Source organism: Cryptomeria japonica, chromosome 10 (assembly GCF_030272615.1).
Source record: "Cryptomeria japonica chromosome 10, Sugi_1.0, whole genome shotgun sequence".
Taxonomy (NCBI): Eukaryota; Viridiplantae; Streptophyta; class Pinopsida; order Cupressales; family Cupressaceae; genus Cryptomeria; species Cryptomeria japonica.
In genome coordinates this window covers 773,707,615-773,779,703 of record NC_081414.1, presented here as the reverse complement: position 1 = coordinate 773,779,703, position 72,089 = coordinate 773,707,615, and the positions used below count along the sequence as shown (strand labels likewise).

At 36.7% G+C, this 72,089-nt stretch overlaps 1 protein-coding gene across 2 annotated transcripts; it reads left to right on the top strand.

Annotated features, from left to right (window-relative positions):
* The first annotated feature begins 16,027 nt into the window (after positions 1 to 16,027).
* Positions 16,028 to 61,056, top strand: LOC131026957 (photosynthetic NDH subunit of lumenal location 4, chloroplastic). Of its 2 annotated transcripts, XM_057956948.2 has the most exons (5): positions 16,029 to 16,559; positions 43,454 to 43,546; positions 44,446 to 44,506; positions 44,620 to 44,688; positions 60,567 to 61,056. In XM_057956948.2, exons 1-5 carry the CDS (start codon positions 16,179 to 16,181, stop codon positions 60,632 to 60,634), a joined length of 672 nt encoding a protein of 223 aa, XP_057812931.1. In that variant the 5' UTR covers positions 16,029 to 16,178; the 3' UTR covers positions 60,635 to 61,056. The 2 variants fall into 2 exon arrangements, with proteins under 2 accessions (XP_057812932.1, XP_057812931.1); XM_057956949.2 differs by lacking the exons at positions 44,446 to 44,506; positions 44,620 to 44,688 and having other exon boundaries at positions 16,028 to 16,559.
* The last annotated feature ends 11,033 nt before the right edge of the window (positions 61,057 to 72,089 follow it).

Here is a 72,089-nt window from a genome sequence, read left to right as displayed (position 1 = left end):
ACCTACCCCGATGGAACAACTAGAGAACATGATGTATCCTTCTTCATTGGGTTTCAGAGAAGCAATGTTCATGTAAAGCCGATGGGCTGAAGGAATATCCTTCTTGTTGATCGGCTATCGGGTGAGCTTGGTTAGCATTACACTGATGATCCGATGAAGTCACCTTCGGTGATCGGGATGTCATCGACTATCAGAGGAGTTTGTTGAATGCTATGTCGATTATCCGATGGAACCGATTTGGTTGATTTCCTTGTTAGCGGGGATCGAGGTAGCCAGTTTGGGTGTGTTTTCAATGACCCGATGAAAATGACTAAGTGTTATCGGTAATCGGGATGACATGGTTGGTTGCTATGCCGATACTTGATGATTCTGCCTTCATTGGTATCGGGGATCAGGGTAGCCAGTTTGGTTGTCTTGCTGATGACCCGATGGAGTCGCCTTTGACGATCGAGTATCATCAAAGATCGGGAGAACCTATTAGGTGCTACGCCGATGGACCTATCTTCTTGGTCATCAGAGATCGGGGTAACTTGGAAGAGGTCTCATCGATGATCTGATGCTATGTTGATGAGTTGGGTGGGCCATGGGCTCAAACCGGTTAGAGGTAAAAGAGTAACCGTGTGGACACTTGAAGATTGTGCACTCATGTATGTCAAGGCCAATTGATTTCTATGCCAAATGAATGTGGGAAAATGGATGAGTCGTGAATACAGGATGGTCGACGGTTAGACTTCCTAGCAATTGGAGCGACTAACTGTTGTGTGAACTGCATTCGACAAATATAATTAGAGTAGCAGAGGAAACCGAAACGCAATGTTGGTTAGGTGGATGGATGTTACTGAATGACAAACTGTTGGACTCCATAATGGTTATTCTTAATCAATGCGTTGTAATCAATGGCTGATATATATGTTGCCAGAGATGTAACGAATAGTGCAAGAGAGGTTATTCTGTGACGTATGGTGTGGAGTCATGTATGTTGGAAACTTGAGTGTTCTACATAGGTGATGACTGTGATTTGAACATAGATTCTGAGAGAAAATGTCTGTGAAGAGAATTTGTAACCTTATTGTAACCTTTTGTTAACTGTGAATAAAGTGATCTCTCTTTGGTGGTGGGTTTTTTATCTATAAGGATTTTCTCACATAAATATGGTGTTAACTCTCTATTGTGTTTTCAGTGTGATTAGTTAATCATTAGTCTGTGTATATCTTAATGTTCTGCAAAAGAATTCAAAGACATACTTGCTTGATTCCCCTTAGAATTGGTGTTAGGAGAGTGTTTTCCACACTGTGCTTTCCTTACAAGTGGTATCAAAGCTTGGCCTTTTGTGTTATCCTTGTTGGGTAGGGTTGGTTCTTTGTGTCAATTTTGGTTTCAGTGGGAGTATAGCAGAGTGTTTATTTGTCTTGTTTGCAGTTTAAAATGGCGAACACCTCTGGACGAATGGACATTGAGAAGTTCAATGGCTCCAACTTTGAGTTGTGGAAACTTAAAGTTGAAGATTTGCTAGTTGATAGAGATCTCTAGATTGCAGTGGTTGGAGCTAAACCTTCAGGCATGAAACAAGAGGATTGGGATCTTGTAGATAGAAAAGCCAAAGGGTTGTTGATCAGACTCTATTTGACAGACTCTATTCTGTTAAATGTTCATGAGGAGAAGACTGCTAATCTTTTGTGGAAGAAACTTGGTGATATTTATCAGGGAAAGTATCTGGTAAATAAGTTTTTCTTGAGGAAGAAGTTGTATTCCTTGAGGATGGATGAGGGTAAATCTTTAGCAGATCATCTGAATGTTTTCAACATGATTGTTGCACAATTAACCTCCGTAGGAGTCAAGATTGATGATGAGGATTGATGTATGCTTCCGTTATGTTCTTTTCCTGACACATGAGATCATTTGGTAATGGCCATTGGGAGTACAACAACCACACTCATAATGGAAGGTGTGGTTGCTTCGTTATTATCGAAAGAAACACAAAGAAAATCTTTTGAGATGGTCAAGGAGGCTCTCGCTGTTAGAGGAAAGCAAGAGGACAAGAAGTCTAAATCCAATTCAGAGGAAAGTCTCTTGGAAAGAAGTCCAAAGCAAAGTGTTGGAATTGTGGGCGGACTGGTCATATCCAAAAGGATTGCAGAGAGAAGAAGAAAAATAAGAGTTCTTCAGATTTTGGGTCCTCTTAGAATGATGATGGAGATGCCTTCTGAGCTGCTTTGGCAAGTCAGACATCTATTGATGTCTAGTTCAATCTTCATGAAGAAGATGTTTATCACGATTCCATGTAAGACTTGGTACCATGTTTGGCAGTGATGTATATTCATCACTTGATGGTGGATGATCTTCATGTGAATGAAGATGTTGACATCTTAAGGATTCATAAGTCCTTGGTAGAGATGTTGTTTAAACATGTTATTCCTGTTAGGTTGTTTTTATTGTGTCGTGGTACACTCTTGAGATGCATTTAGAGTTATGGCATGATATGGAGGTGCTCATATGGAGCATGTTATCTCTTTGGATGAGATGTTTTAGATCATGGTTGTCATGTTTAAGTTCCTAATTTTGTAGTTGGAATTTTGACATTGATCTTGGTTATTTTTGTGTTTTGAGTACACTGATCATTTGCCTGATACTTCATGATATTGTGGTTTTTTTATTTGCATTTTTGGCATGGGTTGATCAGTTAAAGGTACTCATGAATACATGGAAATACAATATACCTTAGAGGTATGTATAGTTGGATGTGCTAACACTTGTTGTAGGTGTGTTTCCAACAATGTTTGTGACAAATGTTGGTACATTTAGTTAGCCTTTTTGGATCAAGAGTTTTGAATTCTTGGGAGACAGAGTTATGGTTTTCTGTGAGACAGATTATATGGTTTTCTCAGTGGATAGCTTCTATGTGTGTCCAGTGGCAGTGGCATGGTAGAAGGTATGTATGTCCATGAATGAGATGTGACTACTCTACAAGTATCTCAATGATGCACATGGTAAATTCTATTTCTCGATGATTTATGATCGAGTGGTAAATCAACATTGATGGGCTTTAGAATCCATGTTTCTCAGTTATGTCTGTAAGTGTTTGGCAGTCCAATGAATTCCTTCTCAAGTGGGAGATTGTTGGAAATGTACCTCGAATTAACTTGATTTGTGTTCAGGCTAATCAGAATAACCTATCCCGATGGAACAGCTGGAGAACATGATGTATCCTTCTTTGTCGGGTTTTAGAGAAGCAATGTTCATGTTAAGCTGATGGGCCGAAGGAACCTCCTTCTTGTTGATTGGCTATCGGGTGAGCTTGGTTAGCATTACACTGATGACTTGATGAAGTCACCTTCGGCTATTGGAGGAGTTTGTTGAATGTTATGCCGATTACCTGATGGATCTGCTTTGGTCAATTTTGGTGTTATTGGGGATCGGGGTAGCCAGTTCGGGTGTGTTTCCGATGACCCGATGAAAACGACTAAGTGATATTGGTGATCGGGATGACATGGTTGGTTGCTACACTGATACCCGATGATTCTGCCTTCATTGGTATCGGGGATTGGGGTAGCCAGTTTGCTCGTCTTGTCGATGACCCGATGGAGTTGCCTTCAGCCATCGAGTATCATCGAAGATAAGGAGAACCTGTTGGGTGCAACACCAATGGATCGATGGACCTGTCTTCTTGGTCATCAGAGATTGGGGTAACTTGGAAGTGGTCTCGTCGATGATCTGATGCTATGTCAATGAGTTGGGTGGGCCATGGGCTCAAATCTGTTAGAGGTAAAAGAGTAACCGTGTTGAGACTTGAAGGTTGTGCGCTCGTGTATTTGAAGGCCAATTGATTTCTATGCCAGACGAATGTGGGAAAATAGATGAGTCATGAATACAGGACGGTCGACGGTTAGACTTCATGGTGGTTGGAGCAACTAACTATTGTGTGAACTGTATTCGACAGATGTAATTAGAGTAGCCAGAGGAAACCAAAATGCACTGTTGGTTAGGTGGATGGATGTTACTGAATGACAGACAGTTGGACTCCATAATGGTTATTCTAAACTGATATGTTGTAATCGATGGCTGATATATATGTTGCTAGAGATGTAACAAATAGTGTAAGAGAGGTTACTGTGTGACGTATGGTGTCGAGTCCTATATGTTGGAAACTTGAGTGTTCTACATAGGTGATGATTGTGATCTGAACATAGATTTTGAGAGCAAATGCCTGTGAAGAAAATCTGTAAATTTATTGTAACCTCCTGTTAACTATGAATAAAGTGATCTCTCTTTGGTGGTGGGTTTTTTACCTGTAAGGGTTTTCCCATGTAAATCTGGTCTTAACTCTTTGTTGTGTTTTCTATGTGATTAGTTAATCATTAGTCTGTGTATATCTTAATGTTCTGCAAAAGAATTTAAAGACATACTTACTTGATTCCCCTTAGAATTGTTGTTAGGAGAGCGTTTTCCACACTGTTCTTCCACACTGTTCTTTCCTTACAAGGGGCATCCATCAGCTGGACCATCAAGGAGAGAAATTTTACCAAGGTTATTCGTCCTTCATTCACCCTCGATAGGCTTCATTAGCGAGATATTCCCAGACAATGTAGACTCAACCCCACAACAACTATTGGATAGTTCAACTGGTGGTCCCTAGAACAACCCTTGCCTGCACGGATGGGAGGGCCAGCATTACTTTCCCTCCAGCTTGAACCCAGTTGGATGGAGAATTCTATTTGGCTATCCGGAACTACAACTAGAGGTGCCACCTAAGGTGAGGGCAAGGAGAAGATATCTTTTTATTTTGTTAGAGGCAATTTGGAATTCCCCATCGAGGGTGAATGAAGGAGTTGCCCTCCTTATTCTAGTTGTTTCATTCGAGCCTATCCTTCTCGCCCTCCTTATTATCCATTGTTGAACTTTCTCTTCTGATAAAGTAGTTTTTTCAACTTCATTTAATCCTCCATCTTTAACTATGTCTTCAATAAGTATTCCTATTATCCCTCAACCAATCAATGTGACACAAGGGGGCAATTCATTCAACAATTTGTTCCTCCTTTAAGTGTTTCATTTCCTACACAATCACCACCTATGCCTAATAATCATAATGTCCCACTAACTTATTCTCAATCCATGACTTCCTTCAATACCATCACACCACCTTCTCATTCAACCATGTCTAACATCAATTATTCTATCAAAGCAACCATTAACAATCTTGCTCAAACCATGTCTTCCTTACAACAACAAATTACTTCCATGAGTCAATCCAAGTTTAGTGTTCCCACCTTTGATGTTGTGAGCCCACTTTCTCTTGATATTGTTAAATTTGTGCCACATAAGCATGTGGAGTTCCCTCAATTAGAACTGTATAATGGAAAAGGTGATCCTCTTACGCATGTTAAAACATTTCAAATCTTGTGTACTGATTTTGCTTATGATCAAAGATTGCTTGCAAAATTGTTTACAAGAACACTAAGAGATAAGACTTTACAATGGTATTGCTCTTTGCCTTCTTATTCTATCACTTCTTTTCAACAACTAGCAAATGCTTTCATCCAACAATTTCAAAATAACATTGGTTCTAAAATCACTTTGACCGATTTAATGCATTTGTAAACAAGGTGTTAAAGAAAAAGTGACTAATTTCATTGGTAGATATAAGCATTTGTGTGCTAAAGTTTCTTTTCATGTACCTGATAATGATATTCAAAGAATTTTCATTTCTAATTTGTAAAAAGATATCAGGGAAAAGCTTCTTTTGTCTGAGTTTACTTCCTTTCCGCAGTTGTACGCAACAATCCACAATTATCAACTCGCTGTGAGTCAAATGGAGCAATCCACTCCTATGGCTCTGGGTGATAAAGAGGAGAATGTTCAACAACTATTTGTGAAGTTCAAACCAACAAAAATCTTCATCAAGTTCAATGATACAATCAACAACAACAATGCGAATGCTACAACAGGTGTGCCTTCTATTTCTAAATATTTCAAAAGAGAAAGACAATTTACTCCTTTGAATGAATATTTACATAGTATTATGTCTTTGTTGTTGCAAAGAAATGTTATCAAACTTCTTCCTATAAAACAAGTTGATCCTTCTAAACTTGCAACCCCTTATTTTAATACCAATTCCTTTTGTCAATTTCATCGTCAACTTGGTCATGATACTGAGAAATGTTTCACATTGAAAAGTAAGATTCAAGATTTGATTGATAACAATACTATATCTGTGGTAGGTGTGAATGATAAGGGAAATAAATTAGTAGCTCCTCCTAATCAAAATCTTAAAATTTTTACTGATCCTTTGCCTTCTCATACCTCTAATGTGATAGAGACTGAGTATACTTCTTTCTCCTCTAAGGAATTCACTTCTATGGCTTCAAACTTGGTAAATATGGTAGAAAAATAAGATACACCTAAGAATTCTTGTATTACATTTGACCCTAGTGAGACCATTAGAGCACCCGATGGCCCTTTATACATAGTTGCGAAGGCTAAGGATATACCTTGTCGTGGTGCTCTTGTTGATCCTTCTTGTGTGGTTAACATCATCACTGAGGAGTACCTTTTCAATTTACGATTGCATAAACCAATATATGATGCCTCTAATGTAGTTGTGAAGTTATTTGATGGATTCTCTTGTCCTAGCCATTGGCTCTATCACCCTTCCTATTGAAGTTCATACTAAATCTATGGATGTTGAATTTATTATCATACCCTCTTCCGAGAAATTCCGTGTGAAGTTTGGCTATCCTTGGATATCTTCCATGAAGGCTATTGTTTCTCCAATTCATAAGTGTTTGAAATTTCCTCACAATGGCGAAATCATAGTTGTGAACCATAGCTTATTTAGACCATCTGAAAGAAGCCCCGACGTTCCTATTGATTTCTTTTGGCCTAACCAATTTTAATCTCTTCCATCAAGGAGCGATGCTCTTTTTCAATCTTATAAAAAATGGAAGAAAGATATGATCTTATCCTTAATTCAACCTAGATCCCCAACACTTGACATTCCTATCATACTTAAAGATGAAGTTCTTCCCCTCACGGATAGAACTAATCTCCCTCCCAAGGAAGATCTTCAATCTATTCCTATAGATGTAACTATGTCTTCTCCTAAGAAGAAAAACAATATTCCTCCTAAGGTTAGACCTATACCTCCTCCTCATGATGGACCTAGTCTTCTTCCTACACCTAACATTCCTCCTTTATATGGTGCAGTTCCACCTCCTCGCTCTTATAGAGAGAAGAGGCATGCTTCTCCTCTTGTCCAACCTAAAAAACCCCAACCTAAACCTTCAACTATCAAAGAGGAGACTATTCCTCCTTTTATAAATATTCCTCCTCCTTCTCAGTCTTTCGCTAAGACTCGACGAAATGGTTGTGCGAGAGACCATCGACGAAGGCATCGTGCTTGAGCTCATGAATTTGTTCCTCAAACTGTCCCATCTGCCAAGACTCCAATGATTGATATGATTCCCTTTTCTCCCAAGCAAGATGTTGAACCTACATATCCAAATCATAAGTTGCACAAAACATGTGATGGTTTTACTTCTATTTGTTTTTGTGCTCCTCTTTCTATAAATCTTGATGAAGAAATGAGTGAAGATGTTATTCATGATGACAATGCAACTCCTAATGCTTCTGATAGTGACTATGAATATGTTGATGTGGACAAACATTTATCAATTGAATTTTCATTAACCCTAATCCTAGCTCCTAGAATAAAAAAAAGTGACTTACCACATGAGCATAGTCCTTGTTTGGTTCTTGTGATAGCTCCATTTGTTGTGCTTGATATTTCTCCTTTGGCATGTTTCTCTCCTTCCCAAAATAGTGATCAGCAAGATCTGGAGGTGGATTTCATACTAGATTAGTAACATTAGCACCATAGATCTCTTCTCCCTCTTCTTTCTTTCTCTTTTGTGAAAATTCTTCTATGTGTATCCCTGTTTTTCTATTGTTCCCTTAATGTCTATTTGAGGATGATGCAAAGCATTGAGATCTTTTCTTGGTCTCTTTCATGTTGACTCAAAAGACTCTTGTCTTCCCTTTCTTCCAAGGAAGTTTCATTTCTTTGGGGAATGATGATTATTATATGCATATAAATATATGATATACATGAGTTATCATACATCATACTCACCTTGAGGAAAGAGAAATTGCCTCATGTTTTGTGTTCATTATCCTTGGATTTATTCATCACTTGGGGGCTAAGTCCTTGAGATAATGTGCTCTATCTCTTGGGTGTATCCTACCTTAAATAAATCACTCTTGATAAGGCGCACGTGATCACTGTAACATGGGGGCATACACTCCGCTCATATTTTCCTTCTTGATACTTAGAATTATTTAGTGAACTTGGCTTTGCTTCAGAATTTTGGTATATTTTTCGTGACTCATAGTTAGGGGAACCTTGCTACTTGTAGTCATGGTTTTCCCTTCTTGATCTTCCCTTTTACTTTGTCAATCGATGTCGTAAGATCCTTAGTCCACTGGGGGCTTGGTGCATCTTGCCTCCTTAACATGGTAGAAGCCTTTCAATCTTATTTCCTTGTACTTTGTTGCCAATATTGGCGTATGCTTATACTCCTACTAAAGTACAGGCTAAATGTGGCATCATAAAATCGTGACCCTCAAATTTTTCAACCACATTAGGGTCCGCATGCATGCAAATTGAATCCCTAAGCTTGATCGAAGACCAAAGACTTGCTCAACACCTGAAAACTGCATCTTTCTTGCCCTCTGCACTGCTCGAACTGCATCCCGTCCTGGAAAAAAAGGGCAGGATGGGTGTGGCGCCCCTCTCCTTGCCCCATTTTTGGGCGGGACCCTTCAAATTGTGCTTTGGTGGTTGTGCATTGAGTGGGAAAACTCCCCTAGTGTCGGCTTGTGATGAAAAATTAGTCAGTTAACCCTAATTGACAAGTATATAAGTCACATTTGCCCTCCTATTTTTGCATAAGTGCAATAAGCGATAAGGTGGGCATGAGATCAAGCATTCAAGAGAATTCAAGCATTCCTTTCCAGCATTGAGCATTCTCAAGTCTCCCTTTCAAGGCTAGGTGTTGCATTCAAGTCAAGGATTCAACCATTGAAGAGGAGATTCACTTCAACATTCAACTTCATACAAGCAATTCTATCAACATTTCTATCACAACCTCCCTTGAGGTGATTTACATTTAAGTCTTTCATTTACATTTACTTGCAAGTACATTCTTTCATCATTTGGTTAATTCCAAAATTGGGGTTTGACTTGAAGGCAAACCCCCAATAAGGCAAACCCCCAATCCCAACCCCTTTTCCTCTCTTTTCTATGTGTAGGTTGCAGGTGTGCAGCTGTACTTTCGGATTTGGACTCCATTTGTAGAGGCGAAAAAACCCTTTTCATTTCGTGGATTTTTCGGAGGGCCGTGTACACTTTCGCCACGATCTGGGCAACTTTTCCTCAAATTCACAGGGCGGCTTCGTCTTGACATATTATTGCTAGATCCAAGTGCACAACTTCATCCTATGCTTCTATCTCTAGTTATAATCAGATCTTTGTTGCTTTTCCACTTGGTCATAAGTACACAATTCAATCAATTCAAATGTCATTCCAGAAGAGGGGATTAACTTACCATTCTTATATCACTTAGAATTCAATCTCTTTCTCTGGAGGTTGAATCTAGTGTATTTCCCCCCCTCTTATAATGTATGCGGGAAGAGTGTTTGAAGGGAAACCCGAAGTGAAACTTTCATCTCTCTTTGGAGGGAAGAAAAGATTTCCTCTAGATCCATCATTCACTTTTTTTCCACATTACAATAATATGTAGACATTGTCCAATGAAGAAGTGGTTGTACTTAAGGATACACACCTCTTGCCTAAAAGAGAATCCTTGAGAAAACAATTAACTTCACATAAGGAATAACACTGTATCATAAAAAAATACCACTCATCCTAAGAAAAGTGGATCCTTAGAAAGGATAGGAGATAGAAGGTAGAATCAATGCCCCCCCAAGCAAGGAGACAAGGAAGAATAATGTTGTTGTCCAAGTATGATTGGAATTGAAGATGCATCACTATGAATGACAAAGAGCTCCCAATAAAGTTAAACTACTAATGCCATAGGGTAAGGAACAAAATATAAGGTGAATGGAGTCCTAAGGCACTACCTCTTCACTAAGAAAAAATGCAAGATTAGTTGTAAGAGCTATGTGAGCTTGATCATATTGGTCTTGAACAAATTATTTAAAATATTTATAATTTCCAAGAGAGTGAGAATAACAATGATGAAAAAGACAATACTCACCACCTTCTTTGTTATTATTATTATATTTTATGAAAGAAAATTAACATGCTCATCATACTTCAATCTCTAAAAGATTATTGTAGCTAATGTTTCTTGATTGTCAATATGGCTAGGTCTTGTCTCTTGAGATGTAGGACAAGTTATGATAGTGGAAGGAGAAGGATTTTTTTCTTGAGCTAAAAGAATTTGTAAAGAAGGGGAAGGATTATTTGATGAAGACGCATGTTTGGACGGATGATAGTTTCCATGTCTTGAAAAAATAGTCTTTAAAAGAATTTGAACCTTACCAGCATCCTCTATAGATGTTTGAGAATCATAATATCTCAAGCCTTCTTTAGTGTTGTGTGGGAGGGTCTATAGGGATCTTAATTCCTTGTTCATTTTTTCCAAGTTCTTGTCCTATAGCCTTTTTTTGAAATCATATCATATCCAACTTCATAAGATATTTTCAATTATGAAGGAGAAGGGCTTTCATTATGAATTTCTTCAAAATTTGTAGTGTAAGCACACATAGAAGGGTCAAAGGGATAATTAGATGAAGAAGGGATATCCTTTGTAGGGAATTTCTCCTTCCTATCATCATTATTTATGTCCTCTTTGGTTGGTTGGGAAGGAGGTACCTTATCATCTAAGGCTTCATCTTTCCTTAATGTTATGAGGACATAGATCATGAATAAAATGCATAACATCATCTTTCCTACAAATATGTTGATGATCAAGATAAGCTCTAGGAGAATAAGGAGGATCTACAGAGATTAATACACCAACATTTTGACCTTGCCCCCCTTGCACTAGAGTATGTGCATGAGAAGAAGATGGTGTGATGTTGCTCTTCAATGCTTTCTCTCTATTAGAGAGATCATTGATAGGAGTATTGATTCTTTCCTTATTTTCATGATATACCCTAGGAGAGGTAAACGTGTTAGCCCTTTCAATGTCATCTCTAGGATTATCATTGTCTACAAAAGTTTTAATATGATCTATATATGCTATGCATTTTCTTAATAATATCATCATAAACAACATACAACATGGATAAAAGCTTTGAGAAATTATTTGAAAGTAGGAAATATCTTTGAAACTCTAATGATGCCATATGCCATACCACTAAGAATGAAAAGAAGTAATGTAAAGTGAAAGAAACCATTATCCAACACATGATTTTGATACATATAACTAAGAAGCAATGTAATCATAGTGAAATAGAAAACTAGTTGGATTTAGTGAATTCCATTATGAACAATGAAAGACCCCTAAATAAAATTTGAAAAGGAAAATTAGATGGATCATAGAGTGTGATCCGAAACGTTGATGCAAAATATCTCACACAATCAAAACCAAAAGCTCATATAGACATGGAAATTAGAATTAATGCAATGTAAGAAGTGTTAGGTTCACCAAAATGTAAGGTCTAGGTAAATTTAGGCTTTCACCAATTAGGATAGTAAAACCACCAATTTCATAAGATCAACCTTACATTTAAAATGGGGGTGGAATCCAATACATCTAGACACAATTTAATTAGAGAAGAGGGCTAGGAGGCTTATTGGATTTTCTTGTTTATTGTTTCCCCTTTTAGAGAGTTGAAATTGGATTTGAATTGTAAAGTTGGATCTAGGGAAAAACAATGGAGAATTGAACCAAAATAGTGATAATAAAATGTTCTAGACTTCACACTAAGCCACAAATAGAGATTTGAGAAGAGAGAGTGAATTGGAACTTGTAGCTGAAAATCTGGGCCAAATTGTCAAGACTAGGATGGTAGGGTGACCTAGTCCTACAGCTTCCAAGTAGGTAAGTAGGATGTTATTCGGATTAGGGAGATGCACATGATCAATTATCAGAAGATCAGGCAAAATTCTTGGGACCAAGGCAGTGAGGCTACTTGTGCCTTCACATTTCACACTTGTAAAAGATGAACCTATTTGTTGTCGTCTATTTTGTTGAAATCTTTGATCGCAATATCTAAATCAATTTCTTGGAGAGAGAGAGAGAGAGAGAGAGAGAGAGAGAGAGAGAGAGAGAGAGAGAGAGAGAGAGAGAGAGAGAGAGAGAGAGAGAGGGGTTAGCCTTGGATCAAACCCCAGTTTAGGAATTAACCTTGAATTGAATAGAAATAGGAAATGTAAATACTGAAGTAAATATTGGAAGATATACCTCAGCTTTACAATGTTTGATAGAATATTGATGATGCAATGCTCTTTAGATGTGATCACAAATGTTGAACACAATAACATGACAAAGACATGATCATGAATGACCTAATCAAACACACATGTTTGCATGAAGATTGATGTGACTTTGCTCCATGATGCTTGAATGATATGTTGGGATGAAATGCTACCTTGAATGCTTGAGAATACTTGATGTTGAATGCACAAATGTTATGATGTATTGTGGATAGAGTGTGTATGTCAAAATGAATAGATAAGATGTTTTTATATAGGGTTCCCTAGGTAAATTATTGATTAGGCTGACCTCGAACGGTCAAGTGTAGCCATGCGGACCAAAATCCATTGGAGAGGTGAAATGCTTACCCATATTTGAAATGGTTCTTATTTAAGGAGGACCAAGGTGGTGGGGCACCCTAGTCTAGAAAGGGGTGCCACAATGCCCTTGTCCTCCAAACATAGGATGAACATACCAACAAATAAGGAGGCATAGCCTTTGGGATGGGGTCCACTCATCTGTGCAATCAAGTGACATCAGATTTGGAGTAAAAAGGTGTCAAAACATGCCTAGAGGGAATGAAGATAGGACATGCTAAAGTAGGAGCACAAACATGAGGTGTGAATTATACAAGGTTAAAATTTACGATGTTAATTTTTTTTACATAATTTAAAAATATAAAAAAGTTATTGAAGATCTATGTCCTTATATTTTTAGTTTTAATGATATAATGCTATATATTATCACATAAATCATGTTTAATTCACGGGGGCTTCACTGGCTAGGCATTATTATATCACATGCATTCAAATTGGGGGGTCTAATATCCCATAAATGAGGGTGCAATATATTGCCTATCGATGAAAATAGGGGGGTTTTTATTTCCGACTAAGAAAAAATACAATATTTGGTTAAAATAGGGGGGCTTTTAATTCGGACTATGTATTGGGAGGGGGTGAGAAAAAAGGAGTTTAGGGCAATATTTTTTGAAAATAGGGGGATTCTTTAGTATGCCATGAACACATGTGCTATAACCTAGGTTCACTAAGTGAAGCCCTCGTGGTTTAAATTATATAAAAGAAGGTATAATGACTTCACACCTTGAAGCCATACATATTAGGTGAGGAAAAATATTTTAACAAGTAGTCTAAAAATTAAAAAAATTACATACCATGCCATGATGTTTTTCATAAAATTGTAAAATTAAAACCAAGGGTTAGATCTTGGTCATCTAACATGGATCCCCACCTCCCATTTAGTAGATGTTGGTCATATGGAATAAGCACCCAATCAATATTCTAATCATGTTCTTTATCCTACTCTTAATGTCAAGCTATTGGCTATCAAGAATATCTCATATAAACAAAGAATTAAGATCAAAGGAAAAAATTATCCACCATCAATTGTGACCCATATACCTTCCTAAAATGGATATATAAGGAAAAAGAAAAGGAATTTATGGAGAAACTAACTTAAACGTTAAAAATATTATGTTGGAATCCATCAAAATGTATTGTTGATGAAGAACACGATATCCTTAATTTTTAGGCTTTCAAGTTAAATTTTAATACATTAAGTGAATGTCTTAATTATTGTACAAACCAATTAATCAAAATACATCAACTCAATAGTTTTTTAACAAGTACCGCGTAGTGGCTAGTACTTGCCGTTTAGATATGTAATAGTAATTGAGTATGCTTTTTTCAAACAATTAGCAAATACAAGAGATTAATAGTTTTGTGTAACTTTAATTTAATCCTAACCCTAATTAAGTTGTAATCTTATTTGAACTCTAACTATAATCCCTAACCTAAATTGAACCCTAATCTTAACCCTTACCCTAACCCTATTTTAACTCTAATAAAAGTCCTCTCTCTAATTCGAATTATAACTCTAATCTAAATTGAATTTTATTCCTAATCTCTTTGAATCCTAACCATAATTTAACCCTAACCCTAAATCAAAAGTTTTACCTATAAGGCTAATTGATCCTTAACCCTAACTCCAATTTAACTTTATACCTAACCCTTATCCTAATTAAATCCTTACCCTAACCATGTTTGAATTATAACTATAATTTAATCCAAACTCAAAAATTTATTTTTGAACTTTAATTAAACACTAATTGAATCATAGTCCTAACCCTAATTGAACCCTACTACTCTTAATTATTTAATTAAGCGCTAACACTAAGCTATAAATCTAATCCTAATTGAACTATAATCCTAACCCTATTTGTATTAATAATTTACTATATTAATTATAACCAAATCGAAGAACTCAATCAAACTAGTACATATAAATGCAATAAATAAATGAGAGGCTTAGTAAAACTATTCATTTTATAAATTTATGCAAACAATATTTAATTTTTTTCAATTAAGAATATTATAGCTCATCTAAAATTTAATATTTATTTGAGAATGTGATTAATGAACAAATCATAAATTATACTTCAATAATAGTAAAGAAAATTTAAATATTTACTTTTAGCAAAAGAGAGAAAAGTGAGATCATTTTTTGTTATATTACATTGTATTTATTATTATATTATTTTTCACTGATATTCATTGTATTATTTTCTTAAACACTATTATTTTGTAATATATTACATTAATATTTATTGAATGAAACGATATACAATTTTAACCATAATCTAATCTTATATTTAATTTTTATTATAAAAATATTAATTTTATATTATTATTGTGGACTTATTATATTATTAACAATATTAATACTTTAATTATTAGAATTTTTTTTATTTTAAAAATTATATGATTATAATTTTTATGACTATATTAATAATGTTTAATAATAATAGTATTAAATTGGATGAGCATAATGCTAACCTAACCTAATCAACCAAGAGCTATTTATAAATTACTTGAAAAGTAAAAGATTGGTTATCTTCTAATGGTAACTACCAAGATTTTCACAATTACTTAATAATCAATTAATTAGCATCAAAATATTTTCACCTAGTTTGAATAATAAAGGCAAAAATTATTCATATATCAAATAAAAAAAAAGTTTAGATTTATCAAATATTTATATAAAGTGTATGAGGATTTCTAAATAATTTGAAAAGAAAATTAAAACAAACTAAATATTATTTTAATGTACCTAAAACTTTATTTGAGCCAATAAGATTGAAGGAAAACAATTTCTACAATTTGAAAACTTAAAAATCATGCATGTTAACTATTTAAAAATTGAAAAAGAGCATCCAAAGAAAAAATTCAATTGAATAATAACAAGTCACACAACCCATTGCAATAATCAAGACAAGTACTAATAAGACATCTCTATTATAAATTGTTTCTTTATTAATACACATTTTTCCAATTAAAAAAATAAAATATTTTAATAATAATAAATGAACACATGAACTAAAATTATATTGATTTAATTACATCTAACTAATTAAAATTAATAATATGTCCCTAAGCCAACACATATTGAAGTTTTAATTTTTATTTATTCCACTTAAAACATATTTAAATTAAAGCTTTGTATCTGATGACTTACTTTTTATATATATATATATATGCTAATAATATGCCCCTTTTAAATATGCCATTTCTAAGTTGGGGTGTTCACCACAAGAGTAGTCTTGGCAATCTAATGGGTGGATAATGGATCAACCCACTTGGGTTATAGAATTTAAACCTGAACGGATATTTGAAATAATTGCCACAGTTTTTCTTATCTCGAGCCACATCGAAATTCAATGCAATGGCGGCTGCATCAATCCTCCCTCTTACCCAGAGACCAATCTTTGACAGAGCTTTCCCCTCGGCCGAGCGCCCTGTGCGCTTGAAATGCAGGCAGTCCGATGTCTGCAGGCTGGAAAAACTATCACCAGATGGAGGGATTGTATTCGACCCTGTCACCTCAGAGTGCACAAGACCTCACCCTGTTAACTCCAGAAGAAGGTTTGTTGAATTGGGTTGTGGGCTATTAGCAGCTACAATGACTATGCCAATTGCAGCTGAAGCAGAGGAAGAGAAAAAGGAGGAGGAATCTTGTGAGCTCACATTTGCACCCTCTGGGCTTGGATACTGTGACATGGTCGTTGGCACAGGGATCGAACCTCCTCAAGGCGAACTCATTTTGGTACATTCAATTCTATCTATATATCAACTTGCATTGCATTTGAATTATTGCAAAAGGCTGTTCAGAGTTGGTAATACCAAGTACATAGTCTTGTCAGTTTTTCTCTTGATTTGGTCAATCTTGGCGAGGATATGGTTGGGCATGTTTCTAATAATTATCAGTCGTCGTGTACCCAGTAATCATTACATAACCTTGCCACATCTGTAGAGTTATAGGTTATAGATATGAAGGAATTCAACCTTGTTCAGGGCCTTATGATCATTTCCAATACAACTTCACAACCACCACTTGGACATTACAAATTACATTATTGAAACCTCCCATCTCTGAGAACTAAAACAATGTGAGGAACATTAGAGATCTGGCTCTGTTCTTCTAATGTACTGGCAAATTACGCGAGAAGTATGAGAACAGGGCTAAGTATCTTTCTTTTGGGTCAATACACCAAAGTTCATATTGAAAACAAATTGAATTATAACTTATCTTTAGTTGATGCTTTCAGGCAATATTTTCAGTTAGAAATTGGTATGACTTTAGATTCACTTACTTCCAAATTCTATCAAGTGGCAGGAAATACTGATTACAGACTAGAAATGATTGATGTCAGTTGATTGGGAATATCGAAGTGCTTGGCAATATTTTCAGTTATAAATGGTATAACCATCGGTTCACTTACTTTCAAACTCTCTCATAGTATCAATTGACAATGAATATCAATTACAGCCTGGAAATGGTTGATGCCAACTGACCGGGAATATCAAGTGCTTGATATCTATAAGTATAGCTTATTTTTGTTTATTTTTTCAACTTTCCAAGAGTTGGGGATGGTGGTAGGGATGGAGTATAGAGAAACGATATTCATTAACTTATGCAAGAGAAGTAATACTAATAGAATTTTAAATCCTCTCATAAAAAATAAAAGTACAACGATTCAGGATGTTTATCCTCACATAACATGATTTTTGTTTTTGGAAACTGTTTTGGGAAAAACTCAGCAAAAACACATTCTGTTATTGTTTAACACAAAACTGATCACAATACGAGAAGATATCTCTTCCTTGTCCTCAAGCTCAATCTATGTGCAAGTATTTATAGGTCAATCACTGTAGGAAACCGCTAAGTGATATAACAACACAATGGGGTGTAAATTCATGGACTGAGAAAGAACCCTGATAAAGGGTCCCTTTTTTTTTTGAGGGGGGCACGTGTTGCTTCTTTGGAACTCCTACGTTGTGGGAGTGTTGGTCCGTAAACCCCACAAATTGTGCTTAGATGTACAGTCTATTAGGATTGTAAAACATGCAAAGTTTACAACATATATCCAACAGGAAGCTTAAGAAAGAGGTATTAGTGACTAGAAATATCTCCTCAAGGTGGTATGATCATGGTTATGGGCATTTCTTATCTTTGATATGTAAACATACGAGGAGCAGATTTCTCTTTCATAGGAGAAGGTGTTTATCTATTCATGGGTAAGGCCTAAAGGGAATCTAGTCTGCTGGGTTTCTATCTAAATATCAGAGGCTTAAAGAAGCAAACCAGAGAGGAAAGAGACCAAACCAAAACGTTGAAAGTTTTTCCTATCTAATTCTTAAGGCTGGTTGGCAAAATCAGGCCAGTATCAACTCTATCAACCCTCTTTCATTATTTCTGCAAATGTTCTTAGATGGATTCTGCCGCCATTGCTTAAACAATAATCTAAACCCTGCCACAGAAACAGAGGCAGGTATCCCTTCTATTGCTATTTTACTCTTTGAATACTTTAAAACCGTGTTACTAGTTTGGCCCCCTAAACCCATAGGTTCAGTTTCAATTTGGCTTGGATATGGATCAGGGTTTGGTTTGGCAGGGATCTAGCCAGGGTGCTGCAAAAGCTTAGTGCGTTTGTCCAAGAGGACCTTGGCTGAACCCATCCTGAATTTTGCCTCCTTCCACTCCTTTTGTGACGAATCCGTTGCTTTTGTGATCCATTTTATTTTTCTAGTTTGGCATTTGATTCATCATTATTCTTTCTATTTTTAGGCTTTTTGTAGCTAACAAAATGAGATGTCTTCTCATATAATGCCTTATTTGCAGCTAACATAAAACATGGATATCCTATTGACAATATTTTTATCAAATGCAACAAATAGGCGTTTAACCCAATTAGCTCCCTTTTGCTAGCATGCTCTAGTCATTGGAGTTGATGATTGAACCACAACTCCCAGAGATCATCTATAACCAAAACAACCTATCATAGAAGAGAAAAAAAACAAAAGATTAAGCCACTTGAGATCTATAAGCTGGTATTTCTATTTGGAACTTGTTATGACGTTTTCACACATCGCCCCATTGCAAATGGAGACCCCCACTTTTTTTGCTTTCTAGGTTAGTTGTCTCAGCTTAGCCGTTGGTAGTTATCAAGTCTTTGCTATTAGCCTTCTATTTGTAGTTGCTTAGGAGCTGATCAAGTCTCTTCCTTTAGGATGAAGTGAGGTACAACACTTCCTTTGCCCACCAAAACTTTGGAAAGAAGGTAAAAGTTTTAAGGCATTTTTTAAAAAGAAACGTCCACCTCACCATTTCCTTGCAAGGTGTGGAGCTAAAGATAAGGAAGCTGGCTTTTGAAATAAAAAATTTGTCACTTAAACCAAAAAATTGAGGATTTAAATTCAAAATCAGATCATAAAAGGAGCAATTCGTGAGGACAAACAAGTCATTTATATTCAAATTTGGGTGTTTTCCTGCCTAATTTTGTGCAGATCTAGATCTGATATATCATTTGTAGGTCTGAAAGGGCGATTTCCAGAAAATTCAAGATTGTCTCTGTCTCCTAAAAGGGAAATGATGGTTCATTTTTTCATATAAAGCTTGGTTAAAAAAGTGAATAAGAGGCAAATTATATCAGATTCAAAGCAATTTGAGATCAGAGAATTAGTGAACTGTAGCAGGTTAGGTCTGACTCCAGTAAAGAGGGAAATTTCAATCAGATTTCAAGGTGAGGTCTAGAAGTTTGTTAACAAATTCTTATCAGGAGCAGACTTTGAAATCAGACCTGGAGAAGTGAAAATTTAAAACAGAAATGCAAATTTTACCAAGGAGGAGTGGTGGATATTCATGCAAATCAATCACAGATTCAACTTAGTCCAGATCTAAATAAAGATCATGTGCGAATTCATATCATATAGGCTGAATTATACAATGGGATCAACTTTCAAAGAAGAAAAAGAACCAGATCAGAAGTATGTAAAATAAATATCAGTAACCTATTCAAGGAAGAAGTCAAAAACAAGGTGTGATGTGTCAAGATAGCAGCATATAAGGAAGCACTAAGCAGATCAGAGAATAATTCATACAATTAACAGATCAATAAAATGATCAAAATTTGATCAATCCAACCTTGTGCAAATGATCTTCCAAGTGCTGCCACCCTAAGCCAGATTTGAGCGATTTCAAATAAGTTAGAAGGTTTCAAGTCATCAACTTTGTGCAAATGAGGACGAAATCCCCGATTAGCAATAAGAAAATTGACGCTAGGAGAGATGAAAACATGTTAGTCAATTTCTATCTTGTGCAAACAAAGCTTAAAAGTCCAATTTGTTTTGGTGAATGAAGGCAAGTGAAATTCAATCTTCCAAATGAGCTTAGTACGAACGAAGCCTCAACAGCTGCCACTTCAAATTCGGATTTGGCAAAATGAAAGTGGTACAAACGAAATGCAAAATGAACTTGGTATGAATGAAGCCTCAAAAGCTGCCACTTCAAATTCGGATTTGGCAAGATGAAAGTGGTACAAAGGAAATGTAAAATGAACTTGGTACAAATGAAACCCAAAATGCTGCCACATCAAATGTAAGGATTAATGCCAAATGGTAGTACAAATGAAGATCAAAATGCTGAAGTACAAATGAAGTCTTTGTTGATGTGTAGCTAGGTTGGATCCCTTCTAGGGCCGACCTAGTACATAAAATGCTCAGTGGCCTGTTGGCCTTAGCATTTTGGCATCCTACTTTATTGTGTAAATGTGTAAACCCTATTTGGGTCAGGCCCTATTTGGGCGATGGGTGTAACTTGTGAAATTAAATTGTAACTTGGCGCCAAAACTATACAAGGCTGACCAAGGGTAATTAAATGGATCATTCCCTATATATGTAAGATCAATTGAAGATCACATATTTATCAAGCAATCTATCTGTCATTCATTTGTGCGAATCATCTCTGCATCAGCGAATAACTAAAGGGCAGCAGCTTGAGGTTCAGTTATCATCATAGAGCAGCGAATTGAAGTCCCAGTCAGCGAACCTGTGTTAGGTCTGGCGAAATCCTATTTTATGCTGAGCAATCAACTTCTAGGTAAAGCGAACTTGCTGGGCGAACTCTTCCTTACTGGGCGAACTCTTCCTAGGCTGGGCGAACTCTCATTCTGGGCTGCCGAACCTGCTATGCACTACTGAACTCTTGTTCATGCTGAGCGACCTCTCTCCAAGACAAGGGAACTCCAATATATGATCAGCAATCTGCATTCTGAGTGGTGACATCAAGTCTGATCAGATCTATATATCAGATAAGTTATTGTGTGCCCTAAGAAGGGTTAAGATTGTAATCTGCTACTGTGTTTATCCTAATCTGATTTGAGACATTCTTGCTGGGTTTTTCACCTCCACCCAGGGTATCACTGTGTTATGTGTGTTGCATTTGTTATTTTCTGTTTACTGTTATCAGTCTGATCCTAAAATTAACAGTCTTTAGGGCCACCTAGCATATGGTGCAAACAAAGGGTATTTCACTGCTCAAGTTACTACGAATGAGCCTGAATTCACCGCTCTTACAAGACAAAAGAAAATTGCCAACCTCCCTTTAGCATCAAATAAGCATTTGTCTTGATTCAAGTCAGCTAACACAACAAGAGCGCCCAACAATTTGAAAATTTAAAAAACATTTTCTTTATATGATGCAAGTCGGCCTATATAAGGGAAAATACACCTCCTTTCATCAAGTGCCTATATAAGGAGGGTATTCCTAATTCATTTAGTCATCATTCAAAACAAGCCAGTAAACAAGTTCTGATCTGCAACTCAAGAAGGCAAATTTCATTCCAAGGCAGAGATTTTGGGAACAAATTTTGATTTACGCAGCATCAAGCAGCGAATTTGACAACCATTTTGATCATTGCATTTGATCAAAATACTCTTAAGAGGGCGATTTTGATTGAGAGAAAGTTTTAGGATCGAGTTGAAGGCAGATAAGGGGCATCATTATGTGAAAATTCACATAGCATTCGACCAGAAATAACTTGAAAATCATAGATGCAAGCTTAATTCACAAATCAGACCCAAGATAGTCATTTCCAAGATTAGTAAGAGCTGTTATATATACATTCTCTAGAGGTTTTCAAGAATTGCTTCTCATTTGTAATTATTCTTTAAGGAAAATTTCTTGTTCTTGTAGGATTGATACAACGTAAAGAAGTCAAGACTCCAAAGTATAAAGGAAAGACCATTCGATCATACCAAGGAAAATCAGCATTGTGAAGAGTTCATCACATTCAAGGGTTCATCAAATATCAAGGATCAACATCAAAAGTTAAGATGGAGCGAACAACATCAGCATGAAGGACTTAGGTTCAACAACAAGACAACATCAAGATCAAGGTTCACACTACAAGGAGGTGATGAGAAATCAAGGATTCCACAACATGAAGTCAAAAATGACACCAAAGAATGACAAGATTAAGATCATGAATAAGGGAAGATCAACCATCATCATATCATGAATAAGGGAAGATCAACCATCATCATCATATAGAGCAATTCGAATAACGTTGAGTATCAAGAGATATTGTTCAAACACTTTGTGTTGATCTATCAAGTCTACAAGTGCAAATTGAGGTGGCATCCTAGTCACCACTCAACAAATCAAGAGATTCCATGTCAGCATGTCCAGATGCAATGCACCTAACTCATCTTATGGAGACACAAATTTTGAGATACCTACCCCCATTTTCTATTGGTTCACATTCAAGATTGAACCTAAATGTAATTTTCTCATTGGTCAGAGGGAGTTGTTTTAACAAACCTTAATTAAGGTTTCCATCTTGTAATCTTGGCCATTGATTTGTGAATCAATTTGAGCCATTCATTGTAAAGAGCTATCTATATAAGGCTCAATTTTCTCATTTGTAAAGGGTTAATAGAAGATAACAATAGTAGAGTAATAGATATTAGTTCATAGATAGAAATCAATAGTTAGCAATTAGAATATAATTTAGATTAGGAGAAGGCAAAGATTGTTGTCAAGACTTTGTTGTAAAGAGCATACGATTTCATTGAAGCTATGGTGAATTTGATGTGTTATCTCAACAAGTTGCATGGTCTCTACCTCTCAATTCATTTTCATGTTGTTTAGATGAATAAAAGAACTTTGTGCATGATCAATGGTGAAAGTTATATATCCATACCACTAGCAATTTGCTGATTGTAAGTTTGCCTTGTGTGGTCAACTGAAATCCTTAAATAAGCTTAACTTCAATTGCTATTCACACTTTGATATGCATTGCCTTGATGGTATCCTTGTTGTTGATAGTGATTTGAACATCATGTACTTACCTTAGAAGATCACACTAAGCTTTGTGGAGTTGCTGCTTTGCATGTCAAAGCAAGGCTTAGTCGAGTTTCACCAAAGATTGCCCATCGTTCCTATATTCTTAGGATTAGAATAGACTCCTCGAACCCTATGTTTTTTGCCATTTTATTTTCCAAGCAAGGAGTTAGAATCTAAGTTCCGGCAACGTCCAAATGTTCAACATTCAAGCATTCAATGTAAGTCCCCTTGGATTACTAGCAATCACATCAACCAATTGAGCTATCTACATGTCAAGACCTGACTATAGAAACCTTGGAGTCATCTTGGTTGATCATTCAAATTAGCATCCAAGAAGATTTTGATCAAGAGAGGATAGAATACTTTTGGTATTTTATTCTGTGTTTGAAGTGTCTAAAATACACATCAACATAACTCAAATTATTTCTGTTTGTGGTGTTGGGAGTTAATCAAATGTACCAATTTTGTCATACTTTGTGAGTTTTGTGTAGTATTTGGATGTTGACAGACAAATCGATTGCTTCTGTTGTAGATTAGATCTTGTTGTTACGTATTCACACATCGCTCCATTACAAACGGGGACCCCTACTTTTTACTTTATAGGGTTGGTTTTCTTGGCTTAGTCTTTTAGGTTCTTGACTATTAATCTTTGCATTAGGGAGTTGCTAGAGAGATCATTAGGATAGCAGGGTCTACTTGAATTGAAGTGGGTCAGTAGGTGGTCTAGGTCAGGGTCTCTGTTGAAAGTTTCCTCATAGTTAGGCCTGGGTCTTGCTTCTAGGGTTGAGTTTTGATTGAGTTTGAGGAAGTCTTTGTATCATGCTAGGAATCTTGCCTTTTGAGACCTATGTCATCGAGTTGAGGAAGTGAATGAAGGTCTGTGAGTATGTGTTCTCAAGGATTCTTCTCTTTGAGGGTTTGAGATTGGTCTAGTTAATGAATGATGAAGTTCTTTTACTTCTAGGCATTGATCGATGTGAAACTGACCTATTTATCCTTAGGAAGGGCCTAACAACCAAGCCTAGACTTGAAAACTTGAGAGTTGAATGAGGAATTTGAGTGAGAACCTCAATTTCGCTCCTGACCCTCTCAAGGGTACAGGAGCAGAATCTTCCTTAGCTCTCTTTGCCCTCCTATTTTGGACAAAAACTTTACTTTAAGGCATGGATTGGGAGGAAATTAGCTTGAATTGACCCTTGGAGATGCCTTAGACAAACTTAGACTTGGAAATTTGGAGAAAAGGTCAAGAATTTGAGCATTATTGCGAAATTCGCTCCTGACCCTCTCAAAGGGTCCAGAGCGAATTTCCTTAGACTCTTGTCTTGCTCCCAGTTTAGACCACAAACCTTGCTTTCTAGTCATGATTGAGGAGAGGATGACCTATCTAGGCCTTGAGAATGAATTGAAACATAGCCAAATGCACTTGGATCATGGGAAAATTTGGAATTTGAGCTTAAAGAAGAATTTCACTCCTGACCCTCTCAAAGGGTCCGGAGTGAATTCTCCTAAAAATCCTCTCTTGGTCCTAACTTGGACTATAAAAGCTTGCTCCTACGCCTTGACTGAATGAGGAATGACCTATCTATGCCTTGTGAGCAAGTTGGAACGAGATGGGATGAGGAAATTGAGCTAAGAAGCAAATTTCGCTCCTGACCCTTCCAAAGGGTCCAAAGCGAAATTCCTCTTTAGGTCCTGTCCTTCCAAAGGTACCTAAGCGAAATTGTCAGGATGTGCTTTTGATCCAACATTTTGAACTAGGCGCCTCCTTAAGGTGATTTGTTAGCATGTTCTAAGGCCAGGACAATGTGAATGAGGGTGAAGTTTGGATGTTTGAATGATATATAACACTAATTCCTCAAATTCGCTCCTGACCCTTCCAAAGGGTCCAGAGCGAATTTCCTTGGATCTCTCTTCTTGGTCCTAATTTGCATCATAAACCTTATCCCTATGGCATTATTGAGAGAGAATTGACATGTACAACAAAGTGAAGTGATGAAAAGTGAGGGATTTGAGCATAATTGCAAAATTCGCTGTTGACCCTTCCAAAGGATCTAGAGCGAAATTCCCCAAATGACCTAGTTCCTCACTAGAAGCATTGAATGGTGGTCTTGCATGGCAAAGAAAGGATTCAAAAGTCAAGTTTAAGATAAAGCCAAGTGAAAAGGGATGTGAATTAAGCCTAAAATGCAAAATTCGCTCCCGACCCTTCCAAAGGGTCCAAAGCAAATTCCTTCTAAGCTCATGACCCTTCCAAAGGGTCCAAAGCGAAATCCTTAAAATGACCTAAATTGTCACCAAAAGCATTGAGTGGACATCACTTTGAGAGTAAATTGGCTTGAGTATGATAAGGTGAGGGTGGAAAAGACAAGTCCAAGGCAAGTTGAGTATGAATAGAGTCTAGAGAAGCAAATTTCGCTCCTGACCCTTCCAAAGGGTCCAGAGCGAAATTCCTAGAAGGACTCCCTATTTCGCCTAATGCACCCAAAAGATCTTGTTTTCAGCTAAATTGAGGGCAAATTGACTTGATGGTGATAGAAGGAGGTTTGAAAAATTGAGTTCAAGGAAAAGTAATGATGAATGGAAGATGAGTGGCATCAAAGGAAGAATTTCGCCCCTGACCCTTCCAAAGGGTCCAAAGCGAAATTTCCTAAACCTCTATTTTGCTCCTTGTTTGGGGTTGAAATCTTGGTTCTTAAGGCATGGTTGAGAGAGGATTGATGTATACTTGCCTTGAGAAGATGATTGGAGCAAAGGAAATGATGGAATTGAGACTAAATGACAAATTTTGCTCCTGACCCTCTCAAAGGGTCCAGAGCGAATTTTATCTAAGCTCCTGACCCTTCCAAAGGGTCCAGAGCGAATTTTACTAAGACCCTCCTTTTTGCTTCAAATATGACCTAATTTCATGCCTTGGAACCTCAACTAGGACATTATCATGCCTTGGAGACAACTGAAGTAAAGAAAAATGATGAGAAAGTGAAGAATTTGTGCAAAATGCAAAATTTGCTCTTGACCCTTCTAGAGGGTCCAGAGTGAATTTTATTATAGGTCTTGTCCTTGGAGAGGGTCCAGAGCGAAATTAATCCCAATGCCTTCTTGTTGATGATTTAAATGCTATGTTAGAATGAATATATTATGTATACTTAATCATCTTTTGTTTTCTTTGTCAATCAAGAAGGCCGGGCTAGAAGGAAGAACAAACAAGGACAAGGAGGACCTATTCAAGTTCCATCATCATTAAAGACACCTCAAATGCATGGAGGAGGACTCAAAGTGCTTCTAAGTTGAAGGACTTCAAGTGTTCAAGGAGTTGCAAACAACAAAGCTAACTATCCTCAAGGACCTCATTCTATCACATGGAGAAATCACAAGATGGTAGAGAAGAAAGATCTTATAAACATTTCAAGGCGAGGTGAGCTACCAGAGGAGGAGTGACTTAACCGCGAAGAGCCCTCATCAAGCACAAAAGAGTCAAGGAGAGGTACATCATTCATCGAGTACATCAAGGACGAAGGAGGATCAATCAAGGTCGATGCAAGAGTATGTTGAAGAAGTAGATAGTTTCAGAAGAGTTAATCAAAGTTAGCTTCTCATCATTATCACATTGAATATCAAGAAATACAACGTTCCTTGACCAAGCACAAACGCAAGACAAGGTGGCATCCTAGTCACTGTTCCTCCAATCAGATAGGTCCACATCAACATGTCCAGATTCAATGTACCTGACTCGCCAGTGATGACACAAATTTTGAGGCACCTACCCCTGACATCTATTGGTCCACACTCATGAAATGTAATTTTCCCATTGGCTAAGAGAGTTTGTTGTAACAAACCCTAATTAGGGTTTTCATCCTGAAATCCTAGCCATTCATTCTAAATCAATCAGAGCCATTGAATTGTAAAGAGCCCTCTATATATAGCTCTGGCTCTTCATTTGTAAAGGTTAATAGTTGGCTGATAGAGGTTAGAATAGCTAATAGTCAGTAACATAGAATAGCAAATAGAATAGAAATTAGAGTAGATTAGGAAGAGAAGGCAAGAAATTGTTGCCTTGATTGTAAATGAACCTCATTTTTCATTGAAGTTAAGGTGAAATGTGTTGTTTCTTGCAATATGCATGGTTTCTTGTTGAATCTTTGTTTTAGATGGTAAATGAATAGATTGAATGAAAGAAGTTACTGAATGCACTCGCGTGGAATCCGCCTAGTCCAAACCACTAGCCTCTTACTGACTGTAAGGGCGCCCTGCGTGGTCAATTGGCATTAAATGAGCTTAATCTCGAATTGTTATGCGTCTATTGTTCATGCATTAACTTGAATGGTGATTAGCGTCTGATGGTGTAACGATTCAAACATATTTGAAGCACCCCTTAGAAGATTGCACTGAGTTGGTGTCGGATTGTTCAACCTGATGGTGAGGCCCAACCCAGTAGGACTCCACCTAGTCGATCATCTACCTTCTTACATTCTAGGTCTTGGAATAGATTCTCTAAAACCCTATGCTTTTGATATTTCTTTATTTCCCAGTGAGTGGGTAGGACTTGAGTTCCAGCAAATCAAACGCTCAAGCATTCAAATGTAAGTCCCCTTGTGATTCCAGCATAATCACATCATACCACAAGAGCTTATCCACACGTAGAGACACTACATATAAGAACCTTGGAGTTATTTCGACTGATCCTCAGGCAAATCTTCAGCATTCAAATGACTTTGTTCAAGAGAGGATAAGATACCTTGGTATTTAATTCTGTGTTCGCATGTGCATAAAAAACACATCAACAGATCTCAGACCTGATTATTTGCTGTTGAATATCAGAAAATTCATTTCTTTGGTATTCCACGAAGTTTCATTTGGTTTGATATTCTTTTGGTGAAGTTTGGAGGAAATTGAGTAGTCTAGTTTTGGCATAGTTTTGTGGATTTGTGGGAGACTTTCGGAGTGTGAAACTTTAGCTTTGTTACTGTTAAAATCAGATTTTCAGACTTGTTCATTTGTTAATCACATCAGAAAAATCATTTTAATGATTTTTTTGTACAGTCCACTAATTTGTTTTCCTCTCCATGCAAGATTAGTTGGCTAGTTTTGGTGATTTTGGGTGAAATTGGCATAATATTTGCAAATATAATTTTCAGATCTGAATATTCATTAATTTTTGGTTTAGGACATTACAGTGTTATCAGAGCATGATCTTGCCAGCCTGTAGGGTAAATTAAGTTGTTAATTTGAATTATGGGATGAATCTTTGGATGTTTAATACTTGGACAATAAACTTCAAAAGTTGCAAGATGGCATGAAAATTCTGTAGCGGTTGAGAGAGCTAAGTCATTTGAATAAATGCAACATGGCATGCTATGAAAGGTATAAAGATCTTGATCCTGAAAAGGTTCATAGATGGCATACAAATTACAACTCTCTACCCAAAGAGATCAAATCTGAATTGTCTTGTAAAGCATATGTAGAACATGCTAGGAAGAGTGAGCCTTAGAAAAGAGTTCAAGGACATAACAAAAATCAAGGTAATGGAGAGATGAAGAATAAATTTAGAGAGAATCTTAGATAAAACCATACCATGCAACAATACCTACACAAGAGAAGATAAAGGGAAAAGAAATCAAAGGTTGCTAAGGAGGAAAATACAAAAGAAAAGATCTCTCCTATGGCAAGTGAAAAAGAAGACACCAAAAATAAACTTAGAAGAAAAAGGCTTTGTTTTACATGCAAGGAACCTTGGGAGCCAAGTCATAGATGTGGGGGAAATGAAGGAGAAAAAGTAGAAGCACCCAAGCAGTAGTCTAGATGATGATATACAAGTAGTTCACTGGACTAATGCACAACCAAATGTCCATTAGTTCACACTAGGAAGGGGCAAAACCCCTAACTTCTGTTGGAGATACTCAAAAGTATTTTTACACAACGCCTTTGTGAAAATATCTACAATCTGCTCTTTTGTAGGTACATACTCAAGCTTTACTTCATTATCCAACACCTTTTCCCTCAAGAAGTGATACCTAATGGATATATGCTTTGTTTTGGAATGCTATATTGGATTCTTAAAAATGTTTATTGCACTAGTGTTATCACACATAATAGAGATAGGCTCATTGAATGTTACACCAATATCCTTCAAAGTTTGCTTCATCCATAAAATCTGTATGCAACATGAAGATGCTGCAATATATTCTATTTCAGTTGTAGATAAAGAGACAAAATCCTGCTTCTTATTTGACTAAACAACTAACCGGGAGCCGAGAAAGAATGCTCCACCACTTGTACTTTTCTTGTCATCAACACTTCCAATCCAATTTGCATCAGTATAAGTTGTCAGAGTGATATCTGAACTTCTAGGGTACCACAAACCAAACTCCTCTGTTCCTTTTAGACATCTGAAAATTCTTTTCATTTCCACAACATGTGATTCTTTTTGTTCTTGTTGAAATCTAGCAGCCAAACAGACTATATACATGATATTCGGTCTAGTGGCAGTCAAACATAATAGTCCTCCAATCATTGATTTGTATTGACTTGCATTTGCTTTAGGGGACTTATCATCTTTTGTCAATTTGCATCCAGTGGTCATAGGTGTACACACTGGTTTCACCAATCGTGGACATCTCAAATTCCTTCTGCATCTCATTAGCAAAATTTCTACACATAACTTCATTTCTTTCGAAAATTATGTCATCAACATACACTACAACAATTAAGATTTTACCTGAATCAGTTTTGAAATATAAATTGCTATCAGCCGAACCCTTTTGAAAACCTTGATCAATCAAGTATTTATCTAGCCTTCCATACCAAGATCTAGGGCTTGTTTCAATCCATATAGGGCCTTCTTTAATTTGCAAACAATGTTCGAATCATCTTTCAACTTAAATCCTTTCGGTTGTTCAATGTAAATTTCTTCTTTCAATTCTCCATTTAAAAATGCTGATTTCACATCCATCTGATAAACTTTGAAATCCTTAAAAGTTGCAAAAACCAAAAACATCCCGATTGCCTCCATCTGAGAAACCGGGGCATATGTCTTCTCAAAATCAATGCCTTCAATCTGAGTATAACCCTTGCAAACCAACTTTGCTTTGTTTCTCACAACCTTTCCATCTTCATCCAGCTTGTTCCGAAATACCCACTTTGTTCCAATCACATTTTTATCTGCCGATTTGTCAACTAATTCCCATGTGTCTGATTCTTTTCAATCTGATCCAACTCTTCTTTCACTGCCTTCATCCAATTCTGATATTTGCAAGCTTCCTCTACTGTTTTTGGTTTTAGTCTCTGAAAATAAACATAACAGAACTTGTTCTTGAGCTGCTTTGCCTCTAGTGATGATACCTTTGTTCTTATCTCCATTGAATGATTCTTTTGAACATATCTTGGTGTCTTAGACGTAGATGTTGGAGCTTCTTGAGCTTCCTTTTCTTCTTCTCTTTCTTTGATCTTTTCTTCCCTTTTTCTGTCATCCGGTTCATTAGACTCATATACTGCCAATTTGTCAGATTCTTTAGAAATGTCTTCATCAACCTTCACATTTGCACTTTCAACAATCTTGTTCATCCTTTTCTTGTAACATCAATATGCCTTACTCCTTGTAGAATATCTTAGGAAAATGCCTTCATTAGCCTTGCTGTCAAATTTTCCAAGATTATCCTCATCTCTCCGAATGTAGCACTTGCTTCCAAATACTTTGAAATATTTTACTGTCGGAGCTCTACCATGCCATAGCTCATAAGATGTCTTTCCATGTTTTTTCCGGTATAGAATTCTATTAAGAGTGTATACTGTAGTATGAATTGTTTCTCTCCAATAGACTTCCAGGAGTTTTGCTCCTTTGATCATTGTTCTGGCTGCCTCTTGAATTGTTCAGTTCATCCTTTCCACTACACCATTCTGTTGAGGTGTTCTTGGGGCAGACAACTGTCTTCTAATACCATGTTTCTCACAGAAGTTGTTTAACTCATCAGAATTAAATTCTCCTCCTTTGTCAAACCTCAAACACTTAATCTTTCTATCAACTTCATTTTCAATTTTAGCTTTGAATATTTTGAGTTTCTCTAATGCTTCTGACTTCTCTCTCAAAAATGCAACCCATGACATTCTAGAGTAATCATCAATCAACAATATGAAATACTTCTCACCTTGTATACTCCTTGTTCTGGGCGAACCGCATAGGTCTGTATGCACTAAATCCAACAATCCGGTGGACGAATGTTTCCTTTGTAAGTTCTTTTGTTTGCTTTCCAACTTGACAATCTCTGCAAATGTTGTTGTCTGGTTTGGTCAGCCTCGGTAAATCTCTTACTGCACTTGATGAACTAATCTTCACTAAGTTGTCAAAATTGATATGACACATCCTCTAGTGCCAGAGCTAGCTATCATTGATCTGAGATAATAAACAATGCTTCGTAGCTCCTAGCAGATACATGTTTCCACCAATCCTTTTCCTTGCTGCAATAACAATTCTGGATCCTTTCCGAATCTCACAATCATCGTCCTGGAAAACAACATTGTAACTTTTTTCACACATTTATCCAACACTCAAGAGATTATGATGCAAACCCTTCACATAGTAAACATTGTCAGTAATATGCTTTCCATAAAAAAGAATAGAACCAATTCCCACAATTTGTGCTATTTGATCATCTCCAAACCTAACAAAACCACCATCATACTTATCAAGTTTCACAAAATTACTTTTGTCACCGATCATATGGTTTGAACATCCACTATCAACCAGCCATTCATTTCTATCTCTTCTAGCATGTAAAGCAATAGCAATAGTCTTAGGAATATCAATTTTAGGTATATCTCTTTCTACCAAGATCAAACAATCACCATCTTCATAATCCGATTCATCATTTGAAATACCAACATCATCTTTGACATAATAGGCTTTCTTATTAAATTTTCCTTTACTTTCTCTAGATTTTTGTCTTGAACCTTTTTTCGGACACCTAGTAGCATTATGACCAATCTTTCCACATCTAAAACATTTAAGAGGTAACATACCTTTGTATTTGCCGATGTCTTTCTTCAATCTCCTTACAAAGTTTTCTTCCATCTCATCTGAATTTTCATCATCCAGATCTTCCTCAGAAGCTTTAAAGGCAGACTCAGTCTTAGCTTTGTCTTTTCCAAACTTCCTTATCTCAAATGCTGATAGAGTACTATAAAGCTGCTCTTTAGCGAACTTCTTCGGATCATAGGTTTCTTCAATAGCCAAGATCTTGTCACTGTAACTTTCTGGGAGGGACATCAAGATCTTCTCAATTATGTCTTCATCTGTCAAGGTGCTGCCAAGGTCTTTGATTTCATTTACTGCACTATCAACCTTTTGAAAATAACTAGTTATGTCCTCTCCTTCCATTTTCAAGTTCTCATATCTGCGCTCAGATGTTAGCTTCTTTGATAATTTGACTTTGTCATTTCCTTCATAGATAGCTTTCAACTTTTCCCAAACCTCATAAGCAACATTCATTGAAATAATCTTTGTCAATTCAGTCTTTGATAAAGCACTAAAGATAGTATACCTTGCTTTTTCATTCTCTTCACAAGCTTGAATCTCATAAGGAGTAGTATGACCATTTGCCGGTTGAACATACTTAGTTTCCACTGCTTTCCAAGTGTTGTACCCCAAAGATATTAGGTAGCCTCTCATTTTCACTTTCCAGAAACTAGATTCGGATCCTTCAAAGATAGGAATAGTCAATTAAAGTGCCATCAGATTAGGATCTACCTCAAGCGGTTAATCTTTTCTCCAAGGAACCAAAGCTCTGATACCAATTGTTGAATATCCAGGCAATTGAGAGGAGGGGTGAATTAGTTGATAACTTAAAACAATTTTTTTATTCTTTTCACATCCAGACCCAAACCAACTGAATTAACTAAGACAGATATAACATGGAAAACATAAACATACAACAAATCACACAATGAACACCGGATATGACGTGGAAAACCCAAGAAGGGAAAAACCACGGAGAATGTTAGTTCTCAATATAAAACACTGGTTAAGGTGATTTTTACAAAGGGTGGCTCATTGCTAGAATGCTTACTGCAGGTGGGCTCACTGTAGAAGAAAGAAAGAATCCACCAGTGAAACACAATCTGCAAAATCAGACTATTTCCGATGCCTCAATACCAACACACTCTCACATATCACCAATAATCAGATTTTTCCTTTCCAATATCGCATATCTTCAAAACAATGCAACACTTTTTCTATATAGAACTCATCCAGATCATTCTCATATATATACTGTCTTCCGGGAAGCATAAACTTCCATGTTGGCCAAGATAGAGATCTAAATAGGTCAACACTAAACATTCTGGTGGTGGGAAGGAATGAGAAGTAGACCATACCACAACACACATCAACGATTAGATCAACCCATTACAAATTTTGGACCCAAATCATGACTCACACGCTACACCAAAAGCCGCTACACTTCCTCGAATTCCGCACTTAATCCGGAGCCAAACATCATTGCCCAAAATACCAAAAATAAGAATGGAACCAAGTTACGCATGAATACCATCAATCAACACCATATCTGATAACCAGAATATCCGAATCACCAACAACACATCTAATCTACCAACACATCTTCCGGAGCACCAAAGATTCCAGGAACACATATTCCGGATCACCAAAGATTCCAGGAACACATATTCCGGATCACCAATACCAAGAACATCAGAGACATCAATGTCAACATAAAACCATTATGTTGACATCAATGTCAATCACTCAATATCATCACCATCATATCTGCAACGATGGATACATTATTACAAGTTCAAGATAAGGAAGAAGAGTCAAAATCAGAGGTTGAAGGTAAAAACATTTTAATTGAAAAACATTTTTTAATAATTGGTAATGAGATTTCACATCAAAAAAGTTTCCTTTAATTGAATTCAATGGAAAATCATCATTGTATGTTGAATGTGAAGCCTAAAAATTGAGGAAGTTGTTCCAATGGATCCTAATGGTGATAAAAGAACACCCATTGATATTGTAGGTGGGGAAATGAAGGTTTCCATTGTGCAAAAATGGAATAAATCTGCCATACAAGGTGAAGGAAGGGAACCTTTATTAGTAAAAGATATTTTGATTTCTAATGATTGTATGTGGCAGCAAAATATCAATGCAGACCATAAAAAACGAGATTCACTTGTCCAAAGCGAAGAGTTCAAGATAAAGGAAAATGTATTGAATCATGCACATGGTGAGCCATTGATTGATTTACAGAGTATCATTGCAGATGGATATGATTTTAAGAGAAAAAGTTGGTTAGCTCTAATTCATGGGCTTTGGATCACAAAAATAGAGTTGTCGAGGATATCTCAATGAACTCTCTTTTGGCAAATGAGGATGAGCATTCTACTTTCAGCCATAGGCATGGAAATATTTCAGATTTGTCACTTTCTATGTCACCACAAAATTCTTGTCATGATGAAAGAGCATGCAAAAAGAGTAGATCATTCTCTGAAGGTTCAAAGTTGTTTCTACATAAAAATATGGGATCCAGGCAAGAAGATAAGACAAATGAAGATTGAAAATTTTGATGGATTAAATATCACATTTATAAAATCATTTCATAACTCAAGACTCTCAACTTCTAGTTGCATCAGAATAACACAATAGAAGCATGGTGGTGTCTCCCTAACTTTTAGTTTTGCAAAAGAGGATGAATTCCTTGTTGGCAGCCTAATGTATGGAAAATATTTTTAATTTTGAGATTTATTTATTTTTTATTGGTAAATGTTTCATTATATTAATAAGCAAATTTTCTTTACATAATATGATTCAAGTCTGAAAAACAAATTTCACAGTCACCTTCTACCTAAACTTCTAGCCCTATACACCATATTCTATACATTATGCTTTACAAAATGGGCTCTAAATCATTCTATATCTTCTAATATCAAAATTTACAGTACTTATCAATTGAGAGCACTATTCCTACTCCACTATGCTCTTCCCACAAACCTTTGTATCCTTTGTTTTCATCGTGTCATCTGCACCTACACTTTGTATCTGCGTTGTCGAGGATAAGCTACCTTGCAAGAGATGATGCTGCTTTGAGCTGAAAGACCCAATAGGTCTGCCACGCTTCCTCTTGGGAGGAGTATTCTCCTTTGCATGCTCCTAGACTTTGGCTCTTGGTATCCACTTTGCTACTTCTCTAACCATTTGTGCCTCCTGGACCTTGGGAGAAAGTCTTTTATTCCTTGAAATGCACTTTGGGTCGAGGCCCGTCTCACTTCTTTGTTTCCATTTGCACTCCACAGAAGAAAAGGACGAAGGGGAGGGATAAACTCACTCACATGTAACAGTCTCCCCTAGGGCGTATGAACCCTTCCCCTTTTCGAGCCATTCCAATTAGGCTCGCCAAACCCCAACATTAGTCCTCCTTCACGCCGCTGTGCATGAGCCAAAAGACTGTTTCACTCAGCTCAAATTCTAAGCACCAAGCTAGAAATAAGGAAGTGATATCTATGTTGGTTCGATATTGATACTCTGCCTTCAAATATTCCTCCTCTAAGACAATTTTCAACCTACATATGAAGGTCGGCTCAAATATTTTGAAGACATGGGTAAGGTGTTCATCAGTGATCCTTCCCTAGAAAGCCACCATGGGCTTGATGGTCTGCAAGGAGAATTTTGCTTGCATTGTGTCACTGCCTTTCACACCAACTTCAAACAACTTCTATGCAAATGCCAAATTGTGCTTTGCTTGGCGCCTATTCTCATAATAAACCTATGTTACCCCGAGTTTCTGGGACGGGGACGACGGGATGTGTTTCCGGGACGGCAAATATTTTTGCCAAATTTGGGGACGGCGGGGGAACGACAAAGGGGACGACTATATAAAATATAGGGAAAATTTAAAATATATAGGAAAATTCTAAATGTTCATATGAAAACATGGATAAAGCATGCATATATACATTATATTCATATGAAAACATGGATATAGCATGTGTATGATACTATGAAAACATTTTAGAATGTAAATTTTGAACATACAACATTGTCAATACTTGATATGCAATTAATTATGCATTCATAATTCAGAATTTCAATTCATTCACATTGTCAATATGCATATCATAATAGATATTAAAGAAATAACATACAAAATGACAAAACGCCCAAAGGCTACATTGCTGCCATATAGTTTCATTGTCAATTATGATATGAAAATCAAAATAGTACTAATGAATTAATTTTTTATTATTTTGATTTCCTATTTATAATTTATTATTTATTAATTTTAAATTTTTAAATGTTTAATGAATTAATTTTTTATTATTTTGATTTCCTATTTATAATTTATTATTTATTAATTTAAAAATTTTAAATGTTTAACAATTAATTTAAGAATTTAATATTTTCTATTTATAATATGAATTAATTTTAAAAGTTTGATATGAATTAAATTTTAATAAATTTAAAATTTAATCAATGTTGCCTTTTAATTTTTTTAATAACAATTTGAATTAATAGGGGTCCATATTAGAAAATTAATTTTTTTTTTTAAAATAGGACATTTTTTATTTTTTTAATATTTTTTAATAGTCTTAGATGTGGGGGACGTCTTGCCGTCCTTGGGCGGGTTGGGGACGTCCCAGCCGTCCCCAAGAGGTACGAATGTTCCCCACAACTAGGGCAGACGTCCCCTCTAAATTCTTGGCAATTTGGTGACGGGGGGAAACATCCCCTGGCCATCCCCAAGTCCCCGAAACATCCCCGAGACTGGGACGAGGGTTTTCAGGCCAGGGATGCGTCCCTAGGTTACATAGTAATAAACACTTCGTCATCGACCTTAGAAATAAATATAAGATAGCCTGTCAATTAACAAGTTATTAATGTCGTTGGAAATTTGCATGCCATCTCTGCACTCTATGCGTACGATGTAGCCGTTGTTAAACAACAACCTGCCTTTTCCCACGTAAGAAATCTCACTCCTCGTGAATTAGCAAGAAGATCTCGTTCATCAACCTTGCATATCTTAATCAACATGATTGCCCTTTCTCATGCCTCTAGCTCATCCGGTCCATACTTGCAACAATCAATCAACCAACTTGGAATTCCCTCCCAAGGCCATTCGCATGCTTCAAGCGTCATTTCAACTTCCAAATGATATCAAGGCCGCCAAGCTTTAGGAGCAATTAATGCAAATTTCAAACTCGAACTATCAAATTCTATTAATGCATGTAAGGCCATTTGCATCAGCCTCTTCAACCATAATGGATAATAATATTTGAACCAATTTGAAAATATGTTTTGCTCAGCTTCGACCTCCACCCTTTCACTTGCCTCGTCAGACCACTTGGTTTCACCAACTCGAAGTGTAAGAGCCATGTTGGCATACTTGTCAGCATTTAGTATTACATTTTCGAAGTACATGCGAAATCTTAAACTTATTGAAACCAAGTAATAAATTTTTAATGATTTGAATGATCTTATCTAATTTCCAATTATCTGCCTGCCCTTTCGAAATTTCTCTAACCATAATCTGTGAATCCCCTTCAAGATGGAGGTTATTCACCTTCAATTTTCTTCTACGTTACCCCAAGTTTCCAAGACGGGGGGACAGGGGGACGAGTTTCTGGGACGACAATTTTTTTTGCCAAATTTGGGGACGGGGGGGGGGGGGGACGGCAAAGGGGACGGCTATGTAAAATATAGGGAAAATTTAAAATATATAGGAAAATTCTAAATGTTCATATGAAAACATGGATAAAGCATGCATCTATACATTATATTCATATGAAAACATGGATATAGCATGTGTATGATACTATGAAAACATTTTAGAATGCAAACATCGAAGATACAACATTATCAATAGACTCAATACTCAATATGCACTCATAATTCAGAATTTCAATTCATTCACATTGTCAATATGCATATCATAATAGATATTAAAGAAATAACATACAAAATGCCCAAAGGCCACACTGCTGCCATATTGTTTCATTGTCAATTGCGATATGGAAATCAAAATAGTACTAAGTAAATACTAAAAAGCAAAGTATAATATTTCATTATTTAATTTATTTTCTATTTATAAATTTTAAAATTTATAATATGAATTAATTTAAAATTATAAATATTTGATATGAATTAATAAATTTAATGTTGCCTTTTAATTTTTGATAGAGGGCCCATGTTAGAAAAATAATAAAATATAGATAGTCGTATTTTGATTTCATAACTATTCAAATTCAATAATAAAAAAATTGATAGTCGTTTTTAAAAAATTTTCAATATAGAGGGCCCATGTTAGAAAAATTAAAAAAAAATTGAAAATACGACTTTTTTTTTTTTAATATTTTTCCCTAGCTCTAGATGTGGGGGACGTCTAGCCGTCCCCAATCTGTCCCCAGCCGTCCCCGGGACGTACGGACGTCCCCCACAGCTAGGGAAGCCGTACCCCCATTTTGGGGACGTCCCTTCAAAATTCTGACAATTTGGGGACCGGGGGGGGGAGTCCCCTAGCCGTCCCCAAGTCCTTGAAACGTCCTCGAGACTGGGACGGGGGTTTTCAGGTAGGGGACGCGTCCCCGGGTTTCGTAGGTTTTCTTGCCATACAAATAGCACGGAGAGCTGCATATGTTTCTGCTTCATTATTGGAAACCCATCCTAATCTTGACTGCAACTTGCTATGAAACTTCTGTTGTGGTCTTTTGTCAGACAACTTGCACTTGAAGGACTTGGGTTTGCTTTCATTGCACCATCAGAGTTCACCTTAATCCAATCACATTTAGGAGGTGTCCCTTTTGAACCCCTTACTTCATTATGCAAAGGATTAACCCTTTTAGGCTCATTAACGAGCAATTTTCAGATTTGTTGCTTCCTTCTATGCCAATACAAAATTCTTGTCACCAAAGGGATCATACTGAAAAGGAGATAAGAGTAGGAGATACAATTTGCAAAATTGGGCATGTGGATTCCTTTTTTCAAATCCAAGATTATTTCTGCATATGGATTCCAAATCATACTTATATGGAAAAAATGGTTAGAGGCTTTAATATTACTATTGATTTCTCCATTTCTTTCTTATGTATTGGAAGGAACTGTGTATGGTTTGTTACACATACTAACCATATTATGAACGATCAATGTTTACAATTCATAGATCACTCTGTGGAGCTATGCCCTATAGTTGGAAGCAAAATCATAGGTGGTGGCCAAATGGAGATAGTCGCATTGAGATTCTTATTGTGGAAAGATGGTGAGAAAAATATGTCATTTTGATGTTCTATATTTTATGACTAAGCATAGCAAGGTGTTTTTGGAACCAAATTTTACACAAGATTACTATCTTTGGATGTATGAAGGAGTTTTCAGGAAAGATGAGATTCCACAAGATGGTTTCACTGTTCATGGCATCAATAAGGTTACAAATTTTCCATACTTGGGTCATATACGTAGTACTCCAGATTTGTAGAGCTATGCAACACACAAAACATTTGATGAGCTTATGAAGCTTGTTGAAATTTTTAAATTGGCAGCTTAGAAGGGTTAGAGGACAGGACCTTAGCAACATTGTGGGTAGCATTCCCCTAGTGATCAAGAAGGTTCTAAAGATGGTGCATTTTAGGAATTTATACCTAGTTTAGCATGATAAATTTTGGAGTATGGAAGTAGATTTTGTAGATTAAGCCTCTTAACAATCCCATTGGATGGATATCTGTTGAAAAATGCCATTCATAGATGGCACTATCCCTCATGTTCCACATTTTCTTAAAATGTTTAAATGTTGGTCTAGGCTTAGAGAGGGACAACAATGCTATTGAATTGTGAAATCAACATGAAGACCTCATGACACATTGATAGCCATTCTTGTTCTAGGAACCCAGTCTAAATCGTTGTACTGAATTGTGTTACAGGGATTTTTTGTATCACATTTATCTCGTCATTTTGTATATGATGTTGGCTATATGCTTAGCAAGGCACAAGTAACGAATATATCATTCCTGGTTGCACACTTTTTTATAATATATTTTTCTTAAAACGCATTTATGTTTCCTTTATTCAATTGAATGATGCATTTTACTTGTGGACTACCATGATGCTTCCCAAGGAACAACGTAGATTACCCACTCTATTATGGCTTTGAGAAGGCATTTGCTATTAGAGAAGCCATAATTGCATATTCACCTACCATAGGAAAATCTGAAATTAGAGACACAACAGTGAACCCAAATTAGAACCAAGAAGAGTTAGTGATGAAATCATAACTCATATAGACTCATGATGACATTATCAATGCTTTTAGAATGATATTTCTGATCTTGTAAGAATAAACATATTTTTTCTCCCTGCCACTCTGACTGTATTAGTTATGCTTGTAAAATTGACTGGCTGACCTACACCATGTCAGCTATAATGAATGATATTTTAATGCATATGAATAGGAATAACCTAATTTATTCACAAACAAGTTCATGTTGTTTCTCCATTCAACATATGATTACTTAAAGGATAAAATAGGCAGATACAAGAGTTTTGGGAGTGTTGATTTTTAGCACAGTTGAATTTGACATCAATGAGACAGCTAGGATTGATCAAAGCTTCAAAATGTTAAGTGTGTTGTTTGATTGCTTTTGATCAGAATTTACTATCTGAAAATAATATGTAAGCATTTTGACTACAGTCTGCAGTTCGACCAGCTTTTTTTGGTTTGATCACAATTATTTATCACTGGTTGCAGAATCCATCAGGCCTATAGATTTGAAAATTTTAAATTTTTTAGAGCAAGTAAAATATTGATCCCAGACTTGACTTCTGAACGTGATTTAACCAGGAACATGATTCTGTTTGACTTTTGTAATCGCTTAAACAAAGATTGAAGGCTAGCTTGACTGCTGCGTAAAATTCTGTACTGATTTAGGTAGAAATCGTTCTGTTTTAAATGCTGTCATGCAACTTTTAAATATCCAACTCTTTTATGGCTGTTGTAGGTAGTAAGGTTTGGCTATTGAATGTTTTGAAATGATTTACATGTACTTGACTATCATTATTTCTGCTGATTACAAATTCGGAACAAATGAACAAATAATTGTCATAAATGAGAATATTTGCTTACAAATGCTGCTGAACATCATTAAATAGAAATTGTTATAAGATGCTTGTGTATCCTCTTGTTATTTTGGTTTATAAATTGTGCTTTGGGGAAGCATTCTTGTTGAGATCATAGATGAAAAATTGGCCAAATACTCACCTTACTCGCTATCTATTTTTGCAGCCGAGTGAATCGCCCATTAACTTGCCTAGCAGAGTTTTGCCGTGTTTTCGGTGAGTTTTGGCCAAGTTGCCTAGTCCAAGTGAAAATTTGGTTTGCCAAGTTTTTCCAAGTCACAATGTTTTGAACCATAGTTAAGATAATGTTGTAATTCTCTTGTTATTGAGAGTGTTAAATCTGTCATGTGAATGAGTATTGAAATGAGATTGACAATGATAGTAATCATCTTGTCATGTGCCTTTGTGTCCCTATAAATACATCTGTAATTTGTTTTCTTAAGACAGGACATCTTGAAGTGCTCTCTGTTGGATGCAATATGATTAATGATGGCTTAGATTTGGAATAATACTGATTTTTTTCTTTCTATTGAAGTTATATGACCTACGATTATTGGGCATACTTGCCAGATTTCCAAATCGGGCCTTGTTTGAGTTTAGGGCCCCACCTTATATCTAGAACACATCTTAACAGAATTGTACTTTTTGTGATTGCCAGTTCATGATTGTGATAAATGATGGGTTTTGGGATTAGATGGTGAAGATCAATTGATTGGAGTCCCACATTGTTGATTCCTTATTGGCAATGAATGTCAAAGGATGGCCATCCTCAAACATAGTTTGTTGATACCTTCATGCATTGTAGGCCTGTTGTGTTTTGATCACTACCATTGTGGTTTATGTTAGTTTTCTTTGTCGTTATATTTGCCGTTGTGTAGGTATCTTGGTGGGATGACATGTATTGTACACATTGCACACTATCTTTAGCCAGCAAACCAGCTGCTTGGAGAAGAAATCATTGTTCAAAGCTTATTTGGACAGTTAGTTGAAGTCCACGCATCTTTTACATCACTTGATACTTACAGTGTTGCTCAAATACTTGGGAGACAATCTTGTTCTTATAACCTGATATGTTTTATTGTCTCCAACAGATCGACTTTTGAACAATTACATGATATGTTGAAGCTACATAAATCTTTATATTTATTCTTGTGGCAACCTAGGGTGTATGTGAATGTGTTACACATGACGAAGGTTATCTCACTCACAATGACATGACCATCACACTGATCATATGCATGTAATATACTACGGCTAGGCACATGGACATAAATGGTTGAAGAGACAATCATTGCCCCCATAATCAAGGTTCTGAAGCTTCCTTTCATTAAGGCTTTAAGCCTTTAAGCATCCGAAGGGCCTCCCTGGCCATGCTTGTCATTCTCACATGATGTACAGGAAAAGAAGGTTGACTGGTGCAGATTCTTTCTTCGGTTTTGCACAGATACATTAGATTAAGTCAACATTTTCCCTTTTCCTTACAATTCTGTGGTTTCAACTGGACATGTGGAAACAACCCTTTGATTTTTTCCTGTAAATTGTCCTAGATCCTCATTACACATGGTGCTAAAGTCATTTATGTGTACTCTGCTCCAGCTGCTCACCTGGTTGCTTGAAATGTCAATTCTGTCTTCTGTTGATAAAGTTATAACTTCTTCCTAATTTGCTTAAATCTACTTTGTCATGCTAATCTGACTGTCCTCTTGATTTTATATTTTATTTGTGACTATATGATAAAAATCAACACATATACAATGAAAAAGAAGGCTAAGATTCATTCAGAATTTAAAATGCTGGTTATATTTTATGCAGATTGGGACTTATAGATTAAAAAACACAGACCAAGAGTTATATTCCAAACCAACATTTCATTGAAAAATAATTTTCATGTTAGCAACAATCATGTAGTTTTGGTGAAAAATTGTAACCCCGAGTTGTGTCCTGATTCTAGAGAAGTTTCTTTTAAGAACATAACTGGGAGCCAACAATAATACAAAAAAGCTCAGGTCCATTTTTGGTTCTCAAGTCCACATGGTAATGGAAATTAATGATAAATTGAGCTGTCTACTTCAAATCAGATAACTGGAAGGAAAACCAATATTATGCAATTTCACTATGAATCTGTGTCATCTTAATTTAGCAATTTGGATTCATAGAGGTAAAATTTGCACCTTACATTCAAAGTACTGACTTTACAATAATATTCATTCTGTAGATTCACTACACTGGAAGATTTTTGGATGGTACAGTTTTTGACAGTAGCTACAAGAGAAACAAAGCGCTCATCTTACGAATAGGTGTAGGGAAGGTATGCAATTTGTTTTAACTTTTCTCACAATAAGGGTATACTATACTATGATTTGCTATTATTGTAGTAAATGATATATATCCTTCCATTGCTTCCAATCTTAAATAGGCATAGCATGTTTCCAGCTAACTTCGAAAAATAGGTTTTTTAAGGCACATGTTTATGTACCTTGTTAACATGCTCAAAGTGTTTGAATATGTTAGCCACTGTTTGCTATTCATGATATCTATAGAATTGCAGACATGCCTATGATTAGAATTTTCTGGTACTGGATCTCTTGTTTACTCACCAATAAAGCTATTTCTCACTTTCCAGTAATCAATCAAGTCTGTGTGAACATATGGCAAAGAAAGTGCAGGGGTATTTCAAACTGGAACTTGAGGAATTTTAGCATGATGCATCAGTTATGGACTTTCAAGATATTATAACATTTGACAGCTGGTCCATTGAGAAACGCATCTTTATTTATGTAGATTGAACTTACGACTAAATAATTATGTCTATAATACTTTTGAAACAATATGCTTTGGCAAGCTTGGAGGCAAAATATGGTGTTCTTTGATTTGCATGCATGTGTAAACAATTATGTCATGCACTTGGACAGCTCTATAATATAGAATCCTACTCAGGCATCCACTTATCTGATTGAATCCTAATCTTTGATTGAATCAGTGTTGTAAAACATAAATCTGTTATTGCATGAAAAGGATTACGAGTTACCTACAGATGTCGTAGTGGAAGGGACATAAATTTTACACATTAGCACTCTCACACAAACATGTGAATGCATGCACCTACAATCATAAATGCTAAGACATAAGTCACTGAGTGCTATACTGAGTTTTTAATCTTGTGATAGATTTGGGTGTAATTTAGCCTCCCTTGGTTTTTTATTATAGGTGATCCCTGGATGGGACCAAGGCATCTTAGGTGGCGATGGAGTTCCACCAATGCTAGCTGGTAGGTACTTGGTTTCGTGTCGTTTTGTTTTCATCTTCTTATGGACCCTGTTGCATTTAAAGACAATACATACTAAGACACCTCCAACCTTTGATCATTGTGCTAATGTGCAGGAGGAAAAAGAAAACTTAGAATTCCTCCCGAGCTTGCTTATGGTCAATATTCAGTTGGATGCTACGCAGGTAAACATTTCAAGAGAATTGTTATATCTTATTACCAAAGGAGCAAACTTGGACCTATGACATTTTATGCATGTTCCATTTCCCAGAATGCCTAGGAGTTCAGAAAAGTTATTCCTATTTTAATGTTAATATTTGGATAATAGCAGCCAAAATCTTGCAAAGTAAGTATTCATTATAGATTACAATGTCATATCATATGCTGCGGATCAGTGATGCTTTTTAATAGAGGATCCTTCTTTATATAACTCTAAGTTGAATGCACATTAGTATCCATTTCAAATTCTGTTCTTAAGGAACTATTGCAATCTTCATGACTTTGAACCTAAGTTACCGGGTATGCCCTTAAGGCCTCCCACACCCGTATTGGGTACGAGTTCACCCAGGGGTACGCTTGGGTACGTCCCTGGACATTTGGGTACACCCAAAGGTGCTGAGCACCAAAAGTAACTAAAAGAGACATTTTTTGACTTTTTTTTGCCTCCAAAAACTTTTAAATGCCCCTAAAAGCACCATTTCACCCAATACAAAGATCATTTTACTCTCTTCTCATTTTCTCTAAATGGATACACCCCTGCACCCTCTCTATCGTTGGGTTTTTCTCACATCTAACACCTCGTGCAGCTTATCATTGCTGCCCCTCAAACCCATTAGGGTCTTCACTTACAAACGCCCACTAATTGGGATCTTAACATATAAGAATTTGATTACAATGAGGGGCTCCGGGAGTGGAGTCCAGAATCAACTTAGACAACTAAAATTATCACTATTAAAATTGATAAAGATAAATATTACATATTTAACTATCAATTGTCATTTAATATCTATCTTTATTACTAACATTTTGGCATTTGGCATTGATCAATGATGAAGTATCATACTAGCAAATGTATTTAGTTTTACAATTCTGTATTTATAACTAAAATTATCACTAGTAAATGCCAATTGATAAAGATAAATATTAAATATTTAACTATCAATTGGCATTTAATATTTATCTTTATCACTACCATTTTAGCATTTGGTATTGATCAATGATGAAGTATCATACTATCAAATGTATTTAGTTTTACAATTCTGTTTGTTTCTATACATTTTTGTTTATATACACATACATATACATATGTTCCCAAACGTACCATACCCAAGGGAAAAAATTGCGCCGTACTGGCAACTTAGTTTTGAACAAATATATTCTTATGTTTGGCTTTCTCTTGTGAGGGATTGACCCAAGGCCCAAGATTTAGTAGAATTAAGTATTTTCTATCTATGAACATCTGGGACATATTGCCTTATGAGGGTGAGGGTTCAGATTCGGGTTTGGGGATTCGGTTTGCAGGTTTGGCTAAATTATTTCTTGGGGTTTGGCTTTTCGTTAGTAAAAAACATGCAAAATTCATATATATATATATATATATATAATTATGTGATATAATAATTATATATATAATTGTATATACAAAAAACTTTAAAATTAATAAACTGAATGCTCACTCTAATATATTATTAATAAATTTTAAAACATTGGGTTCTATCTGTAGTTTTGAGAGTATGGATATAACACATGCATGTAACTCCTTTGGCCAATCACAGGACACATGACAAAATGCTCTCACTTAAACTAATATTTCCATGTGGACTTCAAATCATGTGATCTGGAATGTTAAGAGCCACACCCACATGCTGTGTTAACGATTGCACACGCTTTGTTGACTGCTGACTGGAACTGGCAGTGAACCCACCCAGACGCGGCTTGAACCTGGACCCGTATCGAGGCCCTGATGCCAAACCCGGTAACGTAGACCCTGGGACATGAGACTTGTTCAAAAACCTCATTTTAGCACTGGTTTGATATGTCATCACTACTTTGGTAGATTAATCTCAGTAACATAACTTCATGGTCAAGAAATCTAATACCGAGGTTTCATTTTGCTCTTAACCAAGCTCCATAGAATACCTAGAGTTGTTTGTGATGCCCTCCTAAATGGCACAATTGTTAGTTCTTGATCAATCAAAACAAAACACACAAGATGTTAACGTTAGTCAATCAAAAACTAAAACATGAAGGCATTCCAAAAGAGACACTAAAAGAAACATGCTAAATATATCTAATAAATAGAACAAATGATCATGAGACATCTCCAACTGCCTCTTAGCATGGCCTTAGCTTCTTCTCCCTTGTTCCTCTCCTCTCCAAGTTCCAAAATAGTGTAGCTCTCAGCAGCTTTTTGCACTATGGATGCTTATGGAGGATTGAGATTTGTATAATAGCTCCAAATATGAAATGAAAAGCTAATAGTAATGCTAAAATGATGTATTTTAACTAAAAAGACAAGATTTAGTTATGCTATGCTAAAATGCTCTCTAAAATGGCTATAGTCTAAATGCATACAAGTTTTCAGGATCTGGATTATGAAGGAATGGGCTCTATTTATAGGAAAAATGGAGCAATGGATGGTCAGGATTGAAAGGTTTAATCAAGGGTCAAGCTTGAAAGTTGGGGATCCATGTGCACAATTGGCACCAATAAAATAGTGACAAGTGTCAACACAAGATTGGGTTGAGAGAAGAGGTTGGAGGCATTAAAGGCCTGAGAAGACCTCATGGTTATCTAAAGGCTAAGGGTCAAGTCTAAATTAGGATTACCCACTGGATTAGGAGTTAATCCAAGGATAAACCTTTGTGCAAATGATTAAGAGATAATCATGGTCAAAGCATTAAATGCTTGATGAGACCCTTGGGTTGGATAGAGGTTGAGTCAAAACAAATGTTTTAACCATGTGGGAGGGTTGAATTAACCATTAATGGTTATTGGAGACTTTGGGGAATTAAGTGGTTGAAAGTTGGAAGCCTTTAATAGTTTTCAAAGACTTTGGGGTTTTTGGTGGTTGAAGGTTGAAAACCTTCAATGGTTATCAAAGACTTTGGGGTCTTTGAGAAGTGACTCCATTTTGCTTAGGAATGTGACAATATTTAGGGGATGGATTAGGCTAATTAGGAAGGGGTTAGAAGAATCTAGAAGGTGATTAGATTTTGCAAGTGGATTTGGTGGGTGAGGGAAAATAGGATTTAATTAAAATAAAAATTCATTTATTTCAAAATGTGTGCAAGTTGCATTTGTAGGAAAATGCAAGTGGGGTGGGGATAATGATTTAAATAAATGTTTTATTTAATTTATTTAAAAGAGGAATAGGGGATTTAATTAAATAAATAGATTTTATTTATTTAATTGATTGAAATTTGATTTAATGAATTAATTAAAATAAATTGAATAATTTATTTAATTAATAGAAGAATGTTTGGGGATGAATTAATTAAATATTAATTTAATTAACTGGTGGCTAGTGGATTTTTAATCAAATAAATACGAAATATTCATTTAATTAAAATGGACAGATTTATGTGACTACATTTGCCCCTCTTTGAGACGGTGCAGTTTATCGCATCGTTTCAAAGAAAGAAAAACTGGTGTGAAGAAATGCCCCATTAAAATGTTAATTTAATGGGTGGTATGCCCCCTCGAGAGATGGGCCGAAAATTTTTGAAAAATCGGGCGATCTCTCGAAAAAGAATGAAAATTGGCGAGGTGATAGAAAAGAATAAGTTAGCAACGTGGGTGAAAAATAGAAGAAAACGGGGATAAAATGGAGAAACATCAAGCCAGTGAGTACCCTTAGGTCATACAGGAGATACAGTGAAAATGTGGTGGTTGTTCTTTCGAGTGATGCTATACAAGTGATCAAAATTGGTTGAACAATCTGGTGCAATCGGTTTAATTGCCCCGGTCAAGTCAAAGCATGACAGTTGATGCCAGTTGTTTGCTTGGACAAGATAAAGTCTGAGTAAGTGAATCAAAGTGACCTGATGAGACTTAGGCAATTGATGCAATTGCCCGATGAAGTCAAGGTATATGAAACAAAAATACTCGTTGAGACTTAGACAATTGATGTAATTGTCCGATGTGATTGTGTTTGATTGGTTGATCAATTGATGGTGTGTGCATGTGATGGATGGTTGTGGGGAATCATGGCAACCCCGTTGAGACTAGGTCATTATGATAAATGCCTGATGTAGTCTAGGATTACCATAATCGATTACCTGTTGAGACCCGAAGATACTTGATCAGAGTATCTGTTGATAGTCTAGGTGTGTGTGAGTCAATGTACCTGTGCAGACAGAGTAACTTGCTTGGCTTATTGGATGACTTAGGATAGGAAACACAATCCCTCCGATTTAGATGGATGGTAATGAACGTGGCTTGATTGGGTTGATTGAGAAATGATGTAGGGTATGTGATGCTGATTATCGAGATGGGGAGGGTGAGGGGGGGTGGGTTCGATGTTAGATAGAAGAAAGGGAAAACCTATGACTCATTCCTATGGAAGAAGAGGAAAATAGAGTATGCATTATTATGACTATGTATGCATGATATGCAACTATTATGAATGTATTGATGGGTGGAATGCAACGAAATGCAATATATACAGATGAGATGAGATGACGATCCATAGTGCTCTATTTTCATCATTGAGCTTTTAAAATGTTGGAAGAGAATACAAGCATCTTGACACAATGATTCAAGATGACCTGAGTATTTCTTTCATGGATTTGATATAGCAAGTTAATACAAACGACTTGATATAAGGGTCAAGTCGACCAGAGTATTGCTTGCGGAACAGACAAGGATTATCTCCTTTCGTGCATGACTTGGATCGTCCTCCTTGATCTTAGACTGATCAGATCCTGAGACAAGTGCATACCATACTAAGAGATAAAAACTTTATCCAATTTGGAGGAAGAGGAATCAAAGGATGAGCATTGTACCTGCAACCAAACAGTATATATACATAAAGAATAAAGAATATGGATCCTTGGTAATGACTCATGCTCATATGGTCGAGGTATACGCTGTAGTCAGCAAGCCGTAGTGATCTATGACTGTATTTTTGCCTATGATCACATAGCTTAGTGAACTTCCCACGTAGACACCATTAGTACATGCCCCAGAACTTCATCGGAAATGATGCGCAAATGATACAAAACAATGCTGCAAGATCCTGATATAGATAAACGAGCGATTGTACTCACAAATCAACCAAGTATTTGATAGCTTAGCATAATTTTCTTGTCAAAGAAAATGTCACTTTTGTCTTTGTTTTGGTAAGGAAGGATGCATCCTTGTTTTTAAAGACAGTTTCTGATTTGTTGATGTGGATTGTGTGGTCGTTGGTAAATGGTCATTGTGTGAGTATTTTGTCAATGTTTATTTTGTATCTGATCGGATGAATATGTACAAGGTGTTGCCATGTTTTTGTGTGATTTTTGATGGGTTTTCTGATGTTTTTTGGATTTTGTGAAACAATTTTGAATGTTTTTGGTATTTTGAGAGTCATTTTTGAATGTTTTTGATATTTTCTGATGATTGCCTGAATGAAGAGCGTAATGATATATAAGACAATGTAGAATCTACTTCCATCACGAGGGTAAGGGTATTGCCCCCAGTTTGTAGACCTGACTATGAAAAGGTGGGATGCTAGACGCATGGAGTACTTTCTTAATTGCAGATCAAATAACAAGCCATGGTTGGGATGGATGGATGTATGTGTGCATGAATGTGATCGCAACAAGCTTTGAAAGATAATGGAGCCATTGCCTTTACGAGTGGCGCCTGTTTGCCAGGTTTTCACCATCGCACTTACCCAAGGTGCCACCAGAGTGGTTATTCACTGTTTGGATGCATGATTTTTCTTTACTTTTTTTGAATGTTTTTGTATTTTCTTCAGGACATTTTCTGAATGTTTTTGGTATTTTCTGATATGCAGGGGAGCCTGATGCCTTGTAGACCTTAGGTATAAAACCGTTTGAGGTGCATGCTATTGATTGGATCTGCGAGTGGTTCTCCATCTGATGTAGCCAACTGATATGCCCCGGACCCGAATACAGCAGTGACAACATATGGGCCGAGCCAATTTGATTCAAATTTGCCTTGATGTTCTCTGTTTGGTTGGTTGCGAGGATTCTCTCGAAGAACAAGATCACCTACCTCAAATGTACGAGGTCTAACTCGGTGATTGTAGCTTCTACTCATGCGCTGCTGATAGGCTTTGAGATGGTTGTATGCAGCTTGTCGCTTCTCATCAAGTAGCTCCAAGTCCTGAAGGCGTGAGACTCTGTATGCGTCATCATCAATGAGATTGTGCAATGAAACTCGTAAGGATGGTATCTCAACCTCAATAGGTAAGATAGCTTCAGCACCATAGACCAATGAATAAGGAGTTGCACCTGTAGGGGTTCGAATGCTAGTTCGATATGCCCATAGCGCTGGATTTAATTGAACATGCCAATCGCGGCCGACATCATTGACTGTCTTCTTTAGGATCCTCAATATGTTTTTATTGGATGCTTCGGCCTGACCATTGCCTTGTGGGTAATAGGGAGTGGAAAAGCGGTGTTGGATATGAAATTTCTCACAAAGCTCACGGACATCCTGATTTTTGAAAGGAAGACCGTTATCTGTGACAATGGACATGGGCACACCATACCGGCAGATGATGTAGTTGAGGATGAATGAGGCGATCTGCTTGCCGGTGACTTGGGTAAGTGGAACAGCTTCGATCCACTTTGTGAAATATTCGGTAGCGGTAATAATGAATTTATGGCCATTGGATGAAGATGGATGGATTTTACCCACAAGGTCAAGGCCCCATTGACAAAAAGGCCATGGTGTGGTGATTGGTGGCAGTTCCTGGGCCGGTGCATGTATCAGGTCGCCGTGAACTTGACATTTCTTGCATTTCCTGACAAAGTAGTAGGAATCCTTTTCCATAGATGGCCAATAGTATCCAGCTCGCATGATCTTCTTGGCTAGTGATGGACCACTTGAATGAGTCCCGCAAATTCCTTCATGTACCTCTTCCAAAGCCTTTGTTATCTCATCTTGTTCCAGACATCGAAGGAGAGTACCATCAAGACTACGTCGGTATAGGGTTTCGGCAATAATGGTATATCGAGCAGTTTGGCGAATGAAGGTTTTACGTTGGTTATTTGATTGGTTGGGAGGAAGGGTGTGATCGCGGAGATAGGTGTAGAACTCACCGTACCATGGGGATTCAGAACCGACAAGGCGACATATCATCTCAGATTCAGGGATATCATAAGCGGGGATCCAAAGCTGTTCTACCAAGAACTCGTAGCGTGTTGAATTCTGTGGAAGATCTAGTAGAGATGCGATGGTAGCCATGGCATCAGCAGCTCGATTCTGATCTCTTGGTATCTGCTCAAAAGTAATAGTAGTGAATGATGTCTTTAGAGTGTCCACCATTTGCTTGTATGGCATGAGTTTATCATCTTTGGTCTGATATTCATCAGTTGCTTGTCGAATAACCAGTTGGGAATCGCCATATACTTGCAATTCTTTTAATTTCCATTGTATGGCTAATCTGAGTCCTGTGATCAAAGCCTCATATTCTGCTATGTTGTTTGTGCATGGAAATGTGAGCCTATAAGACTTCGGGATGCTATCACCTTGAGGTGTGATAAACAAAATGCCTGCCCCCGAGCCGTACCTAGTGTATGAACCATCAAAATATAGTTTCCATGATTGTGCTTCTGTGATCATGAATATCTCTTCATCTGGAAAATTGGAAATGAGAGGATGATCGCCTATGAGTGGTGCATCGGCCAACTGATCTGCAATGACCTGACCTTTGATAGCTTTACGGTCCACATACTCGATGTCGAATTCACTTAGAATCATCACCCATTTGGCCAAGCGACCTGTCAATGCTGCTTTGCTGAGTAAGTACTTGAGTGGATCAATCTTTGCAATGAGTTGTACCTTGTGTGTTAACAGATAGTGTCGCAATTTAGTGGCTGCCAGGATTACTGCTAAGCAAGCTCGCTCAATAGGTGTGTAATTGAGTTCATAGCCCACCAGTGTGCAAGAGATGTAGTAAATAGCACACTCTTTACCTTCTGCATTATGTTGTGCCAGTAGCACACCCAATGCTGTACTTGTTGCTGAGATATAGAGCAATAATGGTCTACTTGGATCTGGTGGCATCAACAATGGTGGATTCATGAGATAGTCTTTGAGTGACTGAAATGCTTGCTGGCATTTGGCATCCCACTGAAAGCGGATGTTCTTGTGTAGCAGATGTGTGAATGGGTGACACTTATCGGCTAATTGTGCAATGAACCTACGGATGGATTGAAGCCGTCCTTGTAATGTCCTTAGCTGGCTGATATTCTTTGGAGGTGGCATGTCCATGATTGCTTTAACCTTTGCTGGATCGACCTCAATGCCTTTGCTTGAGACAATGTATCCTAGAAGCTTCCCGGAGGTCACTCCGAAGACACATTTCTTTGGGTTGAGTCGAACATGGTACTGTTCCAGTCTATCAAAGATTTTATCTAAGATGTGAAGATGTCCATCTCTTGTGAGTGATTTTGCTAGTAAATCATCCACATAGTCTTCCATCATAGTATGCATCATGTCATGGAAGATGGTGGTCATTGCTCTTTGATAGGTCGCTCCTGCATTCTTTAGACCAAAAGGCATTACATTCCAGCAGTATGTGCCCCATGGACATGTGAAGGCTGTCTTATGTTGGTCCTCTGGTGCGATCTTTATTTGATTGTATCCTGAAAAGCCATCCATGAGTGAAAGCATGGCATGTCCTGCTGTTAGATCCACTATGATGTCGATATTTGGTAGAGGGAAGTCATCCTTAGGACATGCCTTATTCAGATCTCTGAAGTCAGTACAAATGCGGATGCCCCCTTTTGGTTTGCCAACTGGCACAATGTTGGAGACCCATTCTGCATAATCAATTGGTCTAATGAAACCAACATACAGGAGTTTCTTGAGTTCTGTTTTGACTAGCACGGCAATCTGAGGATGCATCTTACGAAGCTTCTGCTTGATAGGTTTGGCTCCTTTTGCTACTGTGAGATGATGCATGACTAAATCTGGATCAAGCCCAGGCATGTCTGCATATGACCATGCAAAGTTGATCTGGCGTTGCTGGAAGAACTCGATAAATTGAGGCTGTTCCTCTGGAGTGAGAAGAGATGCCAGATGTATGATATGAGGGTTTTCAGGAGTCCCCACATTGTATTCTTTGGTCTCCTCAATGAGGATCATTGATCGTTCCTGTTGTGTATTAGCAGGGAGAATGTCAAACCCTTCATCCTCAGGCGCCTCAGAGAGTTTTTCACCGTTGGATACGCTCTTTCTTTTTACTTTTGTCGGATCAAATAGTGCCACAGTGTGGTTTTCACTAGAAGATCCATGTTTTATTGTTATATTTTTGCAGCTGAAGGGTTTGGCATCCGCCCCGAAGTATGCTGCGCTATTAAGTTCAATGGCGAATCCAGCTTTGTGATCCCCGCTTGGTAGATTATCCCTTAATTCTAAAAAGTCAATGATAGCCTCATCGTTCTGGAAGAGGTCAAGACATGGGGGATTTGGTTGGTTCCATTCAATGAGTTCAGGGTGGATAATGGGCATTACTTCATCGATTAGATTAAGTTCGTTAGAGGTATCAGTGAGGGTTAAGACAGTGTGGTGAAGGTCATTGATGGTACTCTCCCTGTCAGAATCAGGCGTAGGATGAGACGTAGGGTCTGTGGAAGATGTTTCCAGCTCAGGTACCCAAGTGGTCTTTATCTGTGCTTCTCCGTAAACAGGGATGTCTTTGCGGGGCGGAGGTGGTGATGTGTCTTCCTCATCTGAAGTGTTAAGCTGTACAGAATCAAATTCCCACTCATGTGAGTCGGTCTCTGAATCACTCTCCAGCATCCGATTACTATACCATACTGGGATGTCTTTGGAATTAAATACTGCAGGCGTGATTGGTTTATGTACTTTTGTGGTGATCGGTGCTGCAGGAACCATGATGGGGATTAAAGGATTTGTTATTGGAAGTATCGACAATGGTGGCTCAGTGGTTTCTGCAGGAACTGCTGGTGCCATAGATGTCGTGGTGGGTTCTGATGCAGTTGCTACTGCTAATGGTACTGCTGGTGGTATTACTGGTTCATTTGGTGGGATGATTGGCATTGTAGATGGTTGTGGTGGGTTTGTGAGCCTCGATGGGGCAGTGGGGATATTGCTTGATGGTGCTTTGATTATGAAAGGTGTCCTCTTTACAGTAGGTGGGCAAAATGGTTTGCTGGGTTTTCCTTTGAATCTGAGTTTAGGAAGGATCTCTTTTTCAAAGCCTAAGCCTGTATTACCTTTGGGCTTGAACTCTGGCAGCAGCGGTTCATGTCGTCCTTGTTTGCAGTATCCCAAAGCACTCTGACCATCATACCCCATTCTTTGCATAATGAGGAGGCCTTTGCCATATTGTTCCGTAGGAAGTGTAACTCGCGGTATGTCAGTGGTGATGGGATCCTTATAGATCCAGTCCGCTAGGTCCTCATCTTGTGTTTCTTCCTCTTGACTCTTTCCAAGGATGAAAGGCGTTAGGGCACATGCTGGCGTGATTAGTGGTTGTTGGAGTAACTGCTGTGGTTTACCATGTGTTCTTGGAGAAGTGGGCATTTGTCCCACACAAAAGAGCTGACTCAAGTTGTATTCTCCAGGACCTTCCTCTGCGATTTTCATCTTAAGCTTTTCTTGCTTGGGTATAGGGGTGTTTGAACTGGCAAGAGAGGCGGGATTTACATATGATGTGGAGGAAATGGCTTCCCTATTATTAGGAACAGTAATCTCTGGTTGATGGCTGATGTTATGGCAAAACGCAAAGGGATTTGCATCGCCCAGGATTGTGATCTCTACACCGTTATGTGGGAACTTGATACATTGATGGTAGGTAGATGGAACAGCTTGCATGGCATGTATCCAAGGTCTCCCTAATAATAGATTATATGGCAGAGGAAGGTCCAGAACCTGACAAATGATATGCTTTACCACAGGGCCCACTCGGATTGGTAGTACCACAGCTCCTTTGGATGAACGCTCTGCATCATCATAGGCTTTGATGGTGATCTTCTTACGAGGATCCACTGATTCTATTGCATATCCCAATGCTGTGACCAACTGTAGTGTACAGATATTTAGGCCTGCTCCATTATCAATCAAGACTCGCTTGATCCTGTGTTGGTTGACAAAGCCTTCAATGTGGAGTGAGGCGTTATGAGGTTGCTGGAAGGAAGAGTTATCACTTTCGGAAAAAGTGAGACAAGGTGATGACTTTAGACTTCCAACCATGGCTTGAAATTGGTCTGTGTTTAAGTTTGCAGGGACTGACGCCTCTTGGAGTGCTTGATCCAAGATTGTTTTATGAGAGGGTGACAGACGCAATAGCTCCAAAATGGATATAAGCGCAGGTGTTTTGTCTAATTGTTCCACAAGATTGTACTGCTTTGGGATGGAGGTGGTGCCTTGTGGAGCTGCCTTGATGGTAACTTTGCCGCGACGCGTAACAACATTGCAATTTGAGGTGGGATTTTTGAAGGTGATAGTTGCAATTTGTTCACTAGCATCATACAGGTGATTGACAGTGTAGTTATACGCAGCTTGCGTATAATCAGTGGTATTAGGACCTCGTCTGGAAGTGGAAGGACCCCTTTGATCTTGCGATGGAAGTGGATTTTTGAACATCTGATGATCATTATTGGTCGTTTTCGGATCATGTCCTTCAATCTCAATTTCTCCTCGATCAATAAGATCTTGAATGAGATCTTTCAATCGGTGACAATTACTTGTCTTGTGTCCTCTTCCTTGATGAAACTCACAGTGTTCAGTATCTCGCCACCACGCTGGTTTGACCTGAGGTTCATAGTTGGATAGCTTAGGTAGAGTGATCAAATTCTGATAAATGAGTTGTCGCATCACTGTTTCAATGGGTTCCCCTAAGGGAGTGTATGTGCGTTTTTGTTTTTGGATATTTCTTCGACTTTGGTACTACATACCTTATGAATCCCGCCGTGGCAGGTAAGGATGTGATATACTAAGTCTTGCACGAGCATAACAAATAGATGATCCCTATGATGGGGGAGTCACCACTTTTATCAAGCCACAAGTGACTTTTCAAAAAGCTATGTTTCTACTCAAGGAAATATGTATGGTGAGTATCTTGGGAGCAAAACCTTCTATGCTCTTGCACTAAATTATACCTCAAATATCCTCAATCAATAGAATAGGTGGGCTACTACTTAAAGGTGTTTAGTCATGTTCGATGGCTTTGGACATAAGTTCATTCTGCAGTGACTCACTTAAGAGCCTTGTAACTGGTGGTGGGGCCCATTTGTCCTTTCGGCCAGTTACACTGTAGGAACAGCTATACCCAAGGCTACAGCTTTCGCTCTCACCTGATTTCTATAGCGGCTCGAAGGATTTACCGCTCGAGGTCGTTCCCAAGAGTATCGATCCCTTGGCAGGCCTCTCTTAAAAAATAAAATTTTGAGTGTTACTAACACTTTTCTCTTGCACCTAGGACCACGAGAGCCAAGGGAGAGGATAGTGTGTGTTAGAAGTAGGTCCACTCGACTGACTTTTGTGCACAAGCGTGCCAAACACGAAATTCACTTGTTCTTTTTAATCCAACATTTGCAAAGATGATCTAACTATTTGGAGATGTTGCTCCAACAGCCATGGTGTTCATTTTTAGCTTCAAAGCAATATGTTTTGTAATCTAGAATTGAGAAATCCTGGTCAACTTAATGAAAAACACGTTTTGCTTTGAATGAAAATTTTTGTTTTTGCCAAAAATAAAGACAAGTGGATTGTTCTTTTTACTGCACCAAAAATTGAAGTGTGGATTGTGATTTTTAAGTCCCAATTGATGCAAGAAAGAAAGTTTGTTTTGTTGATTTTAAGCACCAAAACAAAATGTATCCCTAACTAGAAAACAATGAAAAACTGTTTTTTTTTTTTTTTTTTTTTTTTTTTTTTTTGTGTTTTTAAGTTCTTTTTAAGCACTAAATGAAATTTTTTTTTTTTTGTGATTTTTGTTGTGTTGTTAACCTGCACAAAGAAAAGAAACAAGTTAATAAAATCAATGCTCAAAGGGGGGCTTCCACAAGCCTAATTTTTGATTTTTCGGTTACAAATTTTACAAATCCTGATCTTGAAATGCCCTGAAATTTGACTAAGTCTGAAATTTGGAGGATCTTCCAAAAACTAGATTTTGCATTTCAACTCCTAGAGGTCTGAAACCCCTCTCAAACATCCTGAAAGTATATATGGAATATAACTTAAAGTATAAGAAAGAGAAAAGATAAGAGGAAATGTCACTTATACTTAAATGTTATATTCCATATATATTCTACCTCCCACAAGCCTAAAAAAATTTTTTTATTGGTTACAAGGCCTTTTTTTTATAACGTTCTGTTGCAATAGCGCTAGTCTGTGTTTTTGCAAAAGCGCTGATTCATGCAATAGCGCTAGTCTGCATGAGCAGAAGCGCTAATTTAAACGGTAGCGCTGAAAGAAGAGAAAAATCCGAGAAGACAAAAGCGCTAGAAGTGTGTCAATAGCGCTGAAACTGTGACAATAGCGCTAGAATGTTTCCAATAGCGCTGAAACATTTTCAATAGCGCTACTTTATGGTCAATAGCGCTAAAAGAAATTTTTCAATAGCGCTAAAACGCGTTCAATAGCGCCGAAGCGCGACCTGTGTGGCAATTTCAACAAGAAAAATGTTAATTTCAAAAAAATCAATCAGAAGGTTGCGTGTTCGATTCACGTCGGGTTCACCAAATGATGCCCTCCTAAATGGCACAATTGTTAGTCTAAGATCAAAGAACACAAAACACACAAGATGTTAAAGTTAGTCAATCAAAAACTAAAACAAATGAAGGCATTCCAAAAGAGACACTAAAAGAAACATGCTAAATATATCTAATAAATAGAACAAATGATCATGAGACATCTCCAACTGCCTCTTAGCATGGCCTTAGCTTCTTCTCCCTTGTTCCTCTCCTCTCCAAGTTCCAAAATAGTGTAGCTCTCAGCAGCTTTTTGCACTATGGATGCTTATGGAGGATTGAGATTTGTATAATAGCTCCAAATATGAAATGAAAAGCTAATAGTAATGCTAAAATGATGTATTTTAACTAAAAAGACAAGATTTAGTTATGCTATGCTAAAATGCTCTCTAAAATGGCTATAGTCTAAATGCATACAAGTTTTCAGGATCTGGATTATGAAGGAATGGGCTCTATTTATAGGAAAAATGGAGCAATGGATGGTCAGGATTGAAAGGTTTAATCAAGGGTCAAGCTTGAAAGTTGGGGATCCATGTGCACAATTGGCACCAATAAAATAGTGACAAGTGTCAACACAAGATTGGGTTGAGAGAAGAGGTTGGAGGCATTAAAGGCCTGAGAAGACCTCATGGTTATCTAAAGGCTAAGGGTCAAGTCTAAATTAGGATTACCCACTGGATTAGGAGTTAATCCAAGGATAAACCTTTGTGCAAATGATTAAGAGATAATCATGGTCAAAGCATTAAATGCTTGATGAGACCCTTGGGTTGGATAGAGGTTGAGTCAAAACAAATGTTTTAACCATGTGGGAGGGTTGAATTAACCATTAATGGTTATTGGAGACTTTGGGGAATTAAGTGGTTGAAAGTTGGAAGCCTTTAATAGTTTTCAAAGACTTTGGGGTTTTTGGTGGTTGAAGGTTGAAAACCTTCAATGGTTATCAAAGACTTTGGGGTCTTTGAGAAGTGACTCCATTTTGCTTAGGAATGTGACAATATTTAGGGGATGGATTAGGCTAATTAGGAAGGGGTTAGAAGAATCTAGAAGGTGATTAGATTTTGCAAGTGGATTTGGTGGGTGAGGGAAAATAGGATTTAATTAAAATAAAAATTCATTTATTTCAAAATGTGTGCAAGTTGCATTTGTAGGAAAATGCAAGTGGGGTGGGGATAATGATTTAAATAAATGTTTTATTTAATTTATTTAAAAGAGGAATAGGGGATTTAATTAAATAAATAGATTTTATTTATTTAATTGATTGAAATTTGATTTAATGAATTAATTAAAATAAATTGAATAATTTATTTAATTAATAGAAGAATGTTTGGGGATGAATTAATTAAATATTAATTTAATTAACTGGTGGCTAGTGGATTTTTAATCAAATAAATACGAAATATTCATTTAATTAAAATGGACAGATTTATGTGACTACAGTTTGTATTCAGCCATGTTTTTTGTTTTAGTATAAATTAGAACAAATGATTTTTCATGGCAAACACTGGAAGTGATATTCAATGGAAGGACAATCATTATGATCAGGATATATCTCTGTTCTTACATACCTTGATACGGCAATGTCTATGCAGCAAACTAAAAAGCAGTGATAAAGACATTTTTTTGATATTTATTAAATAGATTTAAAAATCAGATGATAATGTGTTTTGATTTTTAATCTAGTTAATAAATGTCAAAAAGAAAAAAGGGTTTTGTCAGTGCTTTTTTGTTTTCTGCATAGACAATTCCCCTTGATATTGTGTTTCATTAATATTCGTCTAAATTCTTCCTCATGGAGTACCAAACCATTGTATGATTGAGACGAACCGAAGCTTCCCAACTTCTGCTATTCTAAACAAAATGGCATATCCTTTGTTGAAGATTTTCTTCCACCGTAACATCTAGCCTACAAAATACGATACTACGTTCCCTACAATATGAAAGTATTTTTAAATGAGTACTGCCTGTTTCAGAAGCTAGCTGATGTTACCATGCCTTGTTTAGCTTGTTAAAAGTGAAAACAGTAATTTCTGATATAGACTATGTTCAGTCTCCAATGTATACTAGTTTTTATGTAGAATGTTATTTAATATTTTTTACTGAACATTTGCATATCTAAATTATCAAATCTAATATCAACTTTACTGTTATTCTGTGTTTTGCAGGAAAATGTAATATACCTGGCAATTCTACGTTGCTGTATGACATGGTGTATCTTGGGCCTTTTAAATAAAATTAGAAGCTATGGAACCTAAATTTCTAAGCTATCTAGATTTAAATTTTTTTGAGGTAAAGAAAAATAAGCATGTAATTAGAGGAATAATTTTGTGGTAGGTTGCCTTGGTATGTCTGCTTATATCTGTATTCTGGAAGTCATTTGTGCTCCCACATGAGAGCAAGAAAATTCAAATATGAGAGCTTCACAGTGATGGGTACTGTCATAGTTTCACTACTGTGAGAGCTTTCTTTTGATTCATAATTGATTTGGATATTCTGGTAAAAACAGGTATTTTAGTTTACCGTTGTTTAATCCAACACAATTTGCTATTGGGACTAAGTTGCATAATGCAAAAAAATGATGTTTGTGACAGTTATGACTGCCATTTACAACTTCCGTCAAAATTATGATATGTGCAATATCCAAATTCTTGCTCACACTTTTGTAATAAATTTTATGTACTTGTGTGATTACCTCATACACAAAGAGAATGTTGTATGATTGATAGAACATCCACATGCTGCTATAAGTTGCGAAATTTTTAAAACAGGTTGCCACAAAATTTTGAATTCTTTCTTAAAAGCTGGATATAAAATCAGCATGCAAGAAATGAAAAAGAGCAAGTAAAGAAAAATTGCAACACACAACAGCCTGATGAAAGAGATTTCCTAGAGAAACCAATCGTGTGCATCATATCACCTAAAATGCAAGGTTACTAGTTCACCAGAAAATTGGCTTCCACAACAATCCATCCTCCTTGTTCAGCATTCATTTCTCTACGTTCTCTGCAAATTGCACTTCCTACAAACTCAGATCTCAACTCTAGATGTTTAAGCTTCCTCTATGTCTCATTTTCAACCTAAGATGCGTAAAACTGTTGCAGAGAACTAGAGACCAAGCCATTTCAACTACCATGATGACAATCAATCCAGCTTTCATTCTAGGCAGTCATGTATCTTTTTAGTTTTTTGTAACAGTTCAAGAGCTTTGGTTTTTGTTTAGTTTCAAGAGCTTTATCCTGTGGTGGTTGCTACGACAAGTTTTGATTTAAACCTGCAACTAATTAAGATAATCAAAGGCAAATCTCTATATCCAACATACTTGGAAGACAATGAATCAATTACGTCTACTAATCAATCAGTGATCATATGTCCTTAGGAAGGATTTTGTCGGTTCTCCAAATGTCATAAGAAGATAGGTTAACACCATTTCACCTTCTCTCAATAGTATACGATTGTTTCTCAACTTACAAAAAAATGAATCTAAATGCTCTCTTATAGCGTTACTATGCTGAGATGATTCTTCTTGCAGCTACATCAAGTTTGAACTCTCACCTTTAGAGTACTACTCTCCTTATTAGAGTGCTTATGGAATTTTATGCCAAGCTTCTTCTTGAAAATGGCTTTGCTTGAGTGTGCTCATGCTCAACTTTCTGCTTCTTGAAGTCTCATTGTTCAACTGATGCCCATCACTCAACAAATAATTGTGATTACTTGTGTTTGTTTTGCTTGAATTAGGTCCAATGTTATTTAGTTCACAAAATTTGATCACAATTGTTTTATTTCACTATTTGGTTCCATTGTTGGGACCATTGAAGACTAATGTCCAAGGTGAAAACACCAAATATATATTAATAAAACTTGAGGATGGGGTGGAACAAAATATGAAGCTCTTTTAATTTGAATTAGAAAGAATTGGTGGACATTATGCCAAATGAGAGGAATATTCTCTAGAGATATGTACTCTTATATTAAGAATTTGAAGTTAATTGTTTAAGTTGTAAAGAAACTAGGGGCTTTAGAAGAAATAGATAAAAGATAGAGGAGGTTCATAAATGACTTGTTTGAAACTAAGTTCTTGCTTACTTTACTTTTAATTGGGCAATTTAGGACTAGAGTACTTTTGATAGCTAAGTAAAATAAATGTTAAAAGATGGTAGGAGAGGGGAAAGGTTTCATTGTTAATGTATATGTTGTCTATGAAGAGGGGAATCTCCCCTAATTGGTGAAATTCTACTTGGGGATTTTTTTGACCATGTTTGTTTTGAAAGAAAGGGCACTTTGTTTTGCAAGATTTCCTTGTCTTCAAAATCTTGGTCCACCCTTTTCCAAATTTTTACATTTATGATTTTTCTACTTTTAGCTATCTTTCTTCTAGGTAAGTCATTGAGTTTAAGTATTTTTAAGTTGCTTCTACTTGAGAATTCTAGATTTGTGCTTTTTTCCTAGGCATTGTTTAAAGATTGAGTCGCATTTGAGGAAAGATCAAAGCATTCAAATTGTTTTTCCACTTGGAGATATTTTGCACATGTTTGGGCTTGATTCTAGTTTGCTTCATAATGTATTTGTTTGGTTGCATTCTCGAGGAGGGAGGGAGGAGGGTTCTAATGGTAATGTTGTTATGTTAGAATGAGTTTGACCCATAATGGATTATGATGTATCTTTAGGATTATGTTTAGTTCAACATGAATGTCTTAGAATTTGGTTATATCTTTTTTTTTGTTTGATCTTTGATTGAATCTAAATTGACTTTATATACTAATTTTATATTTGACAATGTCTAATATGGGTTGATAAGTGATATTTGTTAGTGTAGGTTTTTATTTCCTAATTGGTTATTTATTTTCCTATTCTTAGTTTTTTTCTACATTTTTAATTAAGCTTGCTTAGGATTAATTAAGTGACTATTGGTGTGAGTGGGTGCAAGGTGTCAGCATCTTCCATGGGAGTTACATTTTCCTTTTTTGGGCTATTGTGGCGGTCTCTTCCCATTGGTCATATTTGCCACCTCTCCCTTCTTTCATTTCCTACATATATTTACTCTTACTTAGTTTTTGTATTCCATTCTATTGCATTGAAATTGCATTCTGCAATTTTTTGCTCTTACATTTTCCTAATGCTATTTTGCTTTTGCAACATTTGCATTTCTCTCTTGGAGTTACTCTGTGTTATTTTGATATTGTATCATTTACATTCACAATTTTATTTCTATTTGTGTGCACTAGTTATTCTGGGTTATTCATCTTTTCAGATTCTAATATGGTATTAGAATCATTCTAGTGCAAGAATGGATTTTAGTTTTCTTATTTGAGAGATCCAAGGGGGCTAATAAGTTTTCAGCAGGTTTCTTAAAAATTGAGTATGCTCTTCTCTTGCACTTCTATATGAACTTGAGAATTAGAAAATTTTGAGGGAAAATTCTAATCAATAGGTTTTTTTGTGCAAATTATTTATAAAATTTGGGTGTTCGCAACAATCCGGTAAGAGAAAGATTGGAGGAGGCTTCTTTTTTTGCATCAAATTTATGTCTTCTGCAAGTCAAATTGGAAAATAGTTTTTGGGTTTGCTTCTCAGCTTCAAAATACCATTTGAGTATCGTTTAGATTTTGCAGATATTGATCTGATCTTGCAAAAATTGGTGTCCAAAAAACATTATGTGATGTTTTTTTGGCTGTAGAATGTCAAATTAAATTAATTTTTTTAGCTTTTGGCTCGATTAAATTTTTTTTTCTAGGTTTGGTTCATACCTCAAAAAATATTTTTTGGTTCTTGATATTATCTAGATAGATTTTTCAGAAATCAAGTCAAAAGTTTTTTTTTTTTGTTGCTAGGAAAAATTGTTCCTGGAGTATAAAATCAATTTTTCAAAAATTCATATATTTTTCCTTGAGTGTCAGATTTCAATGAATAGGATATCGTTGGAAAGATAAAGATGGGAAATTTCCATTTATATTGGTCTTGATTAGGTTTGTTACTTTCCGTTTTCAAATATTTCATGCTGAAGTTGGTCTAAACAAAACTACATAGCCATTTTTTCCTAGATTTTTGTGATTGCACTTTTGACCATTGTGAGTCTTAACACTACTGTAATTTGGGAAAAACTTTGTAATCACACTAAAATATAAAGTTTCGGCATTTTATTATCTTGGGGGGGGGGGGGGGGGGGGTGTATTTTTGAGACTATTGAAAAGAGTGGGGGTGTACTGGTGTTCTTGTGTTCTCTTTCTTTTAGCACTTCTTTCAACATTTCTGCATCATGGATCAAATAACAGCTCCCATTCTAATTCCTTACAATTATTTAAGAAAATTTGGTTTGCATGGGATAACAATGAGATTGGAAATTGAACCTACTATTGATGCAAAAAAGCCTAAGTGGTTCAATAGATGTGATGAAGCATATGAAACTTTGTGTTTGTTTGCATCTCTTGATTTACTCTTTCATATTGAATCTTTGAGTGCTCCTAATCAAATTTGGACAAAGTTAGAAACTTTATTTGGAACTCAAGATACAATGAGGGGTCATATGTTGGAAAATGAACTTTAAGTCTAACTCCAACCAATTTTAATACAATCAAAGATTTTTTCACAAAACTAAAATCAGTAAGGCTGTTGTTAAAGCAATGTGGAATCAGAAAGAAAGATGAACAATTGATTCTTAGTATTCTCTCTAAGCTAAAATCTGAATATTCAATATTTGTTTCCACTTTCTATGCTACTAAGGGTGCACTTGGGACTCAATTTGCCATGCCATCATTCGATGATCTTGTTATTTCTCTCACACAAGAGCAAGATAAGCTAATCCAGATGGACACTCTAAAATCTTCTAAGTCACATGCCTGACTATCAACCAAGGCACAAAATAATAGAAAGGACAAAGTAGCAACAATAAGGAGAAGAAATAAAAGAATAGCAGTGAGAAGGATCAGAAACAAGCTGTCTCAAAAGCATCTAATGAGATTTTATCTTCTAATGGTGACAAGCCTAAGAAAGAGAAGGTCAAATGTGTCTTGTAAAAGACCCGATCATGATGAGCATAAATGTTTGAAGAAACAAATTGATCAATTGACACATATTCTTGAAAAGAATAATATTAGTGTACCTGAATCGGTTAAACAAAGTTCAAGTGAGGGGTTTATCAAGGCTAAAGAAAACAAAAAGGGGAAAGGAAAAGGCAAGGCCCTTGTAGCATTTTCTTCACCACCATCCACTTGGGTGTTTGATTCGGGTGCCTCGCACCACATGGCTTCATCAAAGGATGAACTTAAATCTCTGGAGCCATGTTCTTTGCCTTCTATTCTAATGGGTGATGACATTCCTGTTGAGGTGTGTGGGAGAGGGTCTATTGATGTGGGGGATGACACATTCCATGATGTTCTTTGAGTGCCCTCACTATCAACTAATCTCCTATTAGTATATCAGATTTCTTAGACGGGTTCAGGAAATCAGATTGAGTTCTCTCCTGATTTAGTGGTAATTTGTGAATTGCAGAATGATTCTACAGTTGCAGTTGGGAAAGTAGATTATCAGTCTCAATTTTATTTGTTTTCTCATTTTGTTCCCGATCCTCCTTTATCTGTTTTTCTCACTCATTCTGATGAAGTGAGTAACTTGTCGCATCAGCAGTTTGGCCACTTAAACTATTTCTACTCGCAACAACTCAGTTAGCATGACATGGTTACAAGATTGGCTCAAGTTCACTTTTCTAATGGTGTTTGTCAAGGATGCATTCTTGGGAAGCATCCTGAGGAGAAATTTGACAAAGCCAAAGCTTGGCGAGCTTCACAACCTTTGGAGTTAGTACATAGTGCTTTGGTTGGACCATTTCTACATCCAACCTTTAGTAGAGACTGATATGTTTCGACATTTATTGATGATTTTTCTAGATACACCTTTGTATATTTTTTCAAACAAAACTCTGAAGTCTTTGATTCATTCTTGGACTTCAAAGCATTTGTAGAGAAACAATCTAGGAAATCTATCAAAGTTCTGTGTATAGATAATGGGGGGAGTATGCCAACAACAAGTTTGAGCAGTTTTGTGTCTCTAAGGGCATTGACTTGCAACATATAGTTCCCTATAGTCCTTAGTAGAATGGAGTTGCAGAACGGAAAAACCGGTCCTTGAAATAAATGACCAATTGTATGATTCACTCCAAATCTTTGACACCACCATATTGGGCAGAAGACATTAACTGTGCGTGTATATCTATAGCCAAGTCCCTCACAAAACCATAAAGGGGGTAACACCCTTTGAAGCTTGGACTGGTCAAAAACCCACAATTAAGAACTTTCGAGTGTTTGGTTCTCATGCATGGGCCCACATTCCAGTAGAGAAACACAAGGCTATCGATTCACAAATTAGGGCTTATATATTTGTTGGATATCCAAATGATGTCAAAGGCTATAGGATTCTTGATCCTACCACTCATGAGTTGTTCATTGAGAGGAGTGTTCATTTTGAGGAGAGCCATTCTATCTCTTCTTCTACCACTTCTCCATCCACTATTATATTGGAGCCACTACATCATGATACTAGTGTTGGCAATTGACACTCATTCGGTTTCTTATGTTGTCATTGATGGCAACATATTTTGGTTCACATTAACATCCGACAGACACTTCACCGACATCAAGAATTTCAAAGGTAATCGACAAACTAGGTACCGGTATGGGAAGCCGACATCACTTGGAGATCCGACAAAGGGTAGTATCTAACAAAGCATTTTATAATTTGTATATATTTGTAATGAGATGACATGTATTATCATTTTGTATGAAGCTGACATATGGCATAAATGTTTGTAAGGGTGTATAAGTCAGTCTATTAGGTCATTTTCATATGACATTGTAGACAAGATCTGAAATGCAAAGTTTATGTATGCGAGATCATTTGTATGCAAAAATAATATTCTGTAATGATCTGTAGATGATTTCTAAGGTACTCATAAGGTGTATGTTATTCCGACAAGGGTTTAGGTCTTAAGAACCAGAACTGTCAGAGCTTTAACCAGAACTCAATCAATCATAGTAGATGCATTGTGAGTTCAGTTTTGCATTTTTGTATCAGAAAGTGATTCTAGTAAGTGAGACTCTTGGTGATGAGCAGTGTGCTCTAGCAGTGTGGCTTCCTGCATGTGCAGACCCTTATTATGTGTAATATCTCTTCATATGGCTAGTGAATTGATATTGTGGGTCACAAATCCCACTGTGGTTTTTCCTCATTGAGGTTTTCCACGTATAAATTCTTTGTGTTATGGTGTTCATTTATGTGATTGCATTATTTGTTATAGTTATATGTATTTATGTTTATCGGTTGATGAATGAACGCTTTAATAAGGTTAATATCTTATATTTCGGTAGAACACTGATTCCCCCTCCCTCTCAGTGTTCTTGGATTCCAACAATTGGTATCAGAGCCTTATGCCTCAGAGGAAGCCTAACAACTTGAGGAAGATCTTGAATCCATAATCCATGGAGATGTGTTTGAGACAACAACTTGAAGTTGCTCTTGAATATTTTGAAGTTGAAAAATTTAAGAACATAAAGCTGGAAGATGAACTTAGATCTGCAAAAGAATTCATTATCACTTTGCAAGAAAAGATATTTAATGCTCAAGCCAAAAGGAAGGAACTGTGGGAACAATTGCAAGATCAAAATGATGAAGAAAAGGTTACTTTGAAGAACCTATGTCAGAAGCTGAATCAAGAAAATAAAGTTATGAAGAATGAAACGCAAGACCTAACTATGAGGATGACAAAATAAATTGAAGACAAAAAGAAAAAGGGGGAAGATCTTGATAGATCACTGCAAGACAGATCTGAAGAATACATCAGGTTGGCTCATGAAAATGATGCGTTGAGAACAAAATTAGTGCAATTCCAAAACAATGAACAAGAACTTGAAAGACAGATGATAATCCTAAGAGATGATCTGACTATTGCAAATGAGTATAAGGACAAATTCAAGGCTAGTTCAACACAACTTAATGAATTATTGGAGAGCCAAAGGCAAAATAAAGACTCCAGAGGACTTTGATTTGAACAAGGTCAGAGCTCTGGTACTGCAAATGAAGATCATACATTCGGCATGCAGAATGATCAGAACAACTGGAACCAGAGGACACCGATAAAGGCAACTCAATGCTCATAAATTCAATGGTAGATGCTTTGTTTGTAATAAATTTTGTCATATGGCTAGACAATGTAGAAATAGAGAAAATCAGAATTATAACTTTGTCCCCGGTCAATGTTCCAAATGCAATAAGTATGGTCATAAGATAGAAGATTGAGAATGAATGTAAAATGTCATGCATGTGGAAAGTTTGGACATATGGCTAATCAGTGCAGGTCAAGCAATTATCCTGGATATAGAAATGCAATTCAAATGAACAATGTTACATGTTATGCATGCAACACAATTGGACACATGGCCAAGTTTTGTAGAAGCAAAAATCCGTCGGTTAGCAATAATGGATCAAATGATAAAGGAAAGAAAAAGATAAATGAGATTCAACATGATCATACCAAGAGATGGGTCAGGAAGTCAGATGATCAATCGAGAGATGAAACCGCTTCGGTTACCCCACTGACAGAGAAAAATGTTCCTGCACCGACAGGAAGCTCATTCAACAATTGAGGAAGATGCCTTAGGCGTAGGCCAATTTCATGAAAAATTCTACACATTCCCTGGGAAAGAGATCTGGAAGGAAGTTTCAGACATTTGAGAAGGTTTATCCGGCATATAAATGTTGAATCAAGATCTGGTATGTCTCACCGGAAGGCATTTATGTCAATGGTGAATTAGGGTTTTTCAAAGGATAAAAAGGAGAGGAATCCAACAAAGAGCCAAAAACCAGAACTTCGTTGTTGGCAATTACCACTGTGAATGTTGAGTAGAAGAGAATGAAAGAGATGAGTTCAACCAAACTCATGATGATTGCAGCTCAGAAAATGATCAAGGAAGGGACTTAAGAAAATAAAACAACTGATCATTCCATTCCTCAAAATGTTGACTGAACATATTTCAAAGGAATTTCAATCACTACAACAGATCTCTAAACGACATGCTCTGGACTAGTTTGCTCAGGACAAAAGGGCCACTTTTGATCAATTGATTGAATTGGGCAAAGTATAGATAGCAGATAGATTGAAAATGATAGATGATGCTTTGAGGCAATGTACAAACATTTACCGGGCATGCTACAATTCAAGTTTATTTACTGAAGGTATAGACAAAGGCATTAAAGATATTCAAAATATAATTGCAGGCATTGTAAATAACTTTGATGGAGTAAATTGTTTAACCACATTTGTAGATGGTCAAATTTTGTTGTTAGAAGTCTAGATTTCAGCTCTTGAAAGAGACATGGATAAAATTATACAGAGAGCTAAAGAGCTCAGAGGGTTAGTGAGTCCCCGATTGGACACACTTTATGTACATAAGGAGTGTATAGATATGATGGGAAAGCCCACACCGACAAAACTCAAAGAAAAATAATCTCATGTATATGTCCTAAATAGACTTGTGTCAATTTCAGGGACATTCAAATCTAGTTGGGACACATATTTGGAGTTCTTGAAGAATGCTTACCCAGAAATCTTCAAGCTCATTCAAATCCAATAAGTATTTTGAGAGACATTCCCCTGTACGAAATTTCATTGATTTATTCATTCTTTGCACTGGTTTTTTTTGGCATTGATGCCAAAGGGGGAGTGATGTATGTAAAAAATAGAAAGGAGAAAATTGTATGGATCAGATTTCAAATGGTATATATAGCTCAGGGGGAGCAGAATCACATTCCAGGATCAACAGGGCTGATTGAAACTATTTTTCACATGAGTGTTTGTTGGCTATTTGGTAGAATTAATTATGTGTTGCATTGATGTTTTGTCATTGATGCCAACACTAGCTATTTAGATGCTTTACTGACACCCTTCTGGTCCCGATAGTTTGAGTGGTTTCTGGTTGATTTGGATCCGGCATGATCCAGCCGGCTCCGGTATAGTTTGGTGATGGAATTGACTTCTTCACGATACTCATGCACATATTTGGTTAGTTTGTTTTGGTCTGCTGATCAGATGCTATCCTCCTTTCTTAGAAGCTTGGCTTTTGGTTCCAGCGAGGGTTTCATCAGTAGAGCTTTTTATGAAGATCTTTGATGAATTGCATAAGTGGTGTTGGTGCAGCTTCTGGTGGAGTTTCAGGATGTTGTTGGTGATCATGTTCGAGACTTGGCGGATGGAGATCATTGTTGTAGTATGTGGACCTATACTGGGTCCCAGTTGATCTAGGTTATGAACCGACTTTAATGTAACATGTGGATTGGACCTCTCGATGTATTTTCGAGATGTCTTATGTGTTGGATATTATTTGTTTGGCCTAAGGCCGACATGGTTTGTAAATATGTAATTGGTTTATTATCTAGTGCCTAACCTCATTGTTTATGGTTGAGAAATTTGTATATATAGATGTAAGATCTCATTGTAGATCATCATGGTTATATTAGAGGTCATGGTCAAGGAATGTAATGTGCGAATAATGTAATATCATTCAGGAAAAGGATTTGGTCAATCATTGGAGATCGAATTGGGTTTATGTAAGAGGATTTAGTCCTCTAGTATTAAGCTTAATCGAAACTGTACTCAGGCATAGGAGATGCTATCTTTTGCAGTTCAACACTTCTCCAGATTGTAGTCTGGATTTATATGTAGTCAGTGAGGCTCCTTTTGTGATGAGTAGTGTCCTCTAGGATATTGGCTTTCCTGCAAGTGTAGGCCCCTCAATTGTAATTCACATACTTATTGCAGAAGTATTATCTGACTGTGGGTAGGCTTCCCATCGTTGTTTTTCCTTTTACCGGGTTTTCCACGTACAAATATTGGTGTCATGTTGATGGTATTTATTATGTGATTATTGTTTATGCTTAATTGGTTTAACTTCTATTCCGGTATTAATGTTTTGGGTTTCGGTCTTAAAGTTTAAATTGCTAATAGTTCAGATAATCTGTGACAACTGATTCAACCCCCCCCAACCTCTCAGTTGTCTTCCGATTATTTGAACCGTCTAACAGTGTTGCCATCAATGCCAAAGGGGGAGATTGTTGGCAATTGACACTCACTCGGTTTCTGATGTTGTCATTGATGGCAACATATTTTGGTTCAAATTAACATCCGACAGACACTTCATCGACATCAAGGATTTCAAAGGTAACCAACAAACTAGGTACCGGTATGGGAAGCCGACATCACTTGGAGATCCGACAAAGGGTAGTATCCAACAAAGCATTTTATAATTTCTATATATTTATAATGAGCTGTCACGTATTATCATTTTAAATGTAAGCCGACATATGGCATAAGTGTTTGTAAGGGTATATAAGTCAGTCTATTAGGTCATTTTCATATAACATTGTAGACAAGATCTGAAATGCGAAGATTATGTATGCAAGATCATTTGTTTGCGAAAGCAATATTTTATAATGATCTGTAGATGATTTCTAAGGTACTCATAAGGTGTATGTTATTCCAGCAAGGTTTTAGGGTTTAAGACCCGGAACAGTCAGAGCCTTAACCGAAACTCAATCAGGCATAGTGGATGCATTATATGAGTTCAGTTTTGCATTTTTGTATCAGAAAGTGATTGTAATTAGCGAGATTCTTGGTGATGAGTAGTGTGCTCTAGGCAGTGTACCCT

Excerpts from the sequence above, each read along its gene's own strand:
- LOC131026957 (XM_057956948.2), top strand. The coding sequence starts at position 16,179 with ATGGCGGCTGCATCAATCCTCCCTCTTACCCAGAGACCAATCTTTGAC. Across the intron at positions 44,507-44,619 it reads AGTTCCACCAATGCTAGCTG|GAGGAAAAAGAAAACTTAGA; the intron begins GTAGGTACTTGG and ends GCTAATGTGCAG. Across the intron at positions 44,689-60,566 it reads TTCAGTTGGATGCTACGCAG|GAAAATGTAATATACCTGGC; the intron begins GTAAACATTTCA and ends TGTGTTTTGCAG.